The sequence below is a fragment of the Rhineura floridana genome, chromosome 3 (genome assembly GCF_030035675.1).
Source record: "Rhineura floridana isolate rRhiFlo1 chromosome 3, rRhiFlo1.hap2, whole genome shotgun sequence".
Taxonomy (NCBI): Eukaryota; Metazoa; Chordata; class Lepidosauria; order Squamata; family Rhineuridae; genus Rhineura; species Rhineura floridana.
This window is the reverse complement of record NC_084482.1, coordinates 134,616,059-134,688,147: the sequence shown is the minus strand read 5'-3', so window position 1 is coordinate 134,688,147 and position 72,089 is coordinate 134,616,059.

Sequence of the window (72,089 nt, the reverse complement as noted above, 5' to 3'; positions counted from 1 at the left end):
ACTCTGCTCCTTCTGACTGCGGAGGTGCTTGAAACTCATGCCTCCCCCTTTCCTGTTCCTTCTGAGCTGACTGTCTCACAACAAATGCCCAGACCTGGGTCATCATTCATTGGCGATCACTCATGGCCGAATAAGATTATCTTCCAAGATAAGGTCTTTAACAGTAGGTCTGTAAGTGACTGTGGAGGCCAATTCTGGATCCACACAGCCTCCCACAGTGGGGACATAGGTGTCCAGATGGAAGATGGTTGCGATGAGGATTTGTTTGATGTGCCTTCCGCTTAGCTCGTTTGTCCCAGTTGCCCTGTATTCGTGCTTCTTTGAAGTCCATAGCATCTTTGATAATAGCTGATCTCCATTTGGGACGTTCATGGGCCAAGACTTCCCAGTTCTTGATGCTCATGTTACATTTTTTTAGATTCGCTTTAAGAACATCTTTAAACCTCTTTTGCTGTCCACCAATATTCTGTTTTCCATCCTTAAGTTGGGAGTAAAGTATCTGCTTTGGAATACGGTGATCAGGCATTCAAACAACATGGCCGGTCCAACAAAGTTGATGTTAAAAGATCATTGTTTCAACATTGGTAGTCTTTGCTTCTTCCAAAACACTAACTTTAGTCCATCTGTCTTCCCAAGTAATTTACAGAATTTTCTGGAGGCAATGTTGGTGGCAGTGGCGTCACTAGGGTTGGTGTCACCCTGTGCGGTAACTCATGGTGTCACCCCCATGGACCTCCTCCCATATCAGACCATACAGAATCCTTAGTAATGTTTTTTGTACTAATGTTACTCGTAAATCGTAATTCCCATATATCACTGAATGTAATGGCAATAGTAGTGACATAAACAACTAGCAAAATTAAAATTACACCTTTAAATTACAATATCATATGCACGGCTCAAATTCTTGCTCTTATTACTAATAGGAGTTAATTATCTTGCATATGCCCATAGTAAATTTTCAGATACTTTCAGACCCTCAGCAATTTTCAAGTGGTCTATGTAGAAGAAAGGTTTGGGAACCCCTGGAATAAGACACCTGCTTCTGTCCCTATGCTGCTCTCTCCCCTCATTTAGGTGCCTGGGATGCATGCGTGTGGACACACCTCCTTACAATTATGGAAAGTGATTCTTAATAATAAGTCTCCAGACACAAAGTTACATAGGTATTTATCAGTTGTTTAGTAGAAAATTCAGAGCTGCAGGGTCCCTTCATGATAGTTACAGCCATGTACACCCTTTTTTGCTCCTGGATTAAGAATGAGATCTTTGTTACTGCATTCTCTCACAACAACAAACATCTCTAGGAGCCAAACAGCATGAAAGTGGAGAGCGTTAGCAACTGAGAAGAGTCTTCTCAGTGGCTGACTCACCTCCTTTCACTCTGATTGGCTCCAATCAGCAGGAAAGGCAAGGAAGCCTATTAGAAGACTCTTCTCAGTGACTAACACACTCCCTTTTCATGCTGACTGTAGGATGCTTGGAGACATAGGGACCCTGCTCCCAAAAAAGCAGAGGGACTAAGATCCCCTGGGCGACTACCCTCCTGGTGCTTATGGACATGACCATAATATATTTTGTGATGTGCAAGTTCGACATTATTTATCAAGTGTGTTTAGGATTACACTGATGGCATTCCCAAATATGTACTTTCACACAGACGTTGGTTTTCCATAACACAATGTTTGTCCAAGCCTCCACACTTGGGGGGCACTACTTGCACACCCCTTCCATAAGCACATCAAAGTTGGATACACACCTGAACCAAGACCCAGACAAAAGGGCACTCAAAACAAAAAGGTAATTACAGTGGCTGAGTAGATCTTGTACAGTGGTTATACTGACTGGGCAGCCACTGTCCTTCACATTTTACAAAATACTTTTTCCTATACAAAGATTAAATTTCTGTGTATGAAAAAGTAATATATGAAGTGGTCTCAATAGTGAAAAAAGTAAACAAGTGAATGGTGATCCAAATGTTTTTCATTCTCATGTTATGAAGCTAGCTGCCAGATGATGTATCACCTTCCCTACGCATGCAGCTTAGACTGAAAAAACAGCACCCAAGCCACCATTCAATACGTGCACATGTTCTTTCCAACATGAATCTACAGGTCTCAAAAAGTAATGTGTGACAAAGTCCTCAAACACCTTATAACATGCCTCAAACATGGTCTCTTGTTCTACCAGCATGCCTTCACACCATCACTTTGCCAAAAGATAAGGATAGGTAAATTGCTTTTAGGGAGGTTCACAATTACGATTTCCTATTTATTTAATCTAAAAATATTTAAAATACATAAAAACAGCCAGGGGAAGATATTGGAGAAATATAAAATAAATACAAATAAAAAAAGGGGGGGGGAGGTGAAAAGACCTTAAATGTGCTACTCACCATCTCTCAGCCTATCCTCCCCTCAGGATGAAAACAACGGAGAACCATGACCACCCCCAGGAAGAAGGGCACACTTAAAATGTAGAGGAAAAAATCATCTACAACCATAGTGTAAAATCAAATACTTATTGGGACACAGTATGAAGAAATATTTATATAAACATGACTATCAAATATGCAGAGCTTGGAAGATTACTTTTAAAAAGTAATAAATTACAGTTACAATTACTTGGCCCAAAAAAGTAGTAATTACCGTTACAATTACAATTGCTCTGAAAGTAACTGATTACTTTACTTTTTCTCAAAAGTAATCACTACAATTACATTTCAGTTACTTTAAAAAACGCCTACAAGGTGCTGGCCTTGGCTGCTGCACATCTAAGTAGCCTAAAACAATATTAAAAATAAACACACACACACACACACACACAGGGGATAGTAGAATAAAAAATTTTATCCATAAGATTAACAGAATGGCATAACAGAATCTTACATCCCCCCACCCCCACCTCACATTTCAGGGTAGTTGGGTTGATCCAGTGGGCTGTTACTCCAAAGAGGGAGAGAGCAGAGACAAAGGTGTCTCCTCTCTCTCAGACAGTTGAAGAAGAGAAGAGGGGGAAAGGGTGGAAGGAGGAAGGGCAGATAAGCTTCCCTAAGCATATCAGTCTGCGAGGGAAGGAAGTCAGTCAGAGCAGCACAGGTAAAGGCAGGCAAGCCTACCCAGGAGTTTTATCTAAGAATTATGGCTTCTAAGAGCTGGTTGTTGGGAGAGCAAGAAAAGTTATCTCTTGGAAGCAAGCTTTGTTGTTGTTATTATGTGCCTTCAAGTCGATTACGACTTATGGCGACCCTATGAATCAGCGACCTCCAATAGCATCTTTTGTGAACCACTGTGTTCAGATCTTGTAAGTTCAGGTCTGTGGCTTGCTTTATGGAATCAATCCATCTCTTGTTTGGCCTTCCTCTTTTTCTACTCCCTTCTGTTTTCTCCAGCATTATTGTCTTTTTTAGTGAAACATGTCTTCTCATTATGTGTCCAAATTATGATAACCTCAGTTTCACCATTTTAGCTTCTAGTGACAGTTCCAGTTTAATTTGTTCAAACACCCAATTTTTGGTCTTTTTTGCAGTCCATGGTATGCACAATGTGTGTGTTGTACCAATCTTTCAGTAACAGTTCAACAAAGAATTTTCTGAAGCTTGCTTGCTTGCTTTTGACAGATGCTCATTCACTTGAAGTGAATTTTTTTAGTCAATAGATTCCTACCTGTCTGAACAGAAGTGAGAAATTAATACATCTTATTGTCAAATTAACCTTGTCACAAGGTCTTCAGCTGCAGTTTCCCATAATAAAACCTCCATATGAGGAGGACGTGGAATGTGTTAGTTTCTCCTATGAAATACTAATTTTATTTAGCAGAGAATAGACTTAAGCTCAAAGTTCTCTTGCTGAATAGCATCTTAGATCCAGGCAGCAGAGAGGGGGTTTGTCTCTAGCTTCGCAAAAATGCTAGTCATGGTAGTTGGAGGGAAAGAGGTGCAGGTAAGGGTAGAAACAAAGCAGAACTAATCTTAATGATTTTAAGACAGCAGGTGCTAATGACTTACACCTCAGGGTGCTGAAGTGGAAATATCTAAACTGTTAGCAACTATATTTGAACATCTGTGGAAGACAGTATAAATCTCCGATGACTGTGAAAGAATGAACAATATATTTTTTCAAGAACAAGATTTGGTGATTTACAAATCAATGCATATAACTCATTTGGAAAGTAGTTTGAAAAACTGTTTTAAGAAACCTAATCATTAGCTTATAGAGGGAAAACAGACAATCACTAGAAACTCAGGGAGGTTTGAAATACAGTTACAACTTGCTTTGGAAACATTGACACATCATATACACACTGATCTTTCCCTATATTCTTTCCTTATGACTTACATCTTTAAAAATGTATTTCTGACCAGTCTCAGGGCATGGTCTGAGATCACATGATGCAACAACCTGAACTGAAAGTAAGTCTGGGGTCTGGTCACTGCCTGAATGGGAATCGTTTGTGAGATCACTGAAAATATTTTTAAAGCTATTGCAGGATAAGCTTGCTGTATATTTTAAAGACCTCTGGAACTGTTATCTAAAGTGGCACCCTTGCTTTTCCCATTTTGGTCCAGCCAAAACTCTCTGGAGATGGAGCCAGGAGCTATGCCCATGAACAAAATTCTAGTTTGGGACTGAAACAACCTATTGGGCATATTGAAGATGACTTTGTTGAGTGGGTGGGAGTTTGTTGATAGCTTGAGTCTTCAGACAGAGATTCTGGCTTCATACACAGACTTGCTTTGTCATGCATTACAAAAGTCTTTTTAGCTTTTGGGAGTGACAAGAGTTTTGACAGCACAATCCTGTGCATGCTACTCAGATATAAGTCCCACTGAGTCCAATCCTGTATATAAGATTCAGCCTAACTACACAAACCTTGGAAATCAGTCTTGTTTTCTCCAGTGGGTCTTACTTCCTAGTAAGTGTGTTTAGGATTGCAGCCTGAGCGTAACTATTCAAACAGCTAACTGGCCAAGTGCACAAAATTCTTCGCAACATCATCTTACTGATGAAGGCAGGTGTTGTGTTGGAACCAGAAAATGTGGGGGAATGCTCTTGATCTTAGCTTTCAAAGCAGACACATGAAAAGGATGTGGTAAATGCAGAAAATCCTCATATTACATGTTCCCCAATTTGTCAAGTCATGGAATTTGCCAACAAGAATGGAAGCCACCTGAGTGTCTTTAGAAGGTATTTGCCCAGTACATGGGGGTGTGTATGGATGATACCCAATGCTGATGACACCCAGGTAGACCTATTGAAATCAGTGGACTTAAGGAACTTACATCTATTCATATTAACTCCTCTGACACACACAGACACACACGTGTATGTAACATCCAACATACAAACACACATACCCTGATTAAAAGTCTGCCTTCCTCATCAACAAAGGTCAACTTGGGTCAAGTTGTGTGTCTAAAAGAATATGACTCTGCTTCCACACACACAGAGCCACCCACCCACATCAGAAAAAAAAAATCCTCCATCTGTGAACGGGTGTACGAGAACTAGGATGAAGCGGACTCCTTGGCACACCCACAGACCGACCACCTGCCTTGCGGCGGAGTGTGTGTTCCCCTGCCTGAGAAGAGAGAGACCTACATATTGGTCTGTCGCAGTAATGAATAATAAAATTACAGTTTCTGTTTTCGAGCCTTAACTTCTGCAAATCTGTCAATGACTTTGTCAAAATAATAAAATAAATCAGAATGAGATGCCTGCTGTTCGCACTTCTGCTTTTGTATCCTGTGTCCATGATCTTGTCCAGCTCCACAACAGACACAAAAGCAAGAGGGTGAAGGAAAGATGCTCCCATCTCATTCTGGAGATTTTTTTTTTTTAAAGCCGAATAAGACCTACCTAACCCCCACCCACCCCCGCTGGCAATTTCTGGCAAGTGCAGCACATTCTGGGAAGAGCACACTAAAGGCATCTCACATCTGGCTTTGCCCCTGGCTCTGAGAGACTGGCTAAAATTGACACACACATCAGGGGCTAAGCCAGCCACAAGTACCCTCAGTGTTTTATTCTCTTTGGACCCCCAGAGCAACAGAAAAGACTGCTCTAGGCTACAGCAATAAATGCAGATATGTTGGCAATTTAGTCTTAAGGAACAAGAACCTCCAATCTTGGTTTGTTTCCAGATGAGGGAGGAACAGGGAGAGAAAAAAGACCAGGACCCACCTAGACAGTGTTTGGAGCATCTTTCCAGTTACATGGCCCTCTAATATGCCCTGGAGAGAGAGGGCTACTAACCAGCACCAGGTGGCTCCCTAACCCAACAAAAGCCACCCAAGCATGGCGCTTAAGAATCTAGGTAAATGCTGCTCCTCTGCTAAGAGGCCACATTTGAAGTAATGCTTTCCATTTAAAAATGCTGTGCTTCACGAGTGACCAGATGAGCATGGCACGGGGCATAGTGGCCACTTCAACTCATGGCACCATGTCAGATGTGCATGCTCTCTCAAAGATTCTAGATTCATGCACACTTGTTGCCTTTGCACTTAGGGTTACCATAATTTTGTCATTTCAAAAAGAGTACATTTGGCTTCTATAAGTGAAAAGTATGAGTATGCTGTTGCACCATCTCAAAAAGAGTACATGTACTCTTAAAAGAGTACTGTTGGTAACCCTATTTGCATTAAAACAACCCCCTCCTCTCCTCTCCTCTGCAAGATTTTGCTTTTGGTCAGAATTTCCTACCCACAAAGCCCCACCCCCAAATTACACAGAGTACTTGCCAGTCTGATGCAGCTACACTGGAATGATACTTTAGTGCAGCTTCAGCTATGTTATTTTGTGGAGTTACTAGACAAAACATATTCACTTTGAAAGGTGCTGCCAGGAAGCTCCTGGTTCTAGCACAGACCTCTAAGGAATGGGCTGGGTAAGGTTGCCATTTTCCAATTTAAAGCAACACTACTTGGACCTACAGCTTGTGCCTGTCATATACAAGGCATGCACAACTCCTGCAGCAGAGAAGAGAGTGCAGGCTTGGGCAGGGGCAAGAGGATTGCCCTGACCTGCTTCAGTCTGTGACAGACAAGCTTGAGGCAAAGCTGCAAGCGGCAGCCCAATCCTAGAGAACACTGGAAGTGGTGAACTGCTTTTGCCCTTTTTAGTCCCAAATCCACATTTTTATGCCCTGTTCTGCTTTGCAATAAAGCAAAGGAGGCCTTTGCCCCCCTGCAATACATATGCCACCTTCCTGGAGTTTTTCGCAGGAGGAAATCCAAGAAGGGCTTGCTATACACTTCTCCCCCACCCCCAGATCTCTTCCAGGTCTGAAGTCACAGTGCTTGGCATAGAGTAGCGTTGCAGAAAACTGAGCCCTTCTCACCATTAGCGGCCCAATCCACTTTGCCTCACCTGTAATATGCTCCGTGGGGAGTCACGCAGCCTTGTCCGCCCAGGGCCGGCTGATTCCTTCGAGGCCCACCACTGCATACCCTTCAACAGCCGGGAGGGAGGCTTCGTGAAGGCCCTTTCCTCCTTCCCCCACCACAGGAGCCAAGGAAGCTCGGCATGGCTCGGGCGCTGCTGGGGCTCCTGCTATGCCTGGGCTCCAGGGTTGCACGCGGCCCTCTCCAGGTGCCTGTAGGGCTCCGGCTGCCTTTACGGAGCGGGCCACTGAGCTCACCGGAGCCGCGAGCGCAGCGCTCGGCCAAGGAGCAAGACGAGCCTGGACGCGGCGAAGGCAGCGCCTTCGCAGGTGTGCTGGACAACTTGCACGGCAAGTCCGGGCAGGGCTACTATGTGGTGCCTCAGGCCAGGATACAAACCCAGGTGAGGGGCAGCAGAGCAGGGCGGTGCCCTGCGTGATGATGAGCGGGCAGAGCTTGGACAAGTTACTTTTTTTTGAACAACATCTCCCATCAGCCCAATCCAGTGGTCTTGCTGGCTGGGGCTAATGGGAGTTGTAGTTTAAAAAGTAACTTGTCCAAGCTCTGCAAGGGGGCAAGGGGACAACGGTCTGTTGCAGAACAGACAATGCACCCCCTTACTGAGTGCACCTGGGGTGGGCCTGTTGGAATATTTAGGCCTGTTAAAGCCTTGCGTGTACCAGCGCTCCATAGCAAGAACCCAGTACTAGTCGTTCTATTACTAGCAAAATGTAGTGACGTTACGCCCTCGTTACTTAAAAAAGGAACGAATTACAAGAAACTAGTTATTTTTAACGAGTTACTTCCAAGCTCTGCAAATATGTTTATGAATTACACAATCTCTAAATATATTTATAGTGCAATCTGATGTTTGTTTACTCTGAAGCAAGTCCCAATGTATTCAATGGGGCTTACTCAAACTGGGAAGTGTGCAGAGAACTACAGTGATAAGGAACTTGTTCTTTCAACTTGTTCTTTTAAGTTGAGACCTTATCCAAGCCTGAGTCTGTGTTGGAATTGCTTTTTAATATGTTTTTAAGCCTTTTCTTTGTTTTTTAAAAAAATGTTTTTTAAAGCTTTTAAAAACTATTTTCAAAGATGTTTTAATATATTTTAAAGTCTGTTTTTATGATGTTTTAAAGTGCTTTTAGTGCTTTTGTTTGCCGCCCTGGGCTCCTACTGGGAGGAAGAGCGGGATATAAATCAAATAATAAATAAATAAACTTCATTCACCCAACCCAAAATTCAGAATCATGCCTCTTTAGGCTGTTTTCCAACTGTTTATTCTTGCTTTATGGTTATTGGATTTTAAATGGCTTTATTTCTTGTTGTGAGCTGCCTTGGTTTCCAACCCTACCTCACAGGGTTGTTGGAAAGACTACACAAGCACACTGCAGATGTATAAATACATACAGCCCATATAATAGTTTATTGTCAAACCAGTTGGTCATTGCAGAAAAATCAGTATTAGTTTTTAAAAAATCAGTATTAGTTTCCTACAGAATAAAACCTGTAATACCTAAGTAAGCCCTGCCTACTTGCTTTAAAATAGGACCGGAGAAGGGGACAGAAAGAGTTAGAACACAAACACAATTCTTTTTTACATTCACTCCAAAGTCCCATTGATTTTCAGCACGTTCATAACCATGTCTACTCAAAAGTAAATCCTATTGAATTCTATGGGATTTACTCTGGAGATATGGGATTAGCAATGCTTTTACCCTCACAAAAGCAAGTATTGGGAAGGTTTTGAAAACACTGCCCAGGATCCAGAGCTTGGAAAAGTTACTTTTTTGAACTACAACTCCCATCAGCCCAATCCAGTGGCCATGCTGGCTGGGGCTGATGGAAGTTGTAGTTCAAAAAAGTAACTTTTCCAAGCTCTGCCAGGATCTGACTCCTACACACAAGAGGGGAAAAAACTGAAATATATCTACTTACCCAATTTATGAGATTTTTAGATAAACGGGGGGGAAACCACCATTTTCTGGCCTTGCAATGAGGTTTACTAGACACTGGCACAGGTCAAACAAACACTTCACTGATTGACTGCAATCCTGAATGGACGGGGTTAAAGCTACGAAGTGCTATACAGTAGTTTAAAAAAAGATTTAACGGGGGCGGCTGACATTTTTATGTATATCTCGAGAACCGGACCACCTAGAAACTTAATTTTTTTTAAATTAAAGCTGAGAATCACCCCCCTCTGATGGTGTCACCTGGTGTGGTCCACACACCCCGCACCCCCCTAGTCACACCGCTGGGGGGCAGCTGACGTTTTTATGTATATCTCGAGAACCGGACCACCTAGAAACTTAATTTTTTTAAAATTAAAGCTGAGAGTCACCCCCGTCTGATGGTGTCACCTGGTGCAGTCCGCACCCCCCGCACCCCCCTAGTGATGCCACTGGTTGGTGGAATCTTTCAAGAAGTTGGGAGTGGCGTTTATAAATGGTCCATGTTTCACAGGCATACAGTAAGGTTGGTAGTACAATGGCTTTGTAAATACAGGAATACCCCGCATTATTGTACACAATGGGTCCAGAGCGAGTACGTAAACCGAAAATGTACTTAAAGTGAAGCACTACCTTTTTTCACTTGCACTGCCACTGTGCCACCTCTCCTTCATGTGGAGCCTTAAATGTCCGCATTAAAGCCTCTGCTGCTGTGCCACCGCGCCTCTCAGCTGATCGCAATTGCGCCTCCCAGTCGATTTGCGGTCGCGCAATCGAGTATCTTTCCACCCCCCACCAAAAGAACAGGCCACAAATCAAAGGTTAAGTGTCCGTTCTTGCGAAGCGAAGTACGTAAACAGGGGAATGGTGCTACTGTAAGTATGTCCATACTCGTGAGTGTCCTTAAAGTGAAGGTCCGTATAGTGGGGTATTCCTGTAAGCATTTTGGTCTCCCTGAGAATATCCAATCCTCAAACACTCTATGCTTCATTTGGGAGAATGCGGCACTCGCAGAGCTCAGACGATGTTGAATTTCAGCATTGATGTCAGCTTTTACAGAGAGATGGCTGCCAAGATAGAGGCAGTGATCAACCTCCAGCATCACACCATTAAGCTGAATTGATGGTGCTACAGAGGGACTAGTTCGCACCTGCTGATGAAGCACTTTGGTTTTTTTAATTTGAAGTGAGAGCCCAAGCTCTACATATGCTTCTGCAAAGACATTTAGGATAGGTTGAAGATCTTTCTCTGAATGTGCGGAGACTACATTATCATCGGCATATTCAAGTTCTATGACAGAGGTTGAGATTATCTTACTTTTTGCTTTCAGCCTACTGAGATTAAAAAGCTTTTCATCTATTTGATATATGATTTCCACACCAGTAGGAAGTTTCCCCTCGATAAGGTGTAGAATCATAGCAATGAAAATAGCAAATAAGGTAGGAGCAATGACACATCCCTGTTTTATGCCTGATCTGACTCTGAATGGATCGCTCTGAAAGCCATTGTTATCCAAAGTTGTCATCATCGTGTTGTCATGAAGGAGGCGCAAAATATTCACAAATTTATCAGGGCATCCAATTTTCAGAAGGATGGTCCAGAGAGTGGTTAGATTCACAGTATCAACGGCCTTAGTCAGATGAATAAATGCCATATATAAAGGTCGATTCTGCTCCCGACATTTTTCTTGAAACTGTCATGCAGTGAAGATCATGTCCACTGTTCCCCTGGAAGGGCGGAAACCACTGAGGACATCCTCTGAGATCAGTAGGAGGTGATTTGCGAGGATCCTTGCAAGGATTTTATCTGCGGTAGCAAGAAGAGAGATACCTTGATAGTTCCCACAATCTGTTCTATCATCCTTCTTAAAAAGGGTGATAATTATGGTGTCCCTAAAGTCTTCCGGGATCTTCTCCCTCATCCAGATTTTTTCGATGAGCTTATGAAGTTGTTGTGTAAGTTCAGGCCCACCTTCTTTGAAGACTTCAGCAGGAATCCCATCAGGTCCACTAGCTTTGTTGTTCTTCATTTGATTGGTGGCTTTACTGACTTCATCCAAATTAGGGGATACTGCAAGCTCTTCTCTAGTTTGTTGTGGAATTTGTGAGAAGACCTCACCAGCCACAATAGAGTTATGATTAAGGAGATCGTGGTAATACTCTTTCCAACATAGTGCAATAGGCTTGTTTATCCTTAAGAAGTTTGGTACCATCCATTGTATGTAAGGGATTTGTACCGTAATTTGTTAGTCCATAGATGGCCTTTGTGGCATTAAAAAAGCCCCATGCACTGTGAGCATCTGCAAAGTGCTGAATTTCCTGAGCTTTCTTTATCCACCAGGTGTTCTTAAGATCTCTAGTTCTTCTTTGGACCTCAGCCTTTGCAGTGGCATAGATTTTTTTGTTAGCAGCACAGTTAATGTCTTTCTACCATATCTGGAAGGCTTTCTTTTTCTTGTCGATGATATGTTGAATCTCACTATCATTCTCATCAAACCAATCCTGATGTTTCTTAGTTTGGTATCCAATAGTTTGTTCACATGCTGCAATACCCCAAAGAAATGCAGGGAGTGAGCTGGCTGTGAAATAGCATCGGAGCGGCATTCTGGATCCCCCCCTTTACTCTGGAGAGGAAAGAGCCACCATGGAGGCAGCTCAGGGTCTGGTAACCTTTGAGGAGGTGTCCTTGCATTTCACCGAGGATGAATGGGCCCTGCTGAATCCAGGCCAGAGAGCCCTTTACAAGGAGGTCACGGTGGAGATTCATGAGATGATAACCTCTCTGGGTAAGGATCCCAATTAGATCACTTCAAGGGTGTTGATGGACTTACCCTGGAGATAAGAACATAAGAAGAGTCCCGCTGGATTAGGCCAAATGCCTATCTAGTGTGCCACGCTTGACCACATCTACTTTGTCAGGTCTCAGGCAGCGAATGATGAGCATCCTTTGGAACTCCCCCACTCTTTCTTGCCACTCCTCTGGAAATGTCTCGTGATGAGGTTCCTGCAAACGCACGTCAAGACATGCGATGTGATTCAGCTTTACCAGACCCCCCACACACACACACCACTGATCAGAGTTGACCATATTGATTGCATGTAGGGAATTCTCATGAATGAAGGAAGCCGAAGCATCCATGCTTGCATTCTCTTTCCCTCGACACACACACTTAAACAGTTTTAAACATGTTGATGAAAACCAATTTCAGAAAGGGATGACTTTAGAGAAGAGAAGGAAAAGATGCTTAACCCTGCCCAAGAGCAAAGTCCCATGAACACCATATATTTTGAACGTGTGGCTTTCCCCAAAGAATCCTGGGAAATGTAGTTTACCCCCACAGGGCTACAATTCCTAGCACCCTTAACAAACTACAGTGTTCAGGATTCTTTGGGAGAAGTCGTATGCTTTAAGTGTATGCCGTGGAGGTGACCCCATTTTTCCACTCCAAATAGTCCTCTCCAAAATTCCTTCTTTCCATGATAATGTTGCTTCTATTTAATTTAATTTTTGTATATTGTATTGTTTATATTGTGTATTATTGTATTTTTATATCTGTGTTTATTTTTCTTGTAAGCCGCCTTGAGGGCCTTTGGCCGAAAGGCGGGGTATAAATAAAATTTAATAATAATAATAATAATAATAATAATGGAAGTCTTCAGTTTAATCCGGTGTTCCTTGACATTTTCTGGGAGTTCCGTTGGTAGATGTTTCTTGAGAGTTATTTGAAAGCAGGCTCGCTTAATAGGATCTTGAAAGGCATGGATGTTCATTTTATGCCTTAGTTTTCTTCCTTGGAGCCTACGTTGAGGAACAATATTAATGGCCATAGTGGATTGAATTAATCGGTGATATGCCCAGCAGCCAGCAGCACTTGTCATGGCCCTAGTGAGGAGTACATCATGATGATCTCTGGCATGGACAATTACATAATCCAGGAGATGCCAGTGTTTTGGCCGAGGGTGCTTCCATGATGTTTTAAATTTATTTTTCTGGCAAAATAGTGTGTTTGTAATAACAAGATTATGCTATTGCCAACTCCTTCTTTCCCAGTGGTTTCTGGCCATAAATCAAAATCACGGCCAACTCTTGAAATCATCCAATCTCTGATAAGATGGTGTCCAGCTGGTTATAAAAAAATTCCTTGATGTCTTCATCAGCATCTAATTGTTGAGCCTCAGCTCCTCCATGAGGGCGAGGGAGGGGGAAGGCATGAGTTTCAGGGTCTCCAGCTGTCAGAAGGAGCGGTAGATCCAGGTGTTGTTGTATCTCTGCAGGACTTGGGACGTGGGAGTGGGTCTGAGCCAGGGTCAGTTCCCATGGATGGCGCAATCTCTGAAGAGGGGCGTGCCCTACCCCCAGACCAAGACACAGAGCCATTAGAAGCTACTCAGGTGGGCGTGCTCCCTTCCCCTCTGCCCAGCGGTTCACAGGATGCGCCAGGAGAGCCTCCCCCCCGACCTCAAGCCTGTTGCCGAGGCCCTTTCGGATGAGCTATTGGACACACGCCCCCCGTCATCCCGTGCTCGGTGTCACGAGAAACGGACTGGTCAGAGGCAGGACTTGAGAAGGAGTCAGAGATTAAGATCACTAACTTTCCCAACTTAAGCCTAAAGCTCCAGGGTAGGAGCTGCTGAGTCAACTTTCTTTCCATGTTGCAGAGCATGTCTACAGTGCAGCTAGGGAATTCCAGTGAGTTTGTTTAGTGTTCTCTATGAAACGCACTGCTTTTGATGTATCCATTACTTTAATAAAACAATAATTAATTACATCTGCGTCTCAGCCTCGTGGTTCCCACTCTGAATGGGACAGTTTGACTGAGCCCCAATCCCTTCTCGACTTGGTTCCTATGACAGATGACATGGATCAGAACGGAGCAGCGGGGAGAATGCAATTATCCTTGGAATCCTTGTACGCCAAGCTCCAGAACCTCCATGCCACCACTCAAGCCCTGCAAACTGAGAACCAGAATCTCAGAGCTGCCACTCAAGCCCTGCAAGCTGACAACCAGAATCTCAGAGCCTTGATTGTTCAAGTCCAAGCAGCACCAGCTGGGCAGCATCGGCCCCAGTCAAGTCGCCAGCGGGGCTCCCTGTTCATTACGGGGGCCAGAGCAAACAGTTTGCTATGTTCCTAGCCCAGTGTGAGTTGTACATTCAGGTGCACCAAGCTGAGTTCCCAACTGATGATGTGAAGGTGGCGTTCATCATTAGCCTACTGGAAGGGGAAGCGGCCAAATGGGCCACCCCATATTTGATTGGCAATGACCCAGTACTGAGACAGTTTGTTGCCTTTAAGGACGCAATGGGAGAGGTGTTCCGCGACTCCCAGGGGAAGAAGATGGTGGCCCGTCAACTGGGGACCCTAAGACAGGGAAGAAGTTCAGTGGGAGCGTATACCAATGCCTTCCGCATCCTATCTCAAGAAATGGATTACAATGACCCAGCCTTGATGTATTTCTACAGAAATGGACTTAGTGCGGAAGTTCTGGATGAACTGGCGTGCACCACACCACCAGATACCCTGAGGGGCCTGATCCAGCTGAGTCTGCAAATAGACAGCCGACTGGAAGGGAGGAAGCTGGAACGGCGGATGGAACCTTCCCATGCACAGACAGCTGCCCATCTTCCTCATGTGCATCCCTCACCCAGGGCAGGAATCCCGGCTCCCTTGGGAGAGGAGCCCATGCAGATTGGAGGGGCCAGACCGCGTTTGATGGAGGAAGAGAGGGAGAGATGCCAGAGGGAAGGACTCTGTCTGTACTGCGGGAAGGCAGGCCATATAGCCCAAACTTGTTCAGCCAAGGCCGGGAAAACCCAGCCGCTGGAAAACTTTGCATCCCAGCCCTCATAGAGGCCAGAGGGTTGGGGGGTAATACAGATGCTGAGCCTCTGCCACAGCCCCTTCCGTCCCAAGGTGTTCTCCTGTTACCCATTCGAATCACCCTGCCTTCGGGCCAGAGCTTCCCGGCCAAGGCTATGATTGACAGCGGAGCATCCTCTTGTTTCATGGATAGGGAGTTGGTGTGACAGCATGCTATCCCCACTCGAGAATTGAGCCAGCCCTTGGCAGTGGAAACCATAGATAGCCGGCCCCTGAAGTAGGGCAGAGTGACCAGGGTGATGGAGAAGTTAGAGGTGGCAGTCCCGGGGCATCGGGAAGGCCTGTCGTTCTATGTGGCATCCCTGCCTCCGTTCACGGTGGTGCTGGGAATGCCTTGGTTGGTCCAAAACAATCCCACAATTTTCTGGGATGAAGCAGTAGTGGCTTTTGCCTCCCAATACTGTCATCAACACTGCCAGCCCGTGGAGAAACCAGAGACGTTGGCAGGAGTAATTCCCCCAGAAGAAATAACATTGCCTGCTAAGTATGAGGAGTTTCAGGATGTATTTGACAAAAAGGAAGCAGAGCAGCTCCCTCCTCACCAACCGTATGATTGTGCCATCGATTTGATGCCTGGGGCATGCATCCCAGCCGGACGGATTTACTCCCTGTCTGAGCCAGAGTTGGCAGCATTGAGGGAGTTTTTGGACACCAATTTGAAGAAAGGTTTCATCCGCCCTTCACAGTCCCCAGCTGGTATGCCTCTGTTGTTTGTCAAGAAAAAGTGCGAGGAGCTACGGCCGTGTAATGATTACCACGCCCTAAATCAGATCACGATCCCCAACAGTTACCCTTTGCCACTCATCAGGGAGATGCTGGAGCAGTTGCGATCCACTAAACTTTACACAAAACTGGACTTGAGAGGGGCTTATAAGTTGGTGTGGATAAAAGAGGGGGATGAGTGGAAAACTGCCTTCAAGACCGGCTACGGGCAGTATGAGGGTCTAGTTATGCCCTACGGGTTCTCGGGGGCACCTGGAGTCTTCCAGAATTTCATGAATGACATTTTCAGAGACTTTGTCAACTGTTTTATGATTGTGTATCTGGATGATATCTTGATATACTCAGACACCCTGAAGAACATGACGCACATGTGTGCGCGGTGTTGCAGAAGCTGCGAGACCACCATCTTTACGCGAAGCTGGAGAAATGTGGGTTTGACCTGACTTCCTTAGACTTCCTGGGGTATCGCCTCGCCCCAGAGGGAGTAGAGATGGACCCTGAGAAGAATTGTGCGTACTCATGTGGCAGCCCCCCAAGATGAAGAAGGATTTACAGCGTGTTTTGGGGTTTGCCAATTACTACCATCACTTCATAGCCAAATACTCCAAGCAGACTGCTCTGCTCACTGACTGCCTGAAGGGCTCAGGACATTTCCGTTGGACGGACGCGGCTCAGGAAGCCTTCGAGAGCCTGAAGCGAAGGTTTGCGTCGGAGCCCATTTTACAGCATGCCGACCCCACGCACCCTTTCATGGTAGAGACAGACGCCTCAGACGTAGCGATCGGAGGCGTCCTTTTGCAACCGGCTCAGAGAGGGGGAGGACTGAAGCCTTGTGCTTACTTTTCAAGAAAGTTAACCGACTCTGAACAAAACTACACCATGTGGGAAAAGGAGATGTTAGCCATCAAGGATGCCTTTGAAGCCTGGAGACATCATCTGGAGGGGGCGCAGCATGAAATCAAGGTGCGTACAGACCATTGGAACCTAGAGAGTCTACACACCGCCTGCAAGCTCAATCAGAGGCAAGTGTGCTGGGCTCAGTTCTTCGCACGCTTTCATTTCAAAATCCATTACGTTTCGCAAGCTCAAAATAAGCGGGCTGACACCTTATCCTACAAACCGGAATATTTGGAGAAGCCTACTCTGAAGCCACTACAGTTTATTATTCCTCCTGAGAAGGGAGTAGTTGGCGCCTGCCAAGACTCCTGGGAGTCCGAATTGTATGAGGCACTGAAACAGGATCCGTTCACCCAGGCGCGGCAGGCTGACCTGGCCGCACAGCCCGAAGGGGCACAGATGGACTTCTTGTTGAGAGGGGAAATACTGCATCATCAGGATGCCATTTACGTACCCCTGGGGGAACTGAGGGCCAGAGTGCTACGTCAATGCCATGACTCTCCCACGGCAGGCCACTTTGGGGTGCTTAAGACAATACAAACCATCACCCGGGAATTCTGGTGGCCCAAGGTGAGGAAGGATGTAGAGCACTATGTTCGATCCTGTTCCACTTGCATGAGAGCCAAATACGCCACTGGGAAACTGGCGGGGCTGTTGGAGCCCCTCCCCACTCTGTTGGCCCCCTGGCAGATGGTCACTATGGACTTTATTACTGATCTCCCTTCTTCTAAGGGGAAAACCACAGTCCTGGTGGTGGTGGATGCCTTCTCAAAGATGGCTCACTTCATTCCCTGCGCGGGGCTCCCAAACGTGCAAGACACCGGCCGTTTGTATGTGCAACATGTGTATTGGCTTCACGGACTGCCAGACAGCTTGGTTTCGGACAGAGGAACCCAATTCACTGCATGTTTTTGGCAAGCCCTGTGGAGATTATTACAAAGCGAACTAAGACTGTCCTCCGCACACCATCCCCAGACGGATGGGCAGTCAGAATGGGTGAACGCTGTTTTGGAGCAGTACTTACGTTGTTACATTGGGTACCAGCAAGACAATTGGATGTCCTACCTGCCCTTGGCGGATTTGCTTACAACAATGCTGTGCATTCGCACACGCAACAGACCCCTTTCTTTGCCAACTTCGGCTACCATTCCCGTGCTTTCCCTGCCCCACAGAACAACCTCTCCATCCCAGCGGCCGAGGATTTCATGCAAGAACTTCACGTTATGCAGCAGTTGCTCCGGGAACAGCTGGAGCGAGCTAAGGTGGATTACAAGCGAGAGGCAGATCAGCATCGACAAGAGGGGCCCTCATACAAGTGGGAGACAAGGTACGGGTGTCCACGTGCTATTTACCTATGCCTGGCTGGTGCCGCAAGCTACAGGACCACCGAGTCGGGCCTTTTGAGGTGGAAGCACAGATTAACCCAGTGGCATACAGACTCAAACTGCCCCCCACTTTCAAAATGCACCCGGTGTTCCACCGGTCACTATTGACGAAGGACTCTCCTTCCGACCCACATAGGTTGAGGGTCGAGCACGTGCCTCCTTTGTTAGCGGATGGAGAAGAGGAATATGAAGTAGAACAGGTCTTGGACTCCTGAAAGTGCCATGGGCGCCTCCAGTACCTGATCCATTGGAAGGGATATGATCAGTCGGAACGTTCATGGGAAACAGCAGAGGACGTACACACCCCGGATCTGGTGAGAGACTTCCGTGAAGCGTATGCAGAGAAACCTCATCTTCGGGGGTGGGAAGGGTTAATGCATGAAGGGGGGATGATGTTGAGCCTCAGCTCCTCTGCGAGGGCGAGGGAAGGGGAAGGCATGAGTTTCAAGTTCCCCAGCTGTCAGAAGGAGCGGTAGATCCAGGAGTTGTTGCGTCTCTGCAGGACTTGGGATGTGGGAGTGAGTCTGAGCCAGGGCCAATTCCCATGGATGGCGCGCTCTCCGAAGAGAGGCGTGCCCCACCCCCAGACCAAGATGCAGAGCCATTAGAAGCTACTCAGGAGGGTGTGCTCCCTTCCCCTCTGCCCAGCGGTTCACAGGATGCGCCAGGAGAGCCTCCCCCCCGACCTCAAGCCTGTTGCCGAGGCCCTTTCGGATGAGCCATTGGACGCACGCCCCCCGTCATCCCGTGCTTGGTGTCACGAGAAACGGACCGGTCAGAGGCAGGACTTGAGAAGGAGTCAGAGATTAAGATCACTAACTTTCCCAATTTAAGCCTACAGCTCCAGGGGAGGAGCTGCTGAGTCAACTTTCTTTCCATGTTGGAGAGCATGTCTAGAGTGAAGCTAGGGAATTCCAGTGAGTTAGTTTAGTGTTCTCTATGAAACGCACTGCTTTTGATGTGTCCATTACTTTAATAAAACAAGAATTAATTACACCTTCGTCTTAGCCTTGTGGTTCCCACTCTGAACGGGACACTAATGTTGGTGCATAAGCACTTAGAATAGTTGCCTGCTGGTTTTTGGCAAGTTCTAACTGGAGAGTTGTTCATTAATGCCAATAGAAACTTCTGACAAGAGCTTTACAAGATTATTTTTAATAGCAAAGCCTACTCCATGTATTCGTTATTCTTGGTCTGGCAGTACTTTCCAGAAAAAGGTATAACCTTCTTCAATTGCCCTTCTCCTGCTCTTCGAGTTTCTTGGAGTGCTGCTATGTCAATATTAAAATGTCTCAACCCCCTAACGATGATGGCAGTCCTGCATTCAGGATGTTCACTATCTGTATTGTCCAGCAATGTCCATATATTCCATGTTCCAAAGTTCAATTGCCCTTTGCAACCACTAAGTGGTGACCCCATTGGATGCGGTAATCCAGTCAGGGAGAGTGATGAGGCAGACTATGTTTAGGGCACCTTTTCTAGCCCCCTCTCCATATGGGGTGAGCAAAGTGGATCCTGAATAGGACTGCTCAGTCATGGATATAGCTGCTGAGCTACTCAACTGCCTTGATCCTTGAGCCAGGATGACTGAGTCTGTATGCACTGCCCATGTGCCAGTCCATGACTAGGGGCTTCTGGATTTCACAGTCCTGTCCCTGTCGCCATTTGCCAATCGCCATGGGACTTTTGGTTTGGTTTGGTTGGAAGATGCCTGTGCATGAATTTGTTTTATGTGGGGAGATCGGCGTACATCGATCAACACACAATCTTGACAGAAAAAGGCTTTGATCCAATGGCATGGATGCCACGACGATTTGAAGTCTTTTATCTGCTGCAGCCTTCATCTGCCTTCACAGCCGTTGTAACATACACATTGTTATTCTCCGGCTGTTCTGCCATTGAGAACATTTTTGGATCTTTCTTTCTCTGGTTCCTCTCCCTTGACCTTACCACCATGGGTGACCCTGCTAGGAGTACATGACTCCTGACGGCATCACTCATAGGGTTAATTGGAACACACAAGCCCACTCACCACTATAAGGTGACAATCCAGCGAGGGGCCAGACTTGGGTATTGCCCTCATGGCTCAGGAGAGAGAGCAAAGACAAAGATGGACAGTCTCCTTGGACAGTCAAAGAAGAAGACACAGGAAGGAGGGGCAGATACGCTTCCTTGAGCATATCAGTTTACAATGGAAGGAAGTTAGGTAGAGAACAGCACAGGTAAAGGTACGCAAGCCTAGCCATCTGGAGGATCCTAATTCTATCTTCTTTCTGCAATACAAACAAAAGAACCTAAATAGGAGTTGCTCTTGCCCCACTTCCAACAGTGTGAACAGTTGTAGGTGTACTTACGGGCAGCAAGGGGAGAGAGAAGTGGCTTGCTAAACCCAGCTTCCTAAATCACTGGTTCTCAGAAGGTATATTTGGGAGACAATGAGAACACGGTCTCATCCCATTCTCCCACTGACCTTCCTTAGTCTTCTGGAAGGGGGTGTTGTGTTAAGTGGGAGGAGCAAAAAGGCAAGAGTTGTGTCAGTGGGGTTTGCAGGTTCAGAGGCCCTGGTTGACATTGTGCCACCAAGCAGTTGGTGGGGAAATGGGACTGGCCCTTTCCTTGGTCGCACCCCAATATAGAACCCCTCCCCGAAAGGAGGTTATATTGGTTTCTTGTCTCTTAGACAAACAGCTAAGACAAATTCGTTCTGCCAAACTTTTAGTGTGTTTTAATCCTGTCTCTTTGTTGTTTTTTAGCTGTGTAATGTTTTGTGGTTTTGAAGTGTAAGATTTTAAATTACTGTAAAAAACCATAACTTGGGGTTCACTTGAGGATTCTTTCTAAAGTTGAACAATGATATATGTTTAGATAGATAGATACAGACAGGCAGGCAGGCAGACACAGATGGATGGACGGACGGACGGACAGACAGACAGACAGATAGATACCGTTAAAAGTATGAGGGAACAGGGTGGGCTGAAGCATGTGCTTAAAAGATTATGGAGTGCTCAGATGGTAGTTCTTAGTATTCCTGGGGTGTTGTAACTAAAGAGGAAGGTGCATTCCTGATAGGTGATAAAGTCAGACATACTACTGAGAGTATGTCACAGAACTAAGCAAAACCCATACTTCATGGTCCAGAGATGCAAGAGCTTATGCAACATGCAGCAGAAAACTGGAAAGAAATTGTGTTCCCCTGCCCTGTGTGGGTATTGTTGACACAGGACACTTACCTGTTTCTAAAATGGACACCATTCATATTTTCCCTCAATTGCATTCCCAAAAGAAACAAAAGTTGAGGTGCAATTTAAAGTCCAACCCATAATGAAACAACAGCAAGTATGCTCCATATGCTATGAGTTACTTCACAAAACGACTCCACAGTGGCAGGTTTTACGTAATCCAAATTGTGTGCCCAAAATCTATATAGGACCATTGGTAATAGCAGCAGATCTTACTGATTTATTTATTTATTTATTATTTAATATGTATCTGTGATGTCCCTGTATTTTAATATCTGTAAATATGATAAGTGCGGGTTTATTAAGTGATATATGGTAAGTGACTGAGTAAGAGGGGGGAGTACATGGGCTAGAATGCTGGAGAATGTTGGATGATGATTGGCTGAGTGTTTGAATGGCTGAAGGTATAAATGAGAGGATGACAGTTGAGTCGGGGGGAGTTGTTGAGGGGGTTGGTTGATGAGAGGGATTTTGGAGGAGTTGGTTGGCAGAGTTCTGAGGGAGGCTTGGATTGTATTTGGCTGATATTTATGCAATATATATATGACCAGAAACATAAAGAGTGACACTATATGAAACCATACGCTTGTAAGACATACCTTACATAATCTTGTTATTTCCTGGTGTTTATAAATAAATATTCTATTGGTTTACCAAAAGCCTGATCCTTGGCTGGGGCTTTCACAGACCAGAAGGATGGGCAGGGTATTTACCAAGGCGGAGAAACAGTATCAAATGGTGGCAGCGGTGAAAAGATAGAGTATCATCAAGTATCCAGGGCAACCCTGGGCTGTATGCTTTATTGGCACAAAGATACAGGGGGGTTGTGGCCTGCAAGTGCACCCAGACACAAAGTAACAATAATCCAGAAGGGATACTAATGAGAAGTCTCTAGCAGTATTGTTTACAGGGAGTGACTGGTGGTGCTGCCTAACAGTGGGATCTTGTGAGATCTGTGCTAGGGTGAGCTGAAGAAAAATAAAAACTGCGTTTCTCCCCGGTGGTAGCCATGGGTGGGAGCCTGACAGGTGGTGCCAGGGGAGAAACATTACAGTATCCCGCCCTTCCTCCCAGCAGGAGCCCAACACTGATGCAACACTTACCAGGAGTGCTTGAAGAGAAATTCCTGGCTCCCAAGCAATTATTTAAAAAAAAATGCATTTATTAAAATAATCTACAAGAAACAACATATCAGAAGGAAGAGCTATCGCTACAGATCACATATCCTCAATGGCTTTAATAGTTTTCCGTTTCTTAGCTTAGTGGGTGCATTGAAGAAAATGCCCTGGATGATCTAATTAATCCCTTTTAAAGACAAGAAAACCTCTTAATCTTTTGTAAATCTTCCTGTGTTGATCCTTTGAAGACTGAAATTACACTGGTGATTTGTAATTAAAAGCTGAATGCATGGGAATATAGCATTTTGGGACGCTTGAGCACAGGATGATGAAGCTGGCAATTGAGGCAGTATATGCATCACAAAATGCAGATCAATTAAAGCACTTATACTTGGCCAGAGGATGATATATCTTCCTTTGTAACTTGAAATGAAGCACACCCTCACACAATCCAGTCTACCCTAGCCCTACTGATTTCAGTAGTAGCAGTGCTACCAGGTTTGAGGTGAACCTTGGCTGCATACACACCATATATTTAAAACACATTATTTCCCTCCAGGAATCCTTGGAACTGTAGTATGTTAAGGGTGCTGGGAGTTGCAGCTCTGTGAGGGGTAAACTACAGTTCCCAGGATTCTTGGGGGGAAATAATGTGATTAAATGTATAGTGTGTCCTAGGGATGGGAGAGAAATATGATTCAGTTAGCATTTAAAGTTGAATCTATCAAATGCACACTTTCCAAAAACAGTATGAGAACTGAAACGCAGCCATTCTTCAAAATTTGTACTTATCTGAATTTTGCAGTCCAGTTCTCCAGCCAATGTTTCAAAAAATGCATATATTAGGGAAATGCATGCATAAAAAGAATATATGAGTGAAAATAACATACAAAAATGCATTGTATTAAGAGAAATTGCTTGCAAAAATGTGTACATTAGTTAAACTTCATACTAGAATGTGTTTATCAGGAGAACTTTGCACTAAAACGCTAAAGAATTTCCTAAGGACTTTAAAAAAAAATTTGCAAATTGCTGCAGAAATATGGAGAACTGAATTTCAGATTGTAACAATGAGAAACTGAGAAAACCAAAACTGACAGATCTTTCCGTCCCTAGTGTGTATGCAGCCCTAAGGAAGATGCCCTCCAAGTCTTCACCTGCACTGTGGTGGCTGCTCTGCCACTTTCACCCTGTGCAACCCCATGCTGCTCTGGTATTGTGCTGGCTGCCCATATACTACTGGGCCTGGCTCAAGGTTTTTGTATTAATTTACAAGGCCCTTAACAACTTGGGTCCAGAATAGCTTAAAGATCACTGCCTGATCACTGAGGTCTTGGGGGGAATCGCTGTTAGTGGTCCCCTATGGCTGTGACGCATGGCTCCCACCCACCAGGAGCCATGTTTTCAGTATTTTGGGCCTGACTCTATGGAACTGCCTCCCAGCTTAAATCAGACAGGCCCCTCCTTATTAAAGTTTTGGCACTTGGTGAATTTTTTTATTTTATTTCAGCAGGCATTTAAGTACAGTTCTCTGATTTTATAATTAATTTGAAACCATTTTATCTTTCGTATCTCTTTGGTATTCTCATTGTACACCACTTAGAAACTACAGTGTTAAGCAGTACATAAATTGTTGAAATAAAAATAAAAATAAAAAAGCAGCTATATATATGATGGAGGGGAAGGTCTTAGAAGGTGCCTTGTATGAGGTTGTGTTTCATTTCACTGGGGTGCAGATACATGCACTTTTGTAATGAGACAATTGATCATCTCTCACCATGATGAAATTGATTTTAAAAAAAAGGACAAGTTTAAATTCTCACCTGACTCCTGCATAAAGCAGGCAACTTCTGCTGGTTCAGGAGATGAACTTGACAAGTCACAACTGTGCAGGATTTATGACTGTGCTTGGATCTATATGTTCCCTATGACAAAAAGGTTATCAATGTCAGAGAGGCAAAGGGGAAATGTGATAAAGGAGAGAAGATGCCTTCCAAGGTGTAAAACTAAGATCAACCTGTTTGTGACGTAAACAGAAGCCTTGTTCAAACATTACCATCTTGGGTGCAGTAACACTGACAATGACTGGGGCCTCATCTGCCCTACACATATAAAGCAGTATGATGTCACTTTATTTATTTATTATTAGATTTCTATCCCGCCCTTCCTCCCAGTAGGAGCTCAGGATTGCACTTTAAACATGGCTTTCCCCCAAGAATCCTGGAAACTGTTTGTTAAAGGTGCTGAGAGTTGTTAGCAGGCCCCTATTACCCTCTCAGAATTACAGTCCTCAGAGTGTTTTAACAATTGACCCTTCTTCCAAGGGAACTCTCTGATGGAGATAGGGGCTTCCTAACAACTCTCAGCACCCTTAACAAGCTACACTTCCCAGGAATGTTTTGGGGAAAGCCATGACTGTTGAAAGTAGTATGATACTGCTTTAAACATATAGGGCAGATGAGGCCTGGGCGTTGTGTGCCTCTGGACTTCACAGATTTGTTTGTATAAAAACTACATTCAAAAAGTAGAAAAGAAAATCTGAGGGTCTCCTTCCTCACAGCAGCTAAATGGGGAAATGCAAGGATACCCTTGATTAGAAAATATGGAACCTGCTAATTTTGTACAAAATATTACACCAAAATAAAAGATTTGTGAGATAAAACAAATTTCTTACTCATAAAATTGGCTTCTTAGATATAGTTGAACCAATTTATATTTTGTATTACTCCACTGTAATTTTATTTTTCCAAATAGAAATAAGATATGATAGATGTTTAGTGCACAATGGGACATGTATATAGCTTGCTGTGCCCAACTAGTGTAACATGGTTATGTGAATTGTCAGGATTTGAGGTTTTAAAAATGCATCATTCATCCAATCACATATTTTATGCAGCATATGATGCATTCTCATCCAGTCATGACTTGCAAAACACAGATAAACAATTATTTGAAAAAGATTATTTCATAAAGATTTGTGATGCTTCATTTCATGGCAGCTTGATATATGCCCCCCCCCAATGATTATTCCATTTGTGTTGCTCTGAGAGATTGCACTGCTCCTTCTGCTGATGAAATTCACAAACCTAAGCAGTACATCACATATGTACATCTAAACTAATCAAATGAAATGTATTCAGCTGGCTGTAAGTTCTGCTGCTAGGTTAGTTTATAAGGCTTAGATCATTTATATCATTAGAGCTCCAGGCTGATTGTTTTGGTGTCAGAACTGAGCATAAGAAGGTTACCAAATTGTAGAAGTGAAGCAATGGAAAATAAAGTGGGAATCTCATTTCAAGCCATTGACTAACAATTACTTTGCTCTCACAGTTGGATCTTGACTAGGGATGTAGTTTGCAGTTTGGTGCTGCTTCGGTTGTCATTTTGACAAACTGGCAGCTGGTTATGGTCCTTTGTAGTTAGCATTATCTTCTGCTTTTCCTGTTTTGACCTTTTTTATTGCCAAAAAATAATGTTATTGTTTGCTTTCTTTCAATGATGGCATGTGATTTTTTTAATTCAAAAGTAAATGAGCCAGGTAATTGCCCATAAAGTAGGAATCTTGCCTCAGGGTTATTGTCTGTCCAAGGAGAGGAGACAAAAGGTTTTTTCTCTCCACACAATTAAATGAGGTTTGTGTAGTTGATTTTCCCCCCAGCTCAGCTATGTGATGTAATTTTTAAAGCTGAAAACTGAACCTAGTTTATCTTCAAGTCTTGAGTGCTGCTGACTGCTGAGTTCTTAACCTAACAGTTTGCCTGAAGTTAAACATCTTACTACTTCATCAGCTCCCCCTTCCCATACCTTGGTCAGTTTTTTAGTGTGCTGATGGTAAGACACATACTGTGGGCCTGAGGCAACAGACTAGTAAATAACTGTGAATTTGGATAAAGTCACAGAGATTATTTTTAAAAAACAGATACAAGGGGGAGGCAGGTTAAGAATCAAACAAAGAATGTTAATGGTTACCATCATTGCCTCAATGACACAGAAGTTAAAGTGAATGCATATTTCAATAACAATGTCATTATATTCACCGCTGGCTTTTGTTTTTGTTTTTTAAAAAATCTGGTATCATGAAAAGCCGCAGAAACTTGTAGCAAACATGATTGGTCTGCAAAGATAGCAAACTTGCAAACTGTGGGGGGAGTCCAATGTACATTTCACTTTTTATGGCATTTCTCACCCACCCTTAATCCTGACCACCTGCCAGCTGAGAATTAGTGGAACAGAATGGCACAGTATTGTTGTTGTTGTTATGTGCCTCCAAGTCGACTACAACTTATGACAACCCTATGAATCAGTGACCTCCAAGAGCATCTGTCATGAACCACCCTGCTCAGATCTTGTAAGTTCAGGTCTGTGGCTTCCTTTATGGAATCAATCCATCTCTTGTTTGGCCTTCCTCTTTTTCTACTACCTGCTGTTTTCCCCAGCATTATTACCTTTTCTAATGAATCATGTCTTCGCATGATGTGTCCAAAGTATGATAACCTCAGTTTCATCATTTTAGCTTCTAGTGATAGTTCTGGTTTAATTTCTTCTAACACCCAATTATTGGTCTTTTTTGCAGTCCATGGTATACGCAAAGCTCTTCTCCAACACCACATTTCAAATGTGTTGATTTTTCTTATCAGCTTTTTTCACTGTCCAACTTTCACATCCATACCTAGAGATCGGGAATACCATGGTCTGAATGATCCTGACTTTAGTGCTCAGTGATACATCTTTGCATTTGAGGACCTTTTCTAGTTCTCTCACAGCTGCCCTCCCCAGTCCTAGCCTTCTTCTGATTTCTTGACTATTGTCTCCATTTTGGTTAATGATTGTGCCGAGGTATTGACAATCCTTGACAAGTTCAATGTCCTCATTGTCAACTGTAAAGTTGCATAAATTTTCTGTTGTCATTACTTTAGTCTTCTTGACGTTCAGCTGTAGTCCTGCTTTTATTTATTTATTTATTTATTATTATCATTATTTTTACCCCGCCCTTTTTCCAAAACTGGAACTCACGGCGGCTTCCAGATAAAAGCACACATATAATTAAAAACATACAAAAGTCTAGATTAAAATCAAATTAAACAATTTACAGTATTAAAACCATTCATACATACAGTTAAAATAATTCAAACTCAGTTTAAAATAATACAGTTAGGCAACAGCAATGCAGCACCCTTCAAGACCTGTCCTTAACAGCTTTCAGTTCCAAAGGCTTGTTGAAATAAAAAAGTCTTTGCTTGCCGACGGAAGGACTGCAAGGAGGGGGCCGTTCTTGCTTCCCTAGGAAGGGAGTTCCAAACCCTCGGGGCAGCCACCAAAAAGGCCCTATCTCGTGTCCCCACTAGTTGTGCTTGTGAGGACGTAGGTATTGAGAGAAGAGCCTCTCCTGAGGATCTCAGGGCCCGGGCAGGCTCATAGGGAGATACGGTCTGACAGATAGCCTGGACCTAAGCTTTTGTGCTTTCTTCTTTAACTTTCATCAGCATTCGTTTCAAATCATTACTGGTTTCTGCTAGTAGTATGGTATCGTTTGCATATCTTAAATTATTGATATTTCTCCCTTCAATTTTCACACCTCCTTCATCTTGGTCCAATCCTGCTTTCCATATGATATGTTCTGTGTACAGATGAAATAAACAGGGTGATAAAATACACCCCTGTCTCACACCCTTTCCGATTGGGAACCAATCGGTTTCTCCATATTCTGTCCTTACAGTAGCCTCTTATCCAGAGTATAGGTTACGCATCAAGACAATCAGATGCTGCGGCACCCTCATTTCTTTTAAAGCATTCCATAGTTTTTCATGATCTACACAGTCAAAGGCTTTGCTGTAGTCTATAAAGCACAGGGTGATTTTCTTCTGAAATTCCTTGGTCCGTTCCATTATCCAACGTATGTTTGCGATATGATCTCTGGTACCTCTTCCCTTTCTAAATCCAGCTTGGACGTCTGCCATTTCTCGCTCCATATATGGCAAGAGCCTTTGTTGTAGAATCTTGAGCATTACATTACTTGCATGGGATATTAAGGCAATAGTTCAATAATTACTGCATTCCCTGGGATTCCCTTTCTTTGGAATTGGGATGTATATGGAACACTTCCAATCTGTGGGCCATTGTTTAGTTTTCCATATTTCTTGACAGATTTTAGTCAAAATTTGGACTGATTCAATCTCAGTAGCTTGTAGCAACTCTGTTGGTATGCCATCTATTCCTGGTGATTTGTTTCTTCCAAGTATTTTAAGAGCAGCTTTCACCTTGCATTCTAAAATTTCTGGTTCTTCATCATATGGTTCCTCCGTGAATGAATCTGTCATCCTTGCATCTCTTTTATAGAGTTCTTCAGTGTATTGCTTCCATCTTCCTTTTATTTCATCTCGGTCAGTCAGTGTGTTGCCCTGTGGTTTATTCAACATCCCTACTCGTGGTTTAAATTTCCCTTTCATTTCTCTAATCTTTTGGAACAGGGCTCTTGTTCTACCCTTTTTGTTGTCCTCTTCTATTTCTATACAGTAACTATTGTAATAGTTCTCTTTGTCCCTACGTACTAGTCGCTGTATTGTTGCATGTAGGGTTCTGACTGTGTTTCTATTGCCTTTTGCTTTTGTTTTCCTTCTCTCTTTAACCATTTTAAGAGTTTCTTCAGTCATCCATTGGGGTCTTTCTCTCTTTTTAACTAGAAGTATTGTCTTTTTGCATTCTTCCCTGATAATGTCTCTGACTTCATTTCATAGTTCTTCTGGTTCTCTGTCAACTAAGTGTAAAGCCTCAAACCTGTTCCTTATTTGATCTTTATATTCTTCTGGGATGTTATTTAAATTGTATTTTGGCATTATGATTGCTTTGTTGGTCTTCTTTAGCTTTACTCTGATTTTCAATACGACCAGTTCATGATCTGTACTGCAGTCGGCTCCTGGTCTTGTTTTTGCAGAAAGTATGGAACTTCTCCATCTTCTGCTACCTATTATATAATCAATTTGATTCTAAATCCAGCTTGGACGTCTGGCATTTCTCGCTCCATATATGGTAAGAGCCTTTGTTGCAGAATCTTGAGCATTACTTTACTTGCATGGGATATTAAGGCAATAGTTCGATAATTGCTGCATTCTCTCGGATCCCCTTTCTTTGGAATTGGGATGTATATGGAACGCTTCCAGTCTGTGGGCCATTGTTTAGTTTTCCATATTTCTTGACAACTTTTTGTCAAAATTTGGACAGATTCAGTCTCAGTAGCTTGTAGCAACTCTATTGGTATGCCATCTATTCCTGGTGATTTGTTCCTTCCAAGAATTTTACGAGCAGCTTTCACCTCACGTTCTAAAATTTCTGGTTCTTCATCATACATCCGTGAATGAATCTGTCATCCTGGCATCTCTTTTATAGAGTTCTTCAGTGTATTGCTTCCATCTTCCTTTTATTTCATCTCGGTCAGTCAGTGTGTTCCCCTGTTGAATATTCAACATCCCTACTCGTGGTTTAGATTTCCCTTTCATTTCTCTAATCTTTTGGAATAGGGCTCTTGTTCTTCCCATTTGGTTGTCCTTTTCTATTTGTATACAATAACTATTGTAATAGTTTTCTTTGTCCCTACGTACTAGTCATTGTATAGTTGCATTTGGAGTTCTGACTGTGTTCCTATCTCCTTTTGCTTTTGCTTTCCTTCTGTCTTTAAGCATTTTAAGAGTTTCTTCAGTCATCCATTGAGGTCTTTCTCTTTTTTTAACTAGAGGTATTGTGTTTTTGCATTCTTCCCTGATAATGTCCCTGACTTCAGTCCATAGTTCTTCTGATTCTCTGTCAACTAAGTTTAAAGCCTCAAACCTGTTCCTTATTTGATCTTTATATTCTTCTGGGATGTTATTTAAATTGTATTTTGGCATTATGAGTGCTTTGTTGGTCTTCTTTAGCTTTACTCTGATTTTCAATACGACCAGTTCATGATCTGTACTGCAGTCGGCTCCTGGTCTTGTTTTTGCAGAAAGTATGGAACTTCTCCATCTTCTGCTACCTATTATATAATCAATTTGATTCCTATATTGGCCATTTGGTGATGTCCATGTGTACAGTCATCTTTTCGGTTGTTCAAAAAATGTGTTTGCAAGAAACAAATCATTGGCTTCACAGAATTCAATAAGTCTTTCTCCTGCTTTGTTTCTGTTTCCTAGGCCCCATTTCCCCACAATTTCTAATTCTTCTCTGTTCACTACTTTTGCATTCCAGTCTCCCATGATTATCAGCACATCTTGTTTTGGTGTGTGATCAATTTCTTCCTGTACTTCTGCTTAAAATCTCTCCAATTCCTCTTCTTCTGCATTTGCCGTTGGAGCATAGACTTGGATGGTGGTTATGTTGATAGGTTTCCCATTTAATCTCATTGATATAACTGACTCAGACCTTGCGTTGTAGCTCCTAATTGCTCTTGCTACATCACTTCCCACTATTAAAGCAACCCCATTTCTTCTTAATTTCTCATTTCCTGCATAAAATATTTTGTAGTTGCCTGATTGGAAATGTTCCATTCCCGTCCATTTTAGTTTGCTCACGCCGAGTATTGTAATGTTGATGCGTTCCATTTCTTGCTTGACAATTTCTAACTTTCCCTGGTTCATGCTTTTCACATTCCATGTTCCTATTTGTGTCGTACAACTCCGGACTTTCCTTTTGTATCTGTGTACATCAGCCTCTGGGCTTCCTTTTGGCTTTGACCCAGATCCGTAATTAGTCACAGCGCTACTTGTACTTGTCCTTTGTTCTTCCCCAGTAGCTCGTTGAGTGCCTTCTGACCTGGGGGTCTCATCTTCCAGCACTATCTCGTGTTGCATTTTGGATACTCTGTTCATAGGGTTTTTGTGGTAAGAGATATTCAGAGGTGGTTTACCATTGCCTTCCTCTGAGTTTGGATGCATCTTAATCTGGTGTTTCAGCTTTGACTACTCCACCTTGGGTGCCCCTGCTAGGAGTCTAGCCTCTTGGTCGAGACTCCTGACGGCTTTGCTCTCAGCTTCTTCAACACACTCAACCCCCCTCACCATGTTAAGGTGTGCATCTGAAGAGGAGGTGGCACAGTATAGGTACACTTAAACCACCAACATGCTCACTGCATTGTGTCAACAGGATTGCAACATTGTGAGAGTGCAAGGTGTGTAATGAAAATGGTACAATTTGGTGCTAGGTCTTACTTAACTCACAAGGAATAGAGAAAAGGCACTTCTGTTTTGTTAATCACAATTAGTAGAGTGGGCTTACTCAAAACATAATTTTCAGAAACTAGGTGTTATATGTTTTGCTGCAACTGCTTTGGAGAGACAGAGATGTTCTAGGTAAGAAATTCTGACATGCAGCAATTTCTAACTGGTCACAAGAGTGTCCTTGCTCTACATTGGTTTTAAGTCCCTGAGCTGGATAAAAATAATTTTCAGGTACTTTTGAGGCATTAGATACTGAGAAATAGAGCCTTAGGAAAATCATTTGTCAAATTTTGCTATGCTTGTTCTGGAGAAGCAGATAATATTTCATGTAAGAAGTTCCAAAATGTAACCATTTCTTATAACATGTGAAACTGGCACAAGCACGCTGCCTATAGTTTTGCTATCCCTGGTAGGTCTTGACCAACCATTTTTTAATATTATCTATTATATTTTTCTTCTATGACTAAACCAAAGAAACACAAACAAATAGGCAATCTTGGTTGCCACTGATAGTGGTTGACATGCACTATATTTAAAATATCAGAACCAGACAGAAAAGACTGTCCGACAGCCTGAGAATATTAGAGAACAAGACTGACATTCCTGAGCTTCGAGCACTGAGGAACCTGCGGTGCTGCAAATATAGAATTCAGCAGTGGCCATCTTTGCTGGATTAATGTTCCACAACGAGAAAAAAGAGAGGGTTATATCCAAGACTGCACCAGCAGAGTTCCACTTAGTGCAACAGGATTACCTCTTTCTTTCCTCCCCCTCTGCAGCCACAAAAGCTGGCCTTCTGGAGCAGGTTTTGAAGGTGTATGTGTGGGGGGCTGGAGGAGGAGGAGAGAAAGGGGACACACACATACACACAGGGCCGGCCCCAGGTATGCTGGGGCCCTTGGGCACAAGCCTGCCCCAGGCCCCTGTGCTCCCCTTCCACAATTTGCGGCAGAATCGCTGCCATGGATCACAGTATGGGAGCTTTAGAGCCCTGGCCATTCCCTCGCTCAACCTACCTTTCTTGGCTGTGTTGTGCATGCACAGGGCTACCCTTAACCAAGATGGAGACCGAAGTTTCCCTAAGGGGCTGAAGCCTCTGCTGCCATCTTGGCTGATGGCAGCGATGTGCATGTGTAGCACGTATGCTTGCCATCAGCCAAGATGGTGGCAGAGGCTTTAACCTCTTAGAGAAACCTCAGCCACCATCTTAGTTAAGGGCAGTGCTGTGCGTGCTGTGCACGCAGCCGCACAACACAGCCGAGAAAAGTAGGTTGAGCGAGCGATTGGCGGGGGCTCTGAAGCTCCCACACTGCGATCCGCAGCAGTGATCCTGCCGCGAATCACAGAAGGTGAGCTGAGGGGCCCCTTGGGGCTCCTGTAGCCCCAGGGGCCTTCAGCCAGGGCCCCGCCTGGCCACTCCTTGAAGCCAGCCCTGCATACACACACGTAATAGTGATTAACAAAACAGAAGCTTTTATTGTTCTACCAAAATGTTTCAGCTTCCACCTTCATCAGCTGCTAACATACAAATGCTATTACCAAGGTGGCAGTTATAGAGCTTTGAGGATGGAATACTCAGAAGGGCTTCATTTGTACATTAGCAGCTGATGAAGGCGGAAGCCGAAACGTTTTGGTAAAACAATAAAAACCTCTGTTTTGTTCATCACAATTACGTGCACATATTTTTGAGTGATTAACAAAATCCTTATAAGGATCCAGAGCGAGCTTGGGTGAAGTTCTGTTGGTTGCTTTCAGAATTGTCTGTATATATATGTGTGTGTTTGTGTGTGTGTGTTTATTTGTCTTATAAGCAAAACAGTGTTTATTTTAAGGATATGTATATATTTTAAGTATTAATTTTAATTGTGCCTCCTGCACTTTTAAAGAAAGTTTAGGTTCCTTGCTTTATTTTGCGATGGTCTATGGACTAACACAACATTGTTCTTTTCATGCATCTGTTCTGTGATGCAATTTCCTTCATGGCTATATCATCTGGATCATCTGGGTCAAAAGGTGTTGATTTGGAAAGGCCAATATAACAGATAGCATTGAAATACATTTTAGAACATGCTTGCATATTAAAATGTGAATGGGGATGGATTGTACAATGAAAGCCTGAATATTATTTTAAGGATTTGGGGCCCCTACCAGGTATGTGACCACCATATAATATACATTTGCATTGGATCTGGATTTGGCATACCATGTTGAAAGTTGATGTCTGAATTTTGATATTGCTGCCCTGGGCTCATTTGGGAGGAAGGGCAGGATATAAATTGAAATAATTATACTGATAATAATTTGTATTTTGAATTCTCATGCTAAAACCATCAACTAACCTTAGCTACTTCAGAACAAAACTGTGTCATTGTTCTGACCCAAACAATTATTATTTCCTTTCACTTTCAGTACTATTAATTAACTTAAGGCATTGTTGTTAGCTACTTTTGAGTTAAAGTATTTAGTGGCATACCAACAACAACAACAAAACATTAAAACAATTCTTATCAAGCTTTTTCCTATTTGTGGGAAGATTCCAGTCCAGCTGTCTTTTGAGCATTTATCCTGATATGCTTGCATGGAGGTGATATGACATTGCCAGCTGTTTCTTGCACTATCGAATGCAATCTACCATCACTTTTCTTACTGTACTTTTTGCAGTTAGAAAACTGATGATTGCACTACAAAATGTGGGATAACATTCAATTTTTTCTCGTTGATTTCAAAGGGATTTGGTCAGTGGCAGGGATACAGAACCTGCAGCTCTCCAAATGTTGTTCTACTTCAATTTCCCATCAGCCCCAGCATACATAGGCAATAGTCAGTGATGATGGGAGTTGGGAGTCCAACAACATCTGGTTCCTGGTCTATAGCCTTTACTCAACATTTGAAGTTAAAATTCAGTCGTCGTAATTTTGTAGAAGTATGTTGGGTTTTGTGTGTGTGTTCGTATATACGTATATTTCATTAGGTCCCTGGGCTCAGCTATTCCTGTTCTAATGTCTCTCACAGTATAAGTTTAAACAGGAAATGCTGCATGTTCTGGTCTTGTTTTCCAAAGTATAATAATCTTATTCATAATAGACTGGCGTAATGCTTCATATTAACATCTTGGGAAAGTACTGGAAATTGCAAAATGTGCTGAGACACAACCATTACTTTTGATTTTGGACTGAAGACTTACTGAAGTGGAACCCAGATGCTTCTCCTGGCTGCCACAACCCTCTCTTCTTGCTCTCCTCTTAATAATGGATAGCATCAAGCAAAGATGATTGGGGGAGAGGGGTTAAGCTGTCATATGAAGCAGTTCTGATTAAATTGATGCTGCATTTGAGTGAGTCTTTTTTCTTTTTTTTAAAAAAAGTCAAACTGAACTACTTATGCTAAATTACTGGGCCTTCTTGACCCCACGTTCCACTTTCCAAGTTCAAGTTCTTGATTTGGGCAGCATTAACCAAAGAGAGAGAGAGAGAGAAGCAGAACTCAAATGTAAACATAAAATGCTTTTATATTACTCCCTTGGCACCTTATGTTGCTGTGATTTTTTTCTTAGTAGCCTTGGACAGCAGACGGAGACTGATTGATGAGAGCAGCATACAAGCAATATCCCTTGGAGTATTGGTGTAACAGGCTTGATGGTGCCTTTGACTTTTATCTTTCCTTATGGATTCAAAGAAAGAAAGAATACAGTGAGTGGAGAAAACAGCTGCTATTTCTCTGCTGCAGCAGTCCATACCCGACTCTCTTAACACAGATGCCTTTCAAGATGGACTGGCAGATTTGCTCTTCAATTCCACATGCGAAAAACATGTCAGCAATCTGGACTTGCCCTTCTGCAACATCACTTCCAATCAGTCTGTTACTGCCAATGGCATGTCAGTTGCTGTCAGGTGAAAAGAGACATTGGAATTGGCCATGGACTTTAAGGCTGCCATGAATTTCTCTACACAATGGAGCAGGAGGGAGGGAGAGTAACCTTTCACAGCTGACTTGCTTTGAGATTACAAAGGAAGAGTTACTGGAGCTAAATCAGGTCATAAGAATATTGCTATTAATGTTTTTTTACCTTAATATGGGTGAAAGCTGAGGCTAGGGGGTGATCAGTTTAGCAATTGTCTTTAAATCCTTGGATGTGTATGCATCATTAAAATATTTTATTTATTTATCATTTGATTTATATCCCGCCCTTCCTTCCAGCAGGAGCCCAGGGCAGCAAACAAAAACTCTAAAAACACTTTAAACATCATAAAAACAGACTTTAAAATACATTAAAACAAAACAACTTTAAAAACATTTTCAAGATTTTAAAAAAAGTTTAAAAACATTGGTTTTTAAAAAAAAAGTTTAAAAAACTTTTTAAAAAGCAATTCCAACACAGATGCAGACTAAAAAGGCTTGTTGAAGGAGGAAGGTCTTCAACAGGCACTGAAAAGATAATAGAGATGGCGCCTGTCTAATATTTAAGGGAGGGCATTCCACAGGGTAGGTGCCGCCACAATAAAGGTCCATTTCCTATGTTGTGCAGAATGGACCTCCTGATAACATGGTATCTGCAGGCGGCCCTCACCTGCACAGAGCAGTGATCGACTGGATATATAAGGGATAAGACGGTCTTTCAGGTATCTTGGTCCCAAGCGATATAGGGCTTTGTACGCCAAAACTAGAACCTTGAACTTGGCCTGGTAGCAAATGGGCAGCCAGTGCAATTCTTTCAGCAGCAGGGTGACATGTTGGCAATACCCTGTCCCAGTGAGCAGTCACGCCACCGCAATTTGCACCAGCTGCAACTTCTGGACCAACCTCAATGGCAGCCCCACATAGAGTGCATTACAGTAATCCAGCCTGGAGGTTACCAGTGCGTGGACAACAGTAGTCAAGCTATTCCGGTCCAGAAACAGCCGCAGCTGTCTTACCAGCCAAAGCTGGTAAAAGGCACTCCTAGCCACGGAGGTCACCTGGGCCTCTAGCAACAAAGATGGATCCAGGAGCACCCCCAGACTACGAACCTGCTCTTTCAGAGGGAGTACGGCCCCATCCAAAGCAGGCAACTGACCAGTTTATTTGAACTTGGGAACCACCAACCCACAGCGCCTCCATCTTGCTAGGATTCAGACTCAGTTTATTGGCCCTCATCTAGCCCACCACCGAGTCCAGGCAGTGGTCCAGGGCTTGCACGGTCTCTCCCGATTCAGATGTTATGGAGAAATAGAGCTGGGTATTGTCAGCATACTGCTGACACCTCGCTCCAAATCTCCTGATGACTGCTCCCAAGGGCTTCATATAGATGTTAAACAGCATGGGGGACAAGATGGCACCCTGGGGCACCCCACAGCATAACTGCCAGGGGGTCGAAAGATAGTCAGCCAATGCTATTAGCTGAGAATGATCTTGGAGATAGGATCAGAACCACTGTAAAACAGTTCCTCCAATACCCATCTCACCAAGTCGGCACAGAAGGATACCATGGTCAATGGTATCAAAGGTCACTGAGAGATCAAGCAAGAATAACACAGCTGCACTCTCCCTGTCCTTCTCTCGATAAAAGTCATCCATCAGGGCGACCGAGGCCAGTTCAGTCCCATAACCAGGCCTGAATCCAGACTGGGATGGATCAAGATAATCTGTTTCATTGAAGAGTACTTGCAGTTGCTGCGCCACAACCCTCTCAATCGCCTTCCCTAAAAAGGGGGTATTTGCTACCGGTCAGTAGTTGTCACAAACCAGTGGGTCCAGAGTGGGCTTTTTCAGGAGTGGTCAGATCACCACCTCTTTCATGGTGGCTGGAATCACTCCCTCCAGCAATGATGCATTGATCACACACTGGGTCCACTAGATCAAACCCCCTCAGCAAGCTTTAATAAGCCAAGAAGGGCAAGGGTCAAGACAACATGTTGCTGGCCACATCAATGCAACACTTTGTCTACATCATCAGGCTGCATCAACTGAAACCTTTCCCAAGAAGTTGCAGCAGATGTTGCACTGGACACCTCATTGGGGATTATTTATTTATTTATTATTATTTATTTCTGCGATTTATTTATCCCCCATCTGGCTGGAAACCGAGCCACTCTGAGCGATGTACAAAGTCATAATATATAAGTATCACAACATCAAAACAGCAATAAAACTAAAACAACAGGTAAAGGTTACTACAGTAAAGTTCAATAAAGCTTCTGGCCCATATAGTCCACAAGGTGCGTCATTTGCGAAACCGAAAGCGGCATCTCCTCTCACTCTCAGCATCAGCATCCAGCGTAGCAAACAGCAAGAGGCGGCACAAACAGGCCCCATGAAGACGCAACCAACAGGAAAGTTCTCCCCGAGAAGCCAAAAGCAAAGGCGATGAGAGGCAAAACGCGGCCGACACAGGCGAAACGAGCAAGGCCAGCACGGCAGGACAACGGGGGCCGCAGGGGCACGCCCCAACCCCAGCAGCCAACGGAAAAACTGCCGCGGCGAACAACGCTGTCTCCCGAATAGAGGCCGCAGCCCCAGGCTCGCCGAAGGGCCGCAGCTCATCCCCAGCTCCGATCCGGCAACCAGGAAACGGCGGCGGTGGCCCAGCGTAGGTGAAACTCTTACATCGTATTTCTGATAGCTGGCATCCAGGTCGGGTCCGAGGGTGGTGACATAAGAGGGGGGGAGGCTACCCCGTATTTTCCAATGCATTGTAACCTCCAACAAGGGAGAAATTACCGCATAAAAGCTGTTTGTTGCGGAGCTCCCTCGCCCGTAGCTGTTACTCCTGCCGCCATGATGGTTTGAAGCTTTTTACTATTGATTACAGTAGATGTGGATAGGGCATCAAGACTGCTACAGAGGCAAGCAACTTTACCCTCAAAGTGCCTTGCAAACAATTCACAGTGGGCCTCTGAAGGGTCTAAAACTCCATTTCTTGGAGTTGATGTCAACAGACCCCTGACAATACAGAAAACCTCCACTGGACAGCTACTTGAGGATGTGATGGAGGCAGAGAAGTGGGCATTCTTCACCGCCCTCATTGTCACACACTAGGCACAGTTATGATGTTTTACTCGTACCCAATCAACCTCACAGCACATCTTTCGCGACTTGCGCTCTAGCCATCGTCCAGCCTGTTTCATTGCCTGTAGCTCACTCATGTACCAAGGTGCATGCCGGGCTCCACAATGTTGGAGAGGACACTCAGGGGCAACCGTGTCAAGAGCCCAACACGCCTCGCTGTTCCACAGCGTGACAAGGGCTCCAACAGAGTCACTTGCTCTATCTACTGGGAACTCCCCCAGGGCATTCAGGAATGGATTCCATTAGTCTCTGGAGGTGGACCATCTTAATCTGTCCACCACCACCCTGCAGGGGAAGATTGGAGCGCTAAGTCTAAACTTCACCAGGAAGTGGTCTGACCATGACAATGGGGTGACATCCACCCCCTATCTCCAGACCACCCCTTCCTCCATCTGGAGCAAAAGTTGAGGGTGTGCCCTGCCCTATGTGTCAGGCCAGTGACAACTTGAGACAGCCCCATTGTCATCATGGAAGCCATGAAGTCCTGAGCCGGAACACTAAAGGCAGCCTCAGCATGGACACTGACATCATCCAGCACTATTGTTCTGGGATCCTTCAACACCACAGCCAAGACGGGCTCCACCAGCTCAGTCAGAGAAGCTGCTGGGCAGCAGGGTGGACAGTACACCAGCAGCAACTCTAGTTTACTGTCTCCTCGGCCAGACACCAGGTGCAGGTCCTCACAGCCAGCTCCAAGACAGAGTGGTTTCCTGGTGACAGAGATGGAAGTTCTGTAGACCACAGCAACTCCTCCCCCCATCCCTGTAGCCTGTGCTGGTGTTGCACCGAGTATCCAGGTAGGCAAAGCTGGGTCAGATCAACTCCTCCCAGCTCACCCACCCAGGTCTTGGTAATACACACCAAATTGGCACCTTCATCCACAATCAAATCATAGATGAGAGTGGTCTTATTGTGTACCGATCTGGTGTTAAACAACACCACACAGGCCAGTGGGCATAACAGATGAGCAATGAGGAATCCATCCATGAGAGGAGTGGCAGCCAGCAACAAGGTGCAGATAGCCTTGCCCTCGTCTTCTACAGTTATTCACCACATCCCCATGGCTATATTCCCCTCTACCCGTGATCACTGAAATTCGGGTGGCATCACCCATGTTTCTCTGTACTAAGACTCCTCCTAAACACCTGATATAGACCCAACAAGAGCCCACCAATAAAACCTGCCTGAGCCAATTATCCCAGTAGGCCTCTGTGAGAATTGTGAACAGTCATACCCATTCATACTTTTTCACACAGGGCCCATCTACTCCCTCTCCTGTCTCACACCCAGGCAGGGGCTGCCTTCTGCCAGTTACAGACTCTCACTCTGAAGGCATCTGGCGACTTTCTCCTATCATTCAGTTCACTGCACAGGCTCCCACCCTGTGCAAGAACTACACATGCATCACACGTCCTCCCTACCACCAATCTCCTCTAGATTGGTTTAACAGAAAAATAATAAAACCATACCCATGCGCGCTGCTGCTTGATAACTGTCACTCTGTATCATGACAGGCAGACTCTAGAAATAAAGCCAATTGAACTAGGACTAATCCAGGCGCCCATTTTGTGCAAAATATTCAGAAGGGCTTACCAGGTGGCAAATGATAGCTAGTGGCAGCATTTTTCTTTGGGAGGAAATGGGCCCTGCTGTGGAAGCTCTTCTCGGAGCTTGCTGCCTGGTTGTCTCCACTGATGTTGGAGATCAGTTTGTCCCCAGTGCACCCCAGGAAGCCTTAGAACTGGAGATGGCACAGACTGAACCTGGAACCCGATCGAGGGTCACTTCTCAATGCGTACAATGAAATCCCTTGTTAGCCTACCTGCATTCCCTTCCCACCATAATATTGTGAGAACAGGGTTTGCATGGTGGCTGAGGATGGCCAAATTGCCTGTCATGCCTGTCCTCCTTTACACACTGAATATATTTCACCTTGCTGATCTATCTCTTGAAAACCTTGAATCAATTCCACTAAGATGCGGCTCTGTCCTCTGCTTTGCCTATACAGACTGAAAGAATTTCTTAAGATCAGCATTTTAAAAAGGGCCGTGGGGGTTTCAGTGCTTTTGCCTGAAGAGAAATCCATCCAGGGATATCAGCTCTATTAATCTGCAATCAAATTAGTACTCACAAGTATTAAGTGAATAGTGATAGCTAGACTGATTTAAAAATGAAATGCATTCAGACAGAATCAGTATTTAAGAGCAGAGAAAGACAGGAAGGAAGAAAATCTATTGGGCGCTCACAAACAGATCCAGATCCAGGTTTGGGGGAGTCCTGGCCAAGTCCCCTATGGTGTACCTCCAGAGGTGGAGGAGAACCCCACCACTTACTAGATGCGGGGTGGTGGGGCAAACTGTAGCGCCAAGCTGGGTTGGATGTGCAGGCAGCAGATACAGCTGCCCTGTTCATGACACCAGTCCTCTCCACATGTGTATATTGGTGCAGGACCAGCTTCCTTAACAGGGTGGTGCCAGCCAGTACACAACTGTGGACTGCACTGCTAAGTGCCCTGCAGCTGCCTCCCCAGTCCCTGCTGGCTGCCCATTAAAGACTGGGCTGATGGCCCAGATGCACTTGGTGGAACTCCAGAACCATTCAGCATCTATACAGCAGCTAAGACTTGTTAATGACACCACATCTTCCACTGTACATGCATTGGGGGGAGGGGGGCATCAGGCCTACACACACACACACACACACACACACACACACACACACACACACACACACACACACACTGACCAATTTGTGATGTAAGGAAAATGGACTAATAAAATGTGGATGAAAACGAATAGAATGACTGGACCTCTTGGGTCTAATCTGATTTGAGGTTCTGACCATGTAAGTGTCTTTTCCTCACTAGTGCAGGTAACTTGAGACCTTGGCAGCTTACACATACATGCTTGTCATATGGAGCTCCAAGTCACATAGACTTTTGCTCACAGACACAAGTTACATTTTGCTACAGAATAAAATGATGGCCACATAAAGCATGGGACCTGTCCCAAAGACTTCATCTTCTGTTGTTGAACTTTCAGATGTGTGTCATCTTGATTACAGGTTGAATACTACAGATGAATTGTTTATGTCACCCAAAATTCCATTTTATTTACTTAATGCACCATACATTTTAGTGGAGGGAGTTTTCATACTCAGATGTGAATTACTGAGTAATCATTCCTCCACCAAGTATTCCTGGGACCTTCTGCATGTAAAGCATATGCTCTACCACTGGACCACAACCTCCCCCTGTTCCCTGCTGCCCAGCAATGTTTTCCATTAAGCACATAAAGCCCTTCTCTGTCTTAGCACCTGCCCATTCCTGACACACAGACGAGGTTGCTTTCTTCTCACTCTTGACCTTATGCTCCCAGGCTTGTGCATTGTGCAAACCATTATTTCAGTCATATTATTTCTCATCAGTTGTGCACTGTGTGAGCACATCAGCTGGAAGTAGGTGTCAAAGCTGTGATTTTACGCATGAGATTTACACACATGTAATCCAAATCCTACTACAGCCAATTTTGTCACTCGGCCACAGCATCAGGGCTGAGGGAACCAGAGGCAGAAGGGCTGCCGTCCTTTTTCCTTGCAACTGTTTCTGGCCATGATCTGAAAAGAGGACAGAAGAAAATGATGAACTGTTGTCAGCCTGGTAGTCATAATGTGGCTTTCTATGTGCAGTTACTAGAGCTGTTGACTATGGGCAAGGTCACACATGGAGCGGATTTACATGGTTGCTATGGGCACTCTGGGAATGGCTGTCACAGTTGCTTCATTAGTTATTATTGTCACATTGTCAATGTGGGGATGAGTTGCTGCTAAGTGAGCATTGTATATTTATTGGCTGGTTTGTGCCCAAGTAAGAAGGAGTGTAGCAGGTGGGGGAGTATAGCTCAGTGGTAGAGCGCATGCTTTGCATGCGGAAGAACCCAGGTTCAATCCTTGACATCTCCAGGTAGAGATGACAGAGAAAAATCCCCTCCTAAGATCCTGGAGAGCTGATGCTAGTCAGTGTCAACAGTACTAAGCTAGATGGACCAATCATCCGATTTGGTATAAGGCAGTTTCCTATGTTCATCTTGGTGGAATCATAGCGCATGGCTATCCATCTGTTTCCAATTGCCATATGGAGTTTGTTTTAAAATATGACACAAGATCTGTCAGCATCTCATTTACAAGTCCTTTGCAGAATTAACTTCTATACTATCTAAACACAAGAATTCAAAAACAAAAAAGTCTAATCTTAATTCTTCTCATATAAACTTGGTAGACTAAATAAGACAATTTTTGTCTGTTAAAGGCTTCCTTTTCCCCAGAGATGCTTGATTTAGCAGATGGTCTTTACCATTCACACATATATACACCCCAAAAGGAAAGGAAAGAACATATATCTCAGATCAGTATTTGCTGTTTGGGGATTTGTTTTTTTTTTATTGATTTCAAACCAATACTCCCTTGGAACAAATCAATCATTACATCATGCACTAACACTACAAGTGATATAAGAGTTGTCATGTCACTTGGCTCAAGGAAAACCCATAGAACTGAATTCTTAGCAGCAAGTCTAAGCTGAGAAAAATCTTCTCAGATAGTGATCCAGCCTTGGTGGCCATTGTCTGCATCTCACTCAGCCACAAGACATTTCCATCACCATCTCTGGGCAGGGGATCTCTTGCCTTCTCATTATCACAAGGAAATAAGCAAAGAAGCCTGTGTGGCAGTCAAGCATTCTCTTTCTGGTAAAACCATTATGCTGAAGGTGAGTAAACTAAATTGGGTTTAGTGTAATCCAAATTACAGAATGTTAGTGTTTCAAAAGATGAGTGGAGAGTGTGAAAGTTAAGCTTTTAGCTTCATAACTGACTTTTTAACAATGGGTTTTTATTTTTGGAATAGCAAATGCCCTCAGTACAGGGATGGGGAACATGTAGTCTTCCTTATGTTGTTGGACTCCAACTCCCATCATCCCTGACCAATGGGCAGGCTGGCTGGGGCTGATGGGAATTGGAGTCCAACAGGTTCCCTATCCCTGCTTTAGTACTAAGAGACAATTTTTCCAGCAGATGTGCAACTGATGAAGGAAACCTAGCCAACTGAGGATGGCCTACCAGACAGAGCTGTCTTTATTACCACTGCCACTGCAATTCTTTCATGGCTTTTAATTGGGGATAGACAGGTCTTCCCTGTTCTATTTCTTAACTCTTCCACTCACTGGCTATGCCCACCAGGAGCCTGTTTTTTACCCTTTTGATTCAGTCAGGGTACATAATAAAGCAGAAGCTAAATCTCTGTTTTTTCTGACATGTATGACTCTACATCAGGACTGGGGAGCTGTGGCACTCCAGATGTTGCTGGACTCCAACTTCCATCATCCCTGACCATGCTGCCTGGGCTGATGGAAGTTGGAATCCAACAACATCTGGAGGGCTGCAGATTCCCCACACCCTGCTCTACATGTTTCAGACTAGTTTCAGATTCCACTTCAGCTACCAGAACACAACATTCTATTTTTTGCTGCTAAAACTAACACTGTTGACAGTTGGCTGATAATGGTCTTCTTGCAAAAGTGTTATAGATGACCATGTTGGCATTACAAAGATCAGGGTGTTTAATATGAGCAAATGCAATTAATTTTATATCTTCTTCTTCTTTTTATACCTTTACCTCTGTGCCCCCATCTCCACCCCTTCAAACTTCTGGCAAAGCATTGCACATTATTGCTTCTCAGCTGTTACATCAATTTTGCTCTTAGTTCCCTGGAAGTAACTCTCATAGCTTAATGAAACTTACCTCCAAGTCAGCAAGTTAAGATTGTATCCTGAAGTGAGGACATTATGGCTTACACGATCTATGCGAGTGGGAATGTGTTGTGGGCTGAAGACATTAATTGGTTAACCAGATGAAACAGCCACATTTTAAACTAAAGTTTAGTCACATTTCCATCCTGTTGAAAGGATTTCAGTTTGTATCTATTGATAAAAGCATTATGCAGTGATATATTGATTCAGAAAATGCTGTTATGTTAACTGAGCAATGATTTGTTTATTGCTAACAGTATTCACTATGTTCTCAAAATAGCATCCATATTGTGGAGATAAATTATCAAGCTGTCATTTATTTTTCAACATGTTGATTTATTACTTAATTAACTATAAACTTTGCTTGATTGATAACTAATGCCTGTATATTCTATAGGTTTCTACTCAGGGCAGCTCTGATGGCTTATGAACCTGCCAGTAATTTTTTGTCAGCTGACAGAATAACTCAGCAATGATGAAATATAGTGGTTAACCTTTGGAAGTCAAGAACCTCCTTAGAATTTGATTATGAAATAGCAAATAGTTAGCAAACTATTAAAACTGGTAAATAGCAAACTATTAAAAAGCCATGAACTAGCAAGAGTTGGCAAGACTAGGAAGATTTAATTATACCCAATTCAATTCTACCATAAGCATGCATTAGAAATTAACCCTATTAAGTTTTTTGGCATCATTAACTAACTCACATGATACTAAAACTATTTAAAACACCTGGGCTCCTACTGGGAGGAAGGGCAGGATAGAAATCAAAAGTAAGTAAATAAATAGATAAAACATGCACACACAGAGGTATTTATTTATTTAGTATTCTGCCCTTCCTCCCAAAGGAGCCCAGGGTGGCAAGAACATCAATGATAAAACAATAAAAACATCTAAAAACAATTCTACACATAAACAATTAAAACAATTCCAATACTTAAAAACCACATTAAAAAAGGATCTCATCTAATCTAACATTTCACGGGAAGGAATTCCAGAGGGTAGGTGCCACCACACTATGGGCCCAGTTTCTATATTGTGAGGAACACACTTCCTGATCAGATGGTATCTGCAGGACACCTTCTCATGTAGAGGGAAGTATATAGTTGAGTATATAAAGGGTGAGACAATCTTTTAAGTATCCAGGTCCCAAGCTGCATAGGACTTTGTACATCAGAACAAGCATCTTGAAGTTAGCCCAGTAACTAATTGGCAGCCCATGCAATTCTTTCAGCAGTGGTGGAACAGAGTGGAGACAGTCTGCCCCAGCAAGCAGACGAACCACCAAGGTATCTAGGTCCTTCCCTTCAAGGGCCATGAGAAGAAACGTGTGATTGCATCAAATGACTGTGGCAGAGTAAATTGTCCCATCAAAAAAAAAATATATTGTTAAGCCTAGTTTTAAGGATTGTGAAAAACACTGACCAGATATTTATCTTTATTTTTATTTATCTATAAAAGTATTTATATTCTACCTCTCATAAAATATTAGGTCAGTGTACAACAACATAGAAACGTGTTAAAGCAATACAAAATCATCATTAAAATGACTGGCTACTCAAGAGACATTTTAAACAGATGCCTGTCAGCACTAAAAAGTCTTCCAAAGATGCCTGAAAATCAAACGTGAGGATGCCTGCTGTATCTCTGCTGGAAGAGTGTTCCATAGCATGGGACTAGTGACGCTAAATGCCTGCCTTCTAGTTGTGGCCAGTCGGGCCTGTGGAGCACTGCTCCAGATGATCTCAGGGATTGGGTTGGGATATAAGGGCTCAGGCAGTCCTTAAGTTATCCTGGACCCAAGTTGTTCAGGGCTTTGTATATCAACAAGAGCCTTGAACCTGGCCCAGTAGGATATGGGCAGCCAGTGCAGATGTTTTAGCAGAAGCGTCACATACTGTCAGCTGCCTGCCCCCATCAGCAGTCTAGCCACTGCATTCTGCATCAGCTGGAGCTTCTGGACCAAGCCCAAGGGCGGCCCCACATATAGCATATTGAAGTAATTCAATTTCAAGGGTTACCAGTGCATGGACTACAATGGCCAAGTTATTCCGACACGGCCATAGCTGGGTGTACCAGACGAAGCTGGTAAAGGCACCCCTAGCCACTGAGGTCACTTGGGCCTCTAATGACAAAGATGTATCTAGGAGTACCCTCAAGCCATGTACCTGCTCCTTTAGAGGAAGTGCAATCCCATCTGGAACAGGAAACTGGCCTAGCTTCTGGACACGGGAACCACCTACCCATAGAGCCTCCGTCTTCCTAGGATTCAAACTCAGTTTCTTGGCCTTTACCTAGTCCACTACTGCATTAAGACACTGGTCCAGAGCTTGCACAGCCTCTCCTGATTCAGATGTTATGAAGTACAGCAGTGTGTTATCAGTATACTGATATTGAGGGATTTACTTTTCTTGATGTTTACTCAGATAGGCTTACCGTAGCTTTTCATAATAATGTTGTCAAGGTGTTCATACTAAAAATGTATTTCGTTTTAAGTTGTCTGTTATAAGGGAAAAGCTGTTCTCTCAAATAATTCTGTCTGCTTTGATGAGCAGAGAAATTGAATTCTTAGTATAGGAACCATTTTCCTTGAAATGAAGAGTTGCCACTAAGGCATGGTAGGTGTCTGTGTGTGCGTGCATGAGCATGTGGGTTCATGCACGTGTGTATGTGCACTAAAGGTGGAAGGATCTGTCAATTTCAGTTCTCTCAATTTCTCATTAGTCCAATCTTAAATTCAGTTCTCCACATTTCTGCAGCAATTTGCGTTTTTTTAAAAAAAGAAACTTTTTCAGCATTTTAGTGTGAAATTCTTCTAATGTACACATTGCTGCATGCAGTTTTGACTAACGTACACATTTTGCAAGCAATTTCTCCTTATATAATGCACTTTATTTTCAGTCATATATTCATTTTTATGTACTTTTCCCAATATTTGAATTTTTGCAAACATTCATTGGTTGGTGAACTGCAGAATTCAAATAAGTGCGCATTTTGAAAGATGGCTGTGATTCAGTTCTCATATTGTTTCAGAGAGTGCAAATTTGATAGTTTCAGCTTTCAATGCAAACTGAATCACATTTCTCCCCTATCCTGAGTGCACGCGCACACATCCACCTGTAATTATAATTCTCTGTGTTTGGGAGTAAGTCTCGCTGAGCTCAGTGGAACTTATCTCTGAGGAGACATGCACAGGATTGTGCTGTACGTTTTCATTTATACATACAGCTGAATGAAATGGGAATGAAGTAACAGAAGTGGTAGCCTGGACTACACCACTGCAGTGCAGACTGCTGGTCAGGTATTCTGTTTTTGAAAACTCCTGTACTTTTTAGTGATGCAGCAAGGAGCAAAGTGAGTTAGAACCTCTTTCCCTGCTATGCTACTCTTGCCTTGTTTTTCCTTGCAGGAGGCTTTTGTTTTATTTTTTTTAACTTGCAGACACATTCAAAACTGGCATTTCCCACCTGAAGACTAAATAGGTATAGTTCAGTCTTCCAACTCTGATTTCTATCTTCTGTTTTAGGAAAATCTCCATTAATAGTAGTAGTTATATTTGCATACTTCATGAACATGCCATGGGAAAGAAGCAGATTCATGCAAATGATTTTAACATTCCTTTTTCAGATGCCTAAACTATACCTAAGCTTGCTGCACATTGTGGAACGTGGGTAATTGTTAATGGGTTGGAGCCAGCTTAAGGCTGCAATCCCATACATGTCTACTCAGAAGTAAGCTCTGTTAGGTACTATTTATTTATTTATTTGTTTGTTTATATACCGCCCCATAGCCAAAGCTCTCTGGGTGGTTTATAACAACTAAAAACATAAAAAACAAGTATACAAATTTAAACCATACCAAATTAAAACCCATAAAAACCGATAGGCCAGTTAAAACACATGCAATTCAAATGCTGTTGAAATGCCTTGGAAAAGAGGAAAGCCTTGACCTGGCACCGAAAAAATAACAGTGTTGGTGCCAGGTGCACCTCATCAGGGAGATCATTCCATAATTTGGCGGCCACCACTGAGAGGTGATTTTTCCATTTCCTCCAGCAGCCCCCCATGTCACCTCCCACTTCATTCTGGAGGTCCCCAACTCTCTGAGGCTGATTTTGGAAACTGCAGAGGGGAGGGGAATTGGCAAAAATTGCCTCTTCTCTTCCACTAGCAAGTGCCTTTACTGGATCAAAAGCCTTGCTGTGAGGCTGAGAGCAATGGCACCAGTTGGATCCTATCCACTGCACTGGGTACAGAAATACTTACTTTTGTCTTGATTTATTGGCAGTCCATTTCATTTGGCGCCCTCAAGTAGAATCATTTCTACTCCTCCATTTTTGTCATGTTGTGTATGCTATTATTAACTTCTATTATGTCCACCTTTAGTGGGTTTGTTTCTGAACACAAAAGTTCCAAATTCTTTAGCCTTTCCTTGTAGGGAATTCAGCTTCCTAATCATTTTGGTTACCCTTTTCTACACTTTTCCCACTTCTATGAGATCCTGTTTGAGTTGGGGCAATCAGAACTGTACACAGTTTTCCAAATGTAGTCACACCTTAGAATGATTAATACACGGATAGCAGCATACTGTCTGCTTAGCAATTTCCTCTGTGTCACAATACACCTTAAGCAGAAGAATAGATCATTGGGCATAAACTGGGCTCCTACTGTGAGAAAGGTCATTGAGCGAGTGGTGGCCAACCAGTTGTCAACACACTTGGATGAAACGGATTACTTGGATCCATACCAATCGGGTTTCAGGACTGGTCACGGAACTGAAACAGCCTTGGTCGCTCTGGTAGATAATTTGAGGAGGGCATTAGATAGGGGAGAATTCACCTTTCTTGTCCTCCTCAATCTCTCAGCGGCTTTTGATACTGTCGACCACAGTATCCTTTTACATCGCCTGGAGGGATTGGGAATTGGAGGCACTGTATTACAGGTTCCATTCCTTTCTCTCCGATAGGTACCAACAAGTAGCATTGGGGGAGGAGGTTTCAGACCCTTGGCCTCTCAACTGTGGTGTGCCACAGGGCTCTATCCTCTCTCCCATGCTATTTAATATTTATATGAAGCCGCTGGGGACAATCATCAGGAGATTTGGGCTGCAGTGTCACCAATATGCAGATGACACTCAGCTCTATCTTTCATTTAAATCTTCACCAGAGTTGGCTGTGGAGACCTTGTCCAAGTGCCTGGATCCGTGAGCGGATGGATGGGAAGGAACAAGCTGAAGCTGAACCCCGATAAGACCGAGGTGCTACTTGTGGGGGACAAAAGAAGGTTGGGAGATGTTGACCTGAAGTTCAATGGGGTGAGTTTACCCCTGAAGGACCAGGTCCGCAGCCTTGGGGTTGTACTTGACTCCAGGCTGTCCATGGAGGCTCAGATTTCGGCAGTGAGCCGGGCAGCCTGGTATCAACTACACCTCATATGAAGTCTGCAACCCTAGCTTCCTGCTCATCAGCTCCCCCTGGTAGTACACGCCCTGGTCACCTCTCGTTTGGACTACTGTAATGCGCTCTACGTGGGGTTACCCTTGAAAACGGTCCGGAAATTACAACTTATACAAAATGCAGCGGCTCGACTACTTACGAATAGTCGCCGCCGGGATCACATCACACCAGTGTTGTTCGATCTACACTGGCTTCCAGTTGTTTTCCGGGCCCAATTCAAGGTGTTGGTATTAACCTTTAAATCCCTATACGGTCTCGGCCCAGTTTATCTTACGGAGCGCCTTCAATGCCACCAATTATGCCCCCCGACAAGATCAGCCACTCAAGGCCTTCTCTCAATCCCGCCGACAAAAACAGCTAGATTGGCGGGTACAAGAGAGAGGGCATTCTCAGTGGTGGCCCCCACTCTCTGGAACTCCCTCCCACAAGATCTCCGGCACGCCTCTTCCCTAAATGTATTCCGTAAAGCCTTAAAGACCTGGCTCTTTCAACAGGCCTTTGGGATCTCCGGGGAGGGTTAATTACTGTGACTGAAATGCCTCCTACCCTGTTTTAATATTGTTGCTGCTGTATTATTCTCATACTGTTTTTTATTGTATTATTGTATTTTATCTCATTGTGTTTTAACTGTTTTGTACGTCGCCTAGAGTGGCCTTTGGCCAGATAGGCGACACAGAAATTAAATTTATTATTATTATTATTATTGTTATTATTATTAATAATAATAATAATAATAATAACAACAACAACAACAACAATAAAGAAAAAAAGCTTCATAATGAAATAACGCTTAAGAAGAATCAAACTATACTTCAGGCAAAGTGAGGCAGTTGCTTCCAGTAGCTGCTCTGGAGGGTCATAAAACATGTTTGTATTTTTATTGCTATGAAGGTAGTGGCCCTTGTGAGATTTTCTGCCTCACGTGCCAAAATAACTTGGCCAGCCTTGGGTACTATGCACGTTTACTGCAGGGTGGGTGGGCACAATTTGCTACTTCATTTCAAGAAGTCAAATGTCTTGGGTCAGTCCAAGTTTGACACATAGCATCTATTGAAGCAGACTAAAACATAGGCAGCATTTCCCTCCTCTAAGTCTCTTCCTCCAAACTTGGAACTATAACTCTTTGTGGCCACTAAAGAGTTAATATCCACACCAAGAAAAGTACAAACCTAGCAGCTACCATATGGTTTGATTAAACTTTGGGGGAACTGCTGCAAACAAGCTATACTTCAGCTACTCTCATCTCTCGCTTGGCTGATAGCCATATTGGACATGGCTTTACGGTTAGGCTGCAAATCCACTGCCCAGGGAGCCTGCAAATCTGCTGCCTTGCAGCTGTATGATGGCTTTAATCAACAATTATGGAAGGGCTGAAGATGGAGCAATATTCTTTCTCTCTGTGTGTCTCTCTGCAAATCCAAAAGGTGTCACAGACTTAATCAGCATAAAAAAAAACCACCTCAGAGATAGGGCCGAGGCAGCTGTATACAGAACGTATTTCAATCTTAGCTCAAAGAATAACGGGGAAGAGAGAAGAGTGCTGTACAGGAAGGCAATGCTCACACACATAAATCAGTAATCAGCCATGTGCACAAGTGGCAATGGGGTGGTAAGAACCACAAAGTTAATTACCCATGGACATGGAATGATGGGAAGCTCTGGCTTATGGGTTTATCTTCACAGCACAGGAAGAGACAGCAGAGAAAATTACGGACAGTTGTTTCCAGGGATTAGGCTGGCAACCAGCCTCGAATGTTTCTCATTCAGGCATTCCTTCAATGGTAACATGGCGGCAACCAAGATGTCCAGAACAATTAGAGTTATGTGACATGGAGGGACGTAGTGTGCTGTGGCTTGTAACAACTTGGCTTCTGCTGCTACTGTGGGCAGCCGAAGCTAAGAGGCAATTCAGATGTTACAACCACTGCATGGAGGATACTGGGAACACTAAGTTAATTAAAAAAGGTCATGACACTAATTAGTGCAGTACATTTGGCAGATACTGCACCAGAACAGCATTGGATGCAGAGTGCTGGGATCTCTCAGCGTAGACAGCCTTGTCTGTTTCATGGATCACTGAATAACAGCTGTAATGCTGATGCAATCAGCTGTGTATATTATTTACTGCACCATCATAATGTTTTAAGGAAAGCTTGAAAAATCAAGCGCCATGAAGCAATATCTGAAAGGGGGAAAATGAGAATGTTGACTGAATGGCTTATGATGGCAATATTCTGGCCCAATGAGCAGTGGAACCACACAGTTTGCACCAGCTGCAGTTTCAGGATCAGCCTCAAAGACAGCCCCCCATAGAGTACATTGCAGTAATCCAATCTGGAGGTTACCAGTGCATGAACGGCAGTCTCCAGGCTATCCCAGTCCAGTAATGGCTGTAGCTAAGATATATTAGATAAGATATTAAAGATAAAATTTAGGATATTAAAAGGCACACCTAGCCATTCATGTCACCTGGGCCTCGAGTGACAGAGGAGGAACCAGGAGCACCCCCAGACTACAAACCTGCTCCATCCAAAGGAAGCAATTGGCCTATTATCTGGACTCGTGAATCTCCTATCCACAACACCACCATCTTGCCAGGATTCAGATTCAGTTTCTTGGCCCTCATCCAGCCCACCATCAGGTTCAGGCACTGGTCCGGGGCTTGCACAGCCTCTCCCGATTCAGATGTTACAGAGAAATAGAGCTGGGTATGATTAATGTACTGATGATATCTCACCCCAAATCTCCTGATGATCATCCTCAATGGCTTCTGGTAGGTTTTAAATCGCATTTATTTAAGATGGTAGCCTTTGGCACCACACAGTATAACTGCTAGGGGGCTGAGAGATAGCCACCCAGTGCTATTCTCTGAAACTGACCCTGGATCCTGGAGACAGGACTGGAACCAGTACAAAACAGTGCCCCCAATATCCATCTCATGGAACTGGTTCATGAGGATACCATGGTCAATGGTAGCAAAAGCCACTGAGAATTCAATCAAGTCAGAATAACATAGTCACACTCTCCCCATCCTACTCTTGATAACGATAACGATTATCCGTCTGGGTGACAAGGCCAATTCTTTCTAAACTACTGAGATACCTGTGTTGGCACTGAGTGGTATATAAATGTCATCATCATTATCACCATCATCACCACACTGAGCCCTTCTGACATGCTCTGAACACCCAGATGGCAGGGGATGAACAAATGCCAGGGGATCAGAGTGAGCCCATGTGGGCTCCTCACACTTTCTTTTACTGGGCGGTCATGTAAATCCACTCTATAGGGAGCCATTTACAAATGGATAACTTACTATAGTGTGCGTGCAACCTCATTAAAAGCGAGCTATTTGTACCATCCTGCTGGGTACTATATGTGTGTGTTAATAAGGTAAAAGAGCCATTTTCTCATAATACTTACCTGGCAGTAAGTAGTATTGAACTCAATAAGGCATCCAACTGAGGTGACATGTATAGGATTGTGCTGTAAATCCTTGTATAAACTGCTGATGCTGTAACATTTGGGCTTTCTACTTTCATTAGTCCTAATGGAGAAGGAAATTCTGGACTCCGTGTTTAATAACATAGAATAATTGTATCATAGAATCATAGAGTTGGAAGGGGGCTATAAGACCATCGAGTCCAACCCCCTGCTCAGTGCAGGAATCCAAATTAAAGCATACTGTCCAACTGCCTTTTGAAGGCCTCCAGTGTTGGAGAGCCCACCACCTCCCTAGGGAATTGGTTCCATTGTCGTACTACTCTAACAGTTAGGACGTTTTTCCTGATGTTCACTTGAAATCTGGCTTCCTGTAACTTGAACCCATTATTCTGTGTCCTGCACTCTGGGACAATCGAGAAGAGATCCTGGCCCTCCTCTGTATGACAACCTTTCAAAAACTTGAAGAGTGCTATCATATGTCCCCTCAGTCTTCTCTTCTCTGGGCTAAACCTGCCCATTTCTTTCAGTCTGTCCTCATAGGACTTTGTTTCCAGTCCCCTTGATCATCCTTGTTGCCCTCCTCTGAACCTGTTCCAGTTTGTCTGCATTCTTCTCAAAGTGTGGTGTCCCAGGGGCGTCACTACTGGGGTGCGGAGGGTGCGGCCCGCACCCAGGTGTCACCATGAGGGGGGTGACACCCAGAGCTGCCCCGCCCCGTGCGGTTGCCCGGCAAGGCTGCTCCAACACCTCGGAGGCGGGCGGGCGGGCGAGACCGGGAGCAGCGTCGGCGGGGCGAGGGAGGCACGCTGGCGTTCCCAGGCCTTCTCCGGCTGGGTGCCCCTCCGGTGCGCACCCTCCCAGGGGCATGGATGGGGTGGCTGGCCTCGAGTGTGTGCATGTGCACACACAAGCCCAGCCACCTCGTCCATGCCCCTGGGAGGGCGTGCACCGGAGGTCCGCACCCCCCCGCACTCCCGCTAGTGACACCGCTGTGGTGTCCACAACTGGATGCAGTACTCAAGATGAGGCCTAACCAGTGCTGGATAGAGGGGAACCAATACTTATTTATTTATTTATTTATTTAATTACATTTCTAGACCGCCCTATAGCAGAAAGCTCTCAGGGCGGTGTACAACAAATAAAATCACAATTAAAATATGAGCAAGTGTGGAAAAAAATATATATATATAGTACAATTATAAAACATTAATAAAATTGCCATTGAGATTTATAAATTAAGATCATATTAAGTTCACTTCACACGATTTGGAAATATACTTCTGTTAATGCATCCTAAAATAGCATTTGCCTTTTTTGCAGCCACATCACACTGTTGGCTCATATTCAGCTTGTGATCAACAACAATCCCAAGATCCTTCTCGCATGTAGCATTGCTGAGTCAAGTGTCAGCTCTTCACTGAGACAGCAGTGTTGGTGGGGGTGCAGGCAGGGCTGGAGATTCCTTGGTAAGTGCCAGGCCGTAAGGTCTCAGCCGGCAGCTTGGCTATAAATCTGCCAGGCTAGCAAGGAGGAAGCAAGATAAGGGCAGAGGCCGTTCAAAGCTTACGTGCCAAGCCAGAAATCCAGAAGAGACGTCAGTGAAGGTCCAGGTCTAGTTTGCTGAGAGATCAGTCCAAGTCAAGGTTCAGGGGATAGGAAGACACACAGTGGTCACGCCTGACGTTGTAGTCAGCAACAAGCTGAAGCCAAGGTTTGACTTTTAAGGAGCAGGTTTGTCAGCAGGTGTGAGCCATCAGTGTTTTGGCCTTAAGTGGACAGGCCTGCCCCTCTTCTGCCCGACCTTCTGTTGTCTACGTTCTGCAGGTGAGGGGGGAGTATCCTGTTCACTGGCTGCATCTGGCTGAAGGGCTTCAGCTGTGTCTGGGGTGCTCTGCAGCTGAGGGGGAGAAAGAGCTGGGTTCTCAGGAATTTCCTCCATTTCTCCTTCTGGGTCTGCTGCTTCTGGGTCTGCTGCTGTTACTCCCGAGTCATCCTCGTCTGATGAGTCCTCTGACGGGGCCATGACATCAAGTATCCCCCATCTTATAACTGTGCATTTGGTTTCTTTTTCCTAGATGTAGAATTTTTATCCCTGTTGAATTTCATTCTGTTGTTTTCAGCCCAATGCTCCAGCCTATCTAGATCCCTTTGAATTTTGTTCTGTCTTCCAAGGTATTAGCTATTCCTCCCAATTTTGTATCATCTGCAAATCTGATATGCATTCCCTGCACCTCCTCATTAATAAAAATGTTGAAGAGCACTGGGCCCAGGACTTTCCTCTTGACCAGTGAAGATGCTGTTGTGTTCACCGTCTTCTTGAAAGAAGATCAGCCAGCTTTGAAACTGGTTGTGACAAAAGAAAGGACCTCCCTCTACTTTGAAAAAAACCCATTGATAAGCACTCTTGAGTACAATTCTGGAGCCAACTGTGGATCCACCTGATAGTTGTTCCACATTTAGATAGTTTGCTAATCAGAATATCATGGGGCACTTTGTCAAAAGCTTTGTTGAAGTCAAGATATATTATGTCCACAGCATTCCCGCAGTCTACCAGGGATGTTACCTGATCAAAAAATGAGGTAAGATTAGTCTGGCAGGATTTGTTCTTGATAAATCCATGTTGGCTTCTAGTAATCACTGCATTGTTTTCAAGGTGCTTATAAATTGACTGCTTTATAATCTGCTCTAGAATGTTCCCAGGGATCGAAGTCTGGCTGACTGGTAGTTCCCAGGTTCCTCCTTTCTGCCCTTTTTGAAAATAGGGACAACATTAGCCCTCCTCCAGTCATCCAGCACTTCACCAGTCCTCCACGATTTTGCAAAGATAATAGATGGTAGTTCTGAAAGTTCTTCAGCCAGCTCCTTCTGTACTCTAGGATGCAGTTCATTGGGCCCTGCAGATTCGAACTTGTTCAAAGTGATTATTTATTTATTTATTTATTTGATTTATATCCCGTCCTTCCTCACAGCAGGAGCCCAGGGCAGCAAACAGAAATGCTAAAAATACTTTAAAATATAATTAAAAGACCTTAAAATACATTAAAACAAAACAACGTTAAAAACATTTTTTTAAAAAGCTTTAAAAACATTTTTTTAAAAAAGGGTTAAAACATATTATTAAAGAAAACATTAAAAGCAATTCTCACAGACGCAGACTGTTAGAATTAGGTATTTAAATCAGGTATTCCTTGACCATTTGTCTATCAATCTCAAGCTGCAATCCTGCTGCTTCAACTTCATGTTTGCTAGGAGGGTCATAGACCCTCTTTTGGGAGAAGACTGACCCAAAGTAGGAATTTAGCACTTCTGTCTGTTCTTTGCCACCTGTTATCATTTTGCCATCCTCATTGAGTAGCTGTACCACCATTTCTTTTCTCTGTCTTATACTATGGACGTACCTGAACAAAACTTTTTTGTTGCCTTTAGTATCCCTCGCTAACCTCAGCTCATTCTCAGATTTAGTCTTCCTGACACCATCCCTGCAATTCTGTGCTACGTGTCTGTACTCTTCTTTGTGGTCTGGACTTCCTTCCACTTCCTGTATGTGTCCTTTTTTGTTTTCAGATCATCTCTAAGCTTTCTGTGAAGACACATGGGCTTCTTCTGCTGTCTTATCCCTTTTTTCCTTGACAGAATTGTTTGCCATTGTGTGCCTTTTGAATTTCCTCTTTTAGAAACTTCCACCCATCTTGGACTCCTTTTCTCATTAGGATTGCTTGGCACAGAATCTTACTTACAACTGTTCTGAGTTTATTAAAATCAGCTTTCCTGAAGTCCAGGGTAAGCGCAGGCTACTCTCAGCTTTTGCTTCCTTTAAAATCAAGAACTCAAGTATAGTGTGGTCACTTTCCCCCCTAACTGCCACTTCATCCACCCAATCAACTCTGTTGGTTAGAATCAAGTCAAGGACAGTTAATCCTCTAGTTCCTTCCTCCACTTCCTCAACCATGCAGAAATAAAAGTTTTGGAAAGAGGACTAACATTTGTTCCTACTCCCAAATACGATCCAGTAGAGATTCGCCTCGATCTATTTCGCATTCTGAGAAACATCAAATTACGAGATCATTTTGGAGAGACCACAGCAATAACACCAGCCACCCCATTTAAGAAAAGATCTCTATTTATGCCACCTAATCCAACAGATCCAGCCATAGTCACATTCGAACGTATGATATACGAAGAATTGGCAAGAATAGAAAAGGAGACTCCTCGTCCCTGGCAAAATATGAGCAAAGAAGAACATTATGCTTTAACGACATTATCTAAAGACTCACAAATAGTTATAAAACCAGCAGACAAAGGGGGTGCGATAGTCATCCAAGATGCTACAACATACAAAACAGAAATAACACACCAACTATCAGATAATAATGCTTACTGTAGATCTGTAGCCGATCCTACTCGAGATATTTCAAATCTTATCCAGACAGTATTAGAAGAAGGACTGATCATGGGATATATCAATGAAGAAGAAAAAAGATTTTTGCACAATATAAATCCACGAATACCAGTCTTTTATACACTTCCAAAAATACACAAAGACAAGTTACCACCACCTGGAAGACCCATAGTTTCGGGATGTAATTCGATTCTAGAGCCACTGTCACAATTTGTAGACTTCTTTTTAAAACCTTTTGTGCAAGAAATTCCATCTTATGTAAAAGACACAACAGACTTCATTAATAAGATTAAAAACTTAAAAATTGAACCAGAAGACAAATTGGTGACTATGGATGTCTGTTCCTTGTATACAAATATTCCTCTGGAATCAGCAATAAGAATTATAGGAGAAACATTAGAAAAAAGATCCGTTAAACATCCACCATCTCACTTTTTGGGTACCCTAGCAGAAATAGCTTTAGAAAAAAATTATTTTAAGTTTAACAATGACTTTTATTGGCAAAAGACAGGTGTGGCCATGGGATGTCCCATGGCACCAGAAGTAGCCAATTTGTTTATGGCAGACTATGAATGGGAAATTATGAATTCATGTTTATTTACATCAAATATAAAGAGTTGGTTGAGATATATAGATGACATATTTTTTGTTTGGACAGGTGAAATACAAAGATTAGCAGAATTCTTCATATGGGTGAACAACAGACACCCCAATATAAAATTTGATTCTGTATATGATGACACCACTGTACATTTTTTAGATTTAGAAATAACTAAGTGTGGACAACAATTAATAACAAATATGTACAAAAAATCTACAGACAGGAATACGTATTTACATTATGAAAGCTCACATCCAATAACCATGAAAAATAATTTACCATATGGACAATTTCTACGTATTAAAAGAAACTGCAGTGACAAAAAAGATTTTGAAAATCATTCACAGTCCCTTAAACAACAATTAATAAACAGAGGGTACCCAACACAAAAAGTAGAAAATAGTTTCAAAGCAGCCTCACAACAAGATCGCAATATCCTTTTAAAACCACAAACTAAAGAAGTTACAAAACAAATGCATTGTAGTTTAACTTACAATCATGTCACCAAACAACTACAACATAGCATTAGAAAATATTGGGATATTTTGAGACATGTTCCTGGATGTGCAGCAAAACCAATAATTTCATTCAAAAGAACAAAAAATATAAAAGAACATATAATCAGGAGTACATATACAGAACATCAAAAAATACAAACAACTATATTTGATGCCACAATGTGGGAAGATGGCTGCTGGCAGGCAGGTCCACTAGCGAGCTCTGGAGCTCATACCCACCTCGCCTCTTTTTTTGCTATCTTTAGAGATATTCTTTGGAAATTTTTATTCTGGAACCTAACAGCATCAACAACACCTATTTTTTGAAGGCTATGGAACCATTTTATCAGCAAGAAAACAGACTCTTTATCAGCCGGTGAGTCACAACTCTGCTTCGCATTACTAACTCAAGGAATATAATTTACCATAACAAAATCTAAGGATTCCTAAGATAAAACTACTTAGCCTTGGAGTCGACAATTTATAATTATACCTCCGTTCATCTTAGAGTTTAAAAGGCAAACCTTATAGTTTTTAAAATGGTTCAAACAAGGAAAAGATGTTATGAACATGACCATAAATCAGAACAGGTTTTGGAAGAATCTGGGAATGGGGATCAACAGCTTAAAATTACAAACTTCTTTTTACCAACCAAAGCGGATAAGACAAAGAGAAATGCGTCACGATCTATTGAGAAAACCCCTTCCCAAATCGAAACAGAACAATTCTGTTCCTGCTTGAGTGAGGAATTCCAGGCAAGGGATGACCCTGAAATTATACAAAGCCTGGTGTATGGAACATCCACAGATCCCCTTTTTGGGCAGACGCATACACCTAGTCTGATCAACTCTCTGCTGCAGGTACCTGAAAGCAAGGAGACGCCATCTTCCTCTCTGTACAAGGACACTGACTTACATTCCCCCTTAGACATTCTGTCTACTGTGCATGCTACAGACATCGACAGCCAGACTCCCATTTTTACTCAATCACAGCCATCTTCTGCCTGCTCTACAGAAGTTACTGAAACCACGGAACTGGCACAAATTGGCCAAAAACTACTTCTAACTGGCCAAAAATGTCTGCAGTTACAATTAGCCATTGTGGCAAAAGAGACTGAAAACATCAAAGCTTTTTTGGAAGAAACAAACAACCTTCTAAAATCATTTATGGAAGAACTATCCAAACTATATTTGAGCCTAAACTACACTCTTCCCCCCCACAAAACAACAACAACACTGAAGTGTGCAAACATAAAGAAACCTCGTATTGCACCTAAGGAGAAAAAATCCAAAAACATAAAAAATTACAAACCGCCAAGGAGTAAGAAGATGAACTTTCAGAAACTTTTTAAAGTACTTAAAGCTCAACAGCAAACAGCTTCGCAAACAAAGAATTTATCTGCTTCATCTACAGCGAGAACACCCCCTAGATCTTATTGCAAAGCCTTACCAGAAAGCAAAAAAAGTCCAAATCTTCCAGAGCTACTTACTCACCCCAACCCGAGGTCCTATAGCGGAATATGCTCTACCAATAACAAGATTTCACGACGAGAGAATACAAATGGGAATTGGCTTCTCAAATATAATTCAAACAAACTTGCACTGCTGAATCTTCCTCTTCTTAACATCAAAGAAAAAGTAAACATCAGGAAGCAAAGAGTGTGTTACGCCCTCCAGTCGTTAGGTGTAATGGATTTACGGCCTAACGATATCTCGTATGTGGAATTCCTTTACAACCCCTCAACAAAAACGTCTGCTTTACTTACCTTTAAATCGGCTGAGACAACAGCACGGATAATTGCAAATAAATCCCTTCTCAGCTACCATGGAATATCCGTTCAGAGACATTTCACAAACCTGGCCAGTCCAATTTCCTTGTTCACAAAGAGAACTCCAACAACAAACCTTATCTCTTCACATGAGAGGAGGAAGTTTTCCTCGAACAGCAGCAAAAATATATCAAACTCTGGAAACTTGGATCCATTCCTGGAACAGCTTCCTCTTAAAAGCACATTAAACATGAACTGCTCTTCTCTATCATTAGGACCAACTATGCTGGAAAAGAACTTATCCCCTTTGACTCCCCCAGCACAAGAAACATTAAACTTTGAAACACTTAACTCCATAAACTCTGATCTTATTATTTTGGATGAAGTAAGCTCCTCCCCACCACCAGCTCCCATTTTCGTTCCGTTACAGTCACCTCCTTCTCAGGTAAACAGTAAGGAAAATCAAGATCTTGCATTTGACTTTGCTTGTGAGGGAGAGGAGGAGCTATTAAATAGTTTCCATACATTCACTGAGAATGAACAAAGTGAGGTCATAAACAAAATGCAGAATCTGTTAAACAATCTAAGGGCAAAAAGGACATGTTCCAGATACTTGGAGGACTATGAACTGAACTCACCATCCAGCATTCAAGTTTCTCCTCTGAAAGTTCCCTTAAAGGTACTGCCACATTGTTACTCAAATGTTTGTAGACCTAGCACAATATGTGATGTGATAGTACATGAGGTTCCTGAACTGACTTGACAACCCTTATTAAATTCTAAAAACCCGATTCTATTCTGTGAATCTCCTGAAAAAATGGTAAACCCTCATTTCAGGACACCACAGCACTCACTCTGCAAATCTTATACAGCAAAGGAAATTTCTCATCCTACGAATCCAATTATTAATGCATGCCAGGTTTCTGTTCTCTCACCTAATTTTACATTCCACCTTCTCTCCTGGAACATTGCAGGGTGGAATGCCAAACAAAAAATTCCTGACTTTATTACTTTTCTGAACAAATTTGACTTAATTTTCTTACAGGAGACGTGGTGTACCCTTAAATTAATAGTGGATGGTTTCTCTTGTTCATGTTTACCAGCGACCTATTCCCAACCCAGTTCCAAAGGCAGACCCAAAGGAGGCCTAGCCATACTCATTTCTACTTCTGTAACAGCTCGCTCTATAAGTTTAACCCCTTGTAAAAACATTGCACAGGCTGTTTTATTATCTTTTAGCACATTTTCTCTTCTGTTAGTAAATGTTTATATTCCCCCTCATGCCTCTCGGGCACAAATTGACTGTGACTGGGACGTTCTTACCAATTATCTAACATCACTCGAGGCTAAATTCCCCAAAGCTCCTCTCATTGTTATGGGTGATTTCAACGCCAGGTCTGGCCCCCACAATGATGCGCTATTTGCTTCAAACCTCTGGGGGGGCGAGGACACCACCCCATACCTCCCAGGCTATGCTAGGACTTCCAAGGACCCCAAGATAAATTATGGTGGAATATGTTTATACCGATTCCTTGCTAGACACAGCCTAATAATGTTGAACGGTCATAAGCAGATAGATTCATGTGCGGAATTTACCTACATCTCTGGCCTCAGGTGCAGTGTCATCGATTACGCCTTGATCTTGCATTCCCTGTTCAGGTTTATTTCGGACTTTTCTGTCGGCTCCAGACAGGATAGTGATCACCTTCCCCTTACCTTTTCCTTTTATCTACCAGAACGCGGTCACTTGCTCCTTACCCATAAACCAATGGCAAATCTAATCCACCCTACCCATAAAAGGACATTTTGGACTCCCACAGTAGCCTCTAATGTGGCCTTATTTCTCACTTCCCCCTCTGCCCTGTCCTTACAGAGGGAGATCATGCATGCTTCTGATTCATATTTAGCGTCAATAGCGTATAACTCCTTAATTACCAAACTTAAAGCCTCTATTATCCCACCATCTTCTTCCTTCAGGGCTCCTCCTACCACTGGTTTTCCCAGATGGTTTGATAAGGACTGTCTTGATGCTAAGAAACAGCTGAGACGGTTATACCTTCAATATCGACACCAAAATTTAACCACCCTCCCCCCTGAGTATTTTATTATCAAAAAATACTACAAGCATATGATAGTCATCAAAAAAAGGCAGGTGATGCATGAAGATTGGGAAGCCCTAATTCAAGCCTCCAGATCAAATAATTCGAAGTGTTTTTGGGAGCTGATTTCTGGTTCTATGAGCCCACTAAATCCGGCCCCTTGCCACATTTCCCCATACCTCTGGGAGAAATATTTTTCTGCAAACAACGAGACTGTAAATGCTGTTTCCTTTATTGATAATTTAACAAATCTTCCCACTTGGCCACCTGTAACCCAAAAAGAAATTATTGATTTGATTGCTAGCTTGAAATCCGGCAAAGCTCCTGGACCTGATAACATACTTTCTGAAATGTTGAAGGCGCACCAAGCTTGGTGGGCCCCTCTTCTAGCAAATTTCTTTACTCTGATCAATAATTCCGGATGCTTCCCTGAGTCTTGGCTTGAATCCATAGTTATCCCTATATTTAAAAAAGGGAACAAAGAGGACCCAGCAAATTACCGCCCAATTAGCCTCCTTTCCATTATTGGCAAACTATATGCCTGCTACTTAAAAGAGAGACTCTCATCTTGGTTGGAGGAGGATAATATCCTTGGGAGGGAGCAGGCAGCTTTCCGGAAAGGTAGGTCTGGGATAGAACACTGTGTGATTTTAAATCACTTAGCTGAAAAATACAAGAACCGCTGGGGTAACGGCCTGTTTGTTGCCTTTGTCGACTTGAAATCGGCTTTTGATTCCATCCCTAGGGAGATACTATGGGCGAAACTCGCAAAATCTACGATCGACAAGAGACTCCTCTTCTTAATTAGCCGTCTGCACCACCACACATCCTTTCGTGTTAGATGTAGTCGTGAAGGTCATCTCACAAACCCCATTACTACAACAAAAGGAGTTAGACAAGGCTGCATACTAGCCCCACTTTTATTTAATTTTTTCATGAATGATCTGTCCCTTTATTGTCAATCCCCGGACTTCCATCCCCCTAAGTTAGCAAACCTGCATTGTCCCTTGTTATTGTATGCAGATGACGCTGTTCTCCTTTCTGTTTCTAAAGTAGGACTCAAACGCCTAACTAAAGCTTTTATGAGTTTCTGTCATGATAACAAACTATCTATAAACTTTTCCAAAACTAAGATCTTAGCTTTTGCCAAGCACTCTCCTGCTCACGCATGGACAATTAATACCCATAAAATAGAACAGGTTTCTCATTTCAAATACCTTGGTATACTTTTTCATTCCTCTCTGTCCTGGAATCCCCATATCCGAGGGGCTATTTCTACTGTTCGCAACTCAGCCAGTGGTATTCGAAGGTTCTTCTTCACTAAAGGAGGACAATACATTCCGCAGCCCTAAAGGTTTTTAGATCCAAAACTATTTCTCAACTTCTCTACGGGGTACCTTTATGGATTGGCGCCTTCAACTCTTCTGCGGAGGCAGTTCTCTCCTTGTTTCTCAGACAAATTTTTGGCGTTCCCAGGTGCGTTCCTGCGGCGGTCCTTAGGTTAGAATCTGGCCTAGTCTCACTTGAGTCTCAAGCGTGGTTGGCCGCCCTAAATTTCTGGTTTAAAATGTCTTATGAAAAATCTACTGGCTATCTCCCTTTACTCTGGGAAGACTCTTTTACCTCGAAATGGGCCCGTACGTTTACAAATTACCTTGCAAGTATTGGCCTCTCAATTGAACATCTGATGTCCCTCGCTCCAGAGACAGTTAAACATTCTATCCGGACTCGTATCAACGATATGGACTTCCAACGCTCCATAACTGCAGCCACCTCGACCTGCTCTCCTATTCACTTTGGTCTGAGCTTTGTGCCTATGCTCAGTGCCCCTTATCTGGAAACTCTTACGATCCCCAAATATCGTCTAGCCTTTACAAAGGCTAGATTTAACTGTCGTATCTCTGCCTTACTTGAAGGGAGATTTAAACGTATCCCGTATGCAAACCGATTATGCCTTTGTGGTGTCAGCGCCATAGAAACTCTCTCTCATGTCATCTTTGAGTGCGCCCTATATGACGATATTCGCTCCAAATTCATAACCCCCATCATAAATAAATACCCCTACAAACCGCTTAACTGTTTACTTTTACATCTTTTGTCAGCAGCTAATAAGGATACTATCTTGTCAGTTGCTAAATTTATTTTTGCGGCTCAATCAATTCGGAAGGCATCTATCCTTTCAGAAGCTTCCGCCACCCAACTGTAACTGTTTTCCTTGTTGTTTTATTGTTTTACTGTTTTAACATGACTGCAGCTTTGTAACCTTTTATTATAAATGTATGTAGTTTTATTTATAAATGTCTTTTGGTCTATGACCGTATCAATAAAGATTGATTGATTGATTGATGCCACAATGCCCACAGGACATCATGCCTGTGGACACTGTAACTATTGTAAATTTACAGAAAAGAAATTATCTTTTACAAACCCTTTAAATCAACAAGAATTTTTTCTACGACATTTTACCACTTGTACAACCACACAAGTGATATACATCATAAAATGCAGTTGCCCCAAATTATATGTAGGACAGACATCAAGATCTTTAAAAACAAGAATAGGAGAACATCTAAGTAACATAAGATGTAAGAGACAGGGATCTTCGTTGGCTGAACATTTTTCAGAGTATAACCACACAGTAAAAGACTTTAGTTTTTGGGGTGTAGAAAAAATACAAAAACAAGACAACAAACTACTCTTAAAAAGGGAAATGTGGTGGATTTTAACTTTACAAACTTTATCCCCTTCAGGCTTAAACGAAGGTATAGACTTTCTTCCTCTTTTGTAAACATAAATGAATTGGGAGACGCTCCCTTTTAGAGAAACGCAAGCAATGGTCAAGGAATACACAAAACAGCTGAGTAGTGATTCGTATGCAAAACGAAGCCTTTTATAAGAGATCTTCAGATAATAGAATAGTAAGAACGAAGTGAATAACAGTAAGAAAGAGACGTCACTAGGAGAAGTGAAGTGTAAGTAATTTTAAAGTGAAAAATATTTTGTCATTAATGTATAATGTTATAATGTGTAAAAAAATTTAAAAAATGATATGTGTAAATACGTTTATGTCGTAGCCCCTGACGAAGGCTATTAACCAAAGCCGAAACGCGTTGGGCAGTCTTATGAAGAAAAAGTTTTTTTATGAAGAAAGAAATAAAATAAAAGAAAATACAACAATGTTCATTATTTTTGGTGTATGATATTTATGGTTTTACAGCAAAACCCTCTTTTTCCTCTACTACCAATTGTTCTTTGACCACCATCTGTACTTTTTAAGCGCAGGCTACTCTCAGCTTTTGCTTCCTTTAAAATCAAGAACTCAAGTATAGTGTGGTCACTTTCCCCCCTAACTGCCACTTCATCCACCCAATCAACTCTGTTGGTTAGAATCAAGTCAAGGACAGTTAATCCTCTAGTTCCTTCCTCCACTTTCTGTAGGAGAAAGTTATCTCCAACACAAGTCAGGAATTTCTTGGAGGGACCGTGTTTGGCAGAATTTGTCTCCCAACAGATATTGGAGTAATCAAAATCCCCCATTACTACTACATCATGCCTCCTCAAAACATTGGCAATTTTCTTTGCAAAAGTTTCATCCTCGTCTTCTCCTTGATTGGGTTGTTGGTAGTAGACTTCAGCTATCATGTTCCTTTTATTCCTCGCCCTTTTATTGTAATCCAGATACTCTTGGTGGAGCTACCAAGCTCATCCTCCTGTATTTCTGTACAGGGATTTTTTTTTAACATATTGCGTGACTCTGCCTCCCTTTCTATTCCTTCTGTTCTTTTTAAAGAAGTTATATCCTTCAATCACTGTATTCCAGTCATGGGAGTCATCCCACAAAGTTTCAGTTATACCTATCAAGTTGTATTTACTCTCCTGTATTAAGAGTTCAAGTTTGTCCTCTTTGTTTCCCATACTCTGGGCATTAGTATACAGACATCAAAGACCATTTGATTTATGACCTGGCTTCCTTCCTACATTTTTATGAAGACTGTTACTGGGACCCATTAGAGCCATTCCCTCAGTTCCTCTTACTGTGCACAAGACTTTGTTAGTAGTTACTGCCAAGTTTACATCTCCCTCCCCCTTAGGATTCAGTTTAAAGCTCTCCTGATGACTTTCTCCATGCTGTGGCCACTTTGTTACCGGACCTTGTGAGGTGCAACCCATCATTTACCAGCAGTCCATCTTCCAGGAAGTGTAGCCTGTGGTTCCAGAATCCAAATCTCTCATGTCAGAACCATGATTGTAGCCAGTCATTCACCCAGAGTATTTTTCTTTCCCTTTCCACTTCTCTTCTAAGTGCCGGACTTGCTCTGTATTAGAATATATGCTAACATATTCTAATACTGTATGTAGCTTGGTTCCTATGTACTAGATTAGGTTGTTGTAATGAAATCAGAATTATTTATATGTTTAAAACTGTTTTGAAATTGTAGTTGAAGTAGGAACGTGTTAATAGAATGTTAGTAGGTGCAGATGACAGGTGGGAGGGGATGTGTGAGTTAGAATTCCAAGGGGAGTTTTAGAAGAGAAAAAACATTGTGGTTTGTCAGTTAGAGGTAGACAGGATTAGGGATCAAGAAGATAACATCTAGTTAGAAGTGCTGGGATTGTGGGGGAAGGATTTCATTGGGATTAGTGGGGTAGGATAGGTAGGTAGGATAGGAACAATAACAACTTATTCATTTACTATCACATTCAACATCTTGTATATAATAGTTTATTTGTTTGTTTCAAAATCCCACATGTCAGCTTGGTCAAGAGCGCTAACAAACAAAGGTCCTATTCCATACCTACACCTATAGTAATTTTACAGACAGATTACACCAGTGGCCACCTTTTGGGGAAAAGGTAGCAGGGCTGAAGCATGTGGTTCATATCTGACTCAGGCTGAGGTGGACTTCCTGGATATTTCCTGATCCAGACATTTGATAATCAGGAAATGGTAATCCCAGAGACACAGGAATGTCACAGTTGTCAATAGTTCAAAATCCAGCTTTCCAGCTGCAGCATGTTGAATGACAGGCTGCAAATTCATGGGCACCTTAGTGCCCATGTGCATGCACTGACACTAGAAATGATACATTCCCCCTGCCCCCTCCCATCCTCCAAGATTTAATTTCCCAAGACCCTACAAGTGACCTCAGCCTTGGAGAATGATAACTCTAGCCATTCATACTAAGCATTTTAACAAGCCATTCCCAAGGGGCAAAAACAGGGGCAAAATTGGAATGGTGATTTATCAGACAACAGGAATTGTGTGAATTTGAGGGAGTTGGATCATAATGAGTATTATGAGTGTTATACATCTGTGACTATCTACCTGTTTCTTTTAACTGAGAAGCAGCATTCCCTTCCATTATAATTAAGCACCTTGTTTGAGGCAACATCCTGATGGCCGTGGTGGTCGCTGCTGACATTTATCTCTAGGACTAGCTTTTTGTTTTTGTTTATCTTTTCAATCCTCACAGCGATCCCATGTAATACATGTTTTACAGATGGGGAATTATTGCTAAGAGAATAAAACACAAGCAAGTTCATATCTGAGCCAGGAATTTAACCTGGTTCTCGCAGTCAGGCCCAAGATGATTAACATTAGGGCATGTATCTGACTTGAGGAACAAATGGCTTGCAAAGTTTGATCCTTGTCACTTTGCCGCATGCCGCTTTTCCCTTATCAGCTTCCCTCTATTGTTCCAAATAGAATTGGACTCACTGGTCATTTTTCTTTGCGTACTGCAGAATTTTCTCTTTTTACTTATTTCCTTTGACTAAAGTTAAGGACTCTGTAAGATAAGCTCCCTGAATTCATTTCACCCTTGGCTTCTTAGCTGACATGCACTGCAGCTCTTGGTTTCTATTATCCTTCCAGCATTTTGGTTTTCTTTAAATATTCAATTACATTCTTTATTTTGAGGGGTGGGGGTTCTCCCAGTTATTTCTTCTTCTTTTTCATTTTCATGTGCTATAACTGCAGCCATTTTGAGGGGGAAATCTCTTCCTCTGCTGGAAAATCCTATTTGTTGTAGCAAAAGTGGTTGGTGGGAATAAAAACTAGAAGAGCTTAGTTAAGTTGCCTTCCCATAGGGCCAGCCCTGTAGCCAGCCTTCCTTGTAAGGTGCGGAGCCACATTTCTAGGTGGGTAATGGAGGGGAGCCACATAACACCAGCCAATCCCTCCCCCCACTAGTGAAGATGTGAGGGCCAGGCCAGAGGAAGGGAAAGGCAGTGACCTTTCCCCTCACTGCTCCTCCATGCAGAGAGTGTGTTGACCTACATAATGGGCTATGTGAAGTTCAGGTTTAGTTAACAGAAAATTTAGTATGAACACCAGGAATTAAACGACTGGCATATTTTTTGTTTCACAAGAAAAAGGGATGCTAAGTGAACATACAGTAAACAAGGGGATACCAAAAGATGCAAAACAAACAAAATACCTTAAGAAATAAAAAACCAGTGTGGAGCTTTTCTCAAAAATCCACTTCAAATTCTGTATCATGACTACACCAATACAAACAAAAACAGATTTAGAAACCGAGTACAAGCTCATTACAATTTATTTATTTATTTATTTTATTAAATTTATATACCGCCCCATAGCTGAAGCTCTCTGGGCAGTTCACAACAGTCATACATCAAATACAATAAACCACATATTTAGACAATTTAAAAACAACTTTAAAATTTTTAAATTGTTAAAAAAAGTTAAAAAACAATTTTTAACACATACTAAAATGCCTGGGAGAAGACGAGAGTTTTGACAATGCAACATAGTCAAGCATTTAGGAAGAGTGGTGCTGAGAGCAATATCCATAACTTTCTTTTTGAACTCAATGAGATTGAGTCCTTAACTTTGTAAAATATTTACTGCATAATAGACTTCCTATATAAAAGACTAATTAAGCTACAAGAAATGGATTATGGAAACAAATTGGATTTTTTTCCCTGGTGGTTGGATTGATTTTTCTGCTCAGAAACCCTGAAAAGGTCTCATACTGAGCTGCACACATTGAGAAAATCAGAAAGTAGGACTGAGTTACAGCTTACGTGGCCAACCAGCCATTTAACTGTAGTGTGCACATCAATGTTTCTATTCCTTTTGAGCAGGGATCACCAACCTGTCACCTGTGGGCACCATGGCATCTGCAACAGCCTTCGGTCATACCTCCTGTAGGTAGCCCAGAATGTGAGCTTTCATTTTTTTTTAATGTAAGTCTCTAGCCCTCCTAGAAAAAGATTATGGAACAAAATGTGCAGGTATCCTTCTAAATGATTTATGTGAAATGAGCTGGCCTGGCTGCTCCTGCCTGTCAGTGGTATTAACTAATAAGTGAAGTCAGAACTGTGTTTGATAAGTGAGTTGTTTGGACACCAGAAAATAGGAACCCCTGGAGTCCTAAAGGGCTGCTGTTTTGCCCTCCTGTTCAGTGCACTTTTCCTGCTTCTGTCAATTTTTTCCTAGTCCTTGGAATCTCCATAGTTTGCCCTTCCTTTTTCTCTAGCAACAGGATGCAACTTTTCTTTGCTGGGTTCACCTGAGTTCAGGCAGTGCCTAGACATTATTTTCTGCAAATACTGCTACACAATAAGTGTGGATGAATGTTAAAGAATCTCACACACACACAAACACACAAAAGGCAAATGTGAAAACTTTGCAAAAGAGACTTAGGCATATCTCCTGCTTTGCAGTAGCTAAAGACCAGGGATTCATTAAGAATTTGCTGTATAGTTAATTTAGAGTACAATGATATACATTTTTATTCAGAAGTAAGTCTCTTTGTGTTTAGTGGGGCTTACTTCCAGGTAAGTAGATACAGGATGACAGCCTAGGCTTTGGTTTAGGGTTAGCATTGAGGAAAAATCTTTAAAAAAATGTTTTTAAAGATGTTTTGTTTTAATATACTGTATTTTAAAGTCTGTTTCTATGACATATTAAAGTGTTTTTAGTGTTTTTGTTTGCCGCCCTGGGCTCTTACTGGGAGGAAGGGTGGGATATAAATCTACTAAATAAATAAATAATAAACTTAGGGAAAGTCTTGAATGAGCAGACTTTTGAGGGCTCTTCAGATTAGGCTTTTGTAGTGCACTTGTTCTGCCTTATTCACTAAATTTTTGAGACGGTCCTATTCTTAAATTGCTCCTGTTCTTAAAACAAGCTGCCATTCTATAAATTGTCATTATGTGTCATGTCAGTAATTAAAAAGCCAATTTTTTAAAAAATCCTGGAGGGTAGAAGCACAGCTCAAGAGGGTCGGTGCACCCATTTACACACACACACTGACTACAGGGCTGCATAGGGTGCAATCCTGATAGCAGGTATGCTTACATGGTTTCCACTGATTCAGTTGAACTTGCATGAAATATAGGGGCAAGATTGCCATCATAATATGATTGAACCTGAAGAGATATATGAATCAAATCAGTGATTTGAACTGCAGGGTGCTAAATGAATATATACAGTGTGCTCCTTCAGCCCATAACTGACTTTGCTCACAGTGATCTTGGGACAAGAGATGGCTAGTGCATTTGGTGCAATGTTGTTGCCTCCTCCATTTCTCCTTCCTTGTGAGAGTGCAAACATTTTCATTGACATGATGGAATGGGAGTCTTCACCTGCACAGGTCTGCTTGAGCAATGTTTGTGGAAAACCAAGCAATCCCAGGAACTGCATTGGTTCTATAGGTGAGTATATCATAGGTGAATGTATCATTCCAACATGCAAGGACCTACCTAGTGTAACAGAAAAATCATATCCTCCCTTCTTACACTTTTGGTTCATGAGTATTAAATTACTTACTAGAGATCACCCACCCACTGGGTTCACATCCACATTTTTTTAATTTAATAGAAAGTTAATGCTTTTCTGCAGTTTGGTCTTTTTTACTTAACACTGTTTGCTGAAGCTAAATTAATATCATTACCACTAAATTTATGCTAATTCCTAAAATGAGCTGAACACTATGTGATGTGTCCTTTGGTTTCAGTTTATCTGGTGAAAGTTACTCTCTTCTCAATCATCCCAGAGTGCAGGACACGGAATAATGGGCTCAAGTTGCAGGAAGCCAGATTTTAACTGAACATCAGGAAAAACTTCCTAACTGTTAGAGCGGTATGACCATGGAACCAATTACTTAGAGAGGTAGTGGGCTCTCTGAGACTAGAGGCATTCAAGAGGCAGCTGGACAGGCACCTGTTGGGTATGCTTTGAC